This window comes from Sceloporus undulatus, chromosome 2 (assembly GCF_019175285.1).
Source record: "Sceloporus undulatus isolate JIND9_A2432 ecotype Alabama chromosome 2, SceUnd_v1.1, whole genome shotgun sequence".
Taxonomy (NCBI): domain Eukaryota; kingdom Metazoa; phylum Chordata; class Lepidosauria; order Squamata; family Phrynosomatidae; genus Sceloporus; species Sceloporus undulatus.
The window spans coordinates 89,707,020-89,773,375 of record NC_056523.1 but is presented as its reverse complement, the minus strand read 5'-3'; the positions used below and the strand labels follow the sequence as shown (position 1 = coordinate 89,773,375).

The window sequence follows — 66,356 nt, the reverse complement described above, 5'->3', positions numbered from 1 at the left end:
AGGAAGGTTAATTCTCACAACTGAGAGTCAGAAATCCTTGCTACTTTACTACAAATAATCCAAAGATTTACTAGTAGATCCTGACTTACTTTTCTCCAGTGGCTGTTCAGAGGGCTCAAAATTTCCAGTGTACCTTCAATACAGAGGGGGCCTTACTTTGCAACTAGAATTTACTTAACTGCTTTGTATGCATGTTTTCAAAATTCTAGAGAGGTGCTGTCTAAACAAACTTGGTCACTATGGTTCAAACACAGACAGCCTCCCAATTTTCCATCCACCTTCCAATACATTGAATTGAGCTTCTGATATAGGCCTAAATCCCATACCCTCTTTCAGTCCCAGTTTTTCAGGGACAGTTCTGATTATTCCTCTGTCACCCAATGTTTTCAGATGCTTTTAAAATGTCCCACTTTCTCCCTCCCACTTTACTCCTTTGTCCTCAGCTTAGTTCAGTTGCTGCAAATTGAGTTATTCAACTGAGCAGGCAGGAGAAGAGGGGGATATTTCCCACCCCAGTAGACTCAGGCAAAATCAAACTGCTGCATCTTCTCCTAGCTTGTCTGTTCTCCCTCATTAATAACCTTTGCCATTTTGACCACACTCTCATGTTGCTTAGCCACATATCTCCTGGTTTTCATCTGTGAAATGTTAGAGGGTATGAAGTCCAATTTGGTCCAATGAATGACTGGGACCATAGTGAAATACACTTTAGACTCACTGAATCAGTAGAACTGTTCTAGCTGGGACTAACAATAGGATTTAGGTTAAAACTTTTAGTTTCCTCTCCACTCCCCCATCAGGTTTTTGGAGGTCCTAGTAACATTCCTAACCCATCTCTTTTGTTTGTTTGTTTTCCTTTTGTTGTTTCCATCCTCCTGTCATCTTATCAGTTTTCTTTCTTGTTCAAAGTGCTTGAGCTTATCTTGGATTTGGAAGGCATATTTTTAACACTCTCATCTGCAAGTACTGTGCACTTGTTTTTTTAGAAACCTGAGTGAAACTAAACTGTCCTTTTGCTGGTCTCTTGCTTTATGCCAAAAGCAGAGGGGTCTTTACTCATTATTAGTTCTGACAGTAGGGTTCAATTCTCCATGTTTAACAGAAGTGGCTCTTGATTTTTAACAGCAGTGAGGTAGACAAAAATAAGCAGGCAGAGCTTTTCCTAGTAGTAACATATCTGCATGCCAGTAAAAGTTCGACTGAGGATTTTCTTCTTATGTAACTGTTGAAAGGCATAAAACATTTGTACACAAGCCTGGCCATTTGAATGCCCCTTAGTAAAATGTCTTCTTGTTGTTGTTATGGGCCTTCAAGTAGGCTCTGATTTATGGCATCCCTGTTATAGAGTTCTTTTGGCAAGGTTTGTTCAGAGGGGGATTTGCCATTGCCTTCTTCTAAGGATGGGAGAGAGTGACTTCCCAAGGCTACCAAGTGGATTTCCATGGCTGAGTGAGGATTTGAACCCTGGTTTCTTGGAGTCTTCATCCAATACTCAAAACACTACACCATGCTGGCTCAAAATTTCTAAGGGGACCTTACTCTTGAAGGCTCCTGGTGGGGTTATCTTGCCATTATGGCAGGCAGCAACTATGTTCTGAACAGCTGGGGGTCTAGATAAAGTGGACATTCATACTTCTTACAATCCCCTGCAGAAAGTATGATGGAGGTGGTGGAGAGTTTTAAATCTGGGTCACTCCTAATGCAGGCACCAGTAACAAGCACCTTAGTGGCTGCCTAGGGATACTGCATACCAATACTGGCCCCATCTCCATGAATTATCACAAGTCTGAGTTCCATCAGAAATGTCCACATTGAGAAATTAGTGAGAGAAGAAAGCCACTGTATCAGAAGCGAGCCAGCTACTGCATGAAACACTGCTTTTAAATATCTGTCCCTATACTTGTTTCAATCTGCTGTAAAACTACGTAGACCTGGTTGTCTAGTATTGTGATAACAAGAGCATGTAGTAGGGTGGCAATGCATCTGGGAAGTTGGCTTCCTTTCAGTTACCTTTAAAAAATTCTGACTGCTCTAAGTTACTGGCCTGTGGCATGAAATACATTCTTGTTATGTTCAATTCTCTTAACCTCATCATCCACAGAAAATGCATGGAATGAGCCAGGGGAAAGTCCTTTGGCATAGTGGTCTGTGGGTTGGATTGCAACTCTGAAGATCAGGGTTTAATTCCTCAACTCAGCCATGAAACCCACTGTCTGACCTTGGGCAAGTCACATTCTCTCAGCCTCAGGGGAAGGCAATGACAATCCTCCTCAGAACAAATCTTGCCAAGAAAAACCCACGATAGGGTCACCATAAGTTGGAAATGACTTGAAGGCATACAACAACAACAAACCATTTAGACATGGCCATTATGGTAAAACAATGTGAAAGTCAGTTGCATTACTGAAGGAGAGAAACTGTCCCTAGTTGAATTACCATCATAACATAATGATGTTATGCCTTCTTTTGGAAAAAAAGTTTGGGCAGATATGGAAGATCTGAGGTTCCCCCATTATTGTGGTCAAAAAGTTACTTTGCTTCTCACAATGCTCTGGGCCCCCTTTGAAATGGCCTTCTAATGGATAAGTGTACCCCCAAAGGCTTTGGGGTTGTGATTCTGTTTGGGAGCCATTTCCCCCCAGCACTGAATATTCCTTGCCTAAAAAAATCTATGAAATTTATGGGTTGCAATAAGTTGACAGGCAACTTGAAGGCACAGACATGCATCCAGTGTAAGGGCTGGAGGGAGAGCTTCCTGCCAGCTATTCAGGGAGTCCTAGCAAACTACAATCAGCCGGCAGGGTGCACAATTCCACCCTGATTTATAATATCTCTGACAAGATAAGGCTGTGGAAGCGCAATTCTGTTCATGTTTACTTAGAAATAATTTTTGTTAGTGTTCAAGGGAGCTTATTCCTTAATGAGAGTGCACAGGGTCTCTGTGCTTTAGAACAGGAATGTGATAGCAAGAATCTTAGGTTATGGCTTAACTTGAACATATTTATTCAAAATTAAGTCCTGTGATTTTCCCTAAACCTGCTTCTAGTTTAGGATTTCGGCCTTGTAGCCTGATAAATATGGATGCAACAATTTCCACTGAGTTTAACTGAGCCTTTTTTGGAGAGTAAATGTGGATAAAGATTATGGCTGAAACCATGTCTTGAATTTCAGGCAGTGTGTGTGGCTCAGCTAGTCAAGAGGCTCTCTGCAGTGTTACTACCCCTTTTAAATGAAGCATTTAATGTATTTCCAGAGAAAATGATACTGCCTTTTACTTGAAGGCTCTTGATTTCCCCTTAGTGATAAATCAGATCTTCATCCGACAAAGTAGATTCAGTCTATGAAAGTGTATCCTGCAAACTTCTTTCTCTCAGTTAGCCTCATAGGTGCTGAAACTTCCCTTTGCATACTGATGCAGAGTAATGTGGCTATGTCTTTGAAGTCGGATCAAGGTTATGTCAAACTGAAGTAACAATTTTATGCACACTTAATCAGATGCAGACACACAATGGGACTGATTTCGGGGTGAAAATAAGGTAGCTTTGCCATCACTTCATATTCTTGTTCATGTATTTTTGATAGGTTATGACCAGAATTTGGAAATGTATCCATGAACAGTTGAGGCCTCCTGCCTCCACGCCGGACCATCGCCGTCGCTGCCGCTGCCAGGACTGCGCCTTCTGCCGGGCGGCCTCCTCCCGGGGTGTCGGAGGTGCGCATCTGCGCACCGCCCCGGGAGTGCCGCCCACGAACTGGGGAGCACCGCTGCTGCGGAACTGCGCAGCTGTGCAGCTTTTATTGGTGCGGGAGGCTTCGGATCAGCCTGGGAGCAGAGGATGCCTGTAGTGGCTAACCTCTGCTCCTCTAGTAGCCATAGAGGGGTGGGGGGAGAATAGGGATGCGGGGGATGCCTGGGCCGGGGATAACATCTCCGTGGTTGGAGCTCCAATTGAGGTTGTGTGGGGCAGGGGGAGGTATGGTGGTGGGAGAAGGGACTTCCGTTCCAGGGGTAGGCGTGATCGATGCATCATATCTATCTCGCCTTCCTGTCCCCCTCCCAACCTGAAGGACCTGAGGGTCACTCCAACCGTGCCACAAACCCTGTCGCTGCTCCTGTGCAATGCCAGGTCTCTTAACAACAAGACCCACATCCTCCAGGATCTGTTGGAGGACTCTAAGTGTGACCTGGCTTGCATTACCGAGACCTGGCTGGGGCCTGAAGGGGACGCTGTGTGGGCTCAGGCCCTGCCTGCTGGGTACTCGGTGAAGGACCAGCGCAGGTTAGGTGGGCGGGGGGGTGTGTGGCCTTGGTACATAGGAACACCGTGTCCCTCACCAGGAACCACATCCGACAGACCTCCTATATCGAGTGTATTTACCTGACCCTAAAGGCTAGGGACAGTCTAGGGATTCTGTTAGTGTATCGGCCACCCCGTGCATTAGCGGACTCCCTTAACGAGCTGACACAGCTGGTCGCTGAGTTGATGTTGGAGACGCCCAGGCTTCTTGTCCTGGGCGACTTCAACATCTTCCTCACGGCCAGGCATGTTCCATCCGGTGCGGCTTGGGAATTCATGGATACCATGGCAGCCATGGGCCTGCCCCAGCTGATACAGGGTCCTACGCATTGTGCGGGTAATACTCTCGATTTGGTCTTCTGTTCGGAGGCTGAAAATCCGTGGGTGGAAATAGTTAATGTTTCCCCCCTGTCATGGACGGATCACTTCCTGGTAGAGGTGAAAATCAAGGCTTCTACCCAGATCCCCCCCGGGGGTGGTGGACCTGTTAGGATGGTCCACCCTCGAAGGCTGATGGAACCTGAGAGGTTCCAAGAAGCCTTAGAGGGGCTCGCGGTTGGAAATGATGGCGACTCTGTTGATGCCCTCACCGGTATTTGGAATACCGGTCTTTCCAGGGCTATACACAGGATCGCTCCCAAGCGCCCTCTCAGGCCCGCTTCCAAACGTAAGCCCTGGTATATGGAAGATCTCCGGGCGAGGAAGCGGGTTCTGCAACGGCTAGAGTACCGTTGGCGGAAACACCTTCGCTTCGACGACAAGACTCTCCTAGACCAACTGTTAAAGGACTACGGAGAGGCAATACGAGCAACAAAGAACTCGTTCTATGGTGCTCGTATTGCGTCCGCTGAGTCGCGTCCGGCAGAGTTGTTCAGGGTGGTCAGGGAGCTCCCTCCCGCCCTGAACCAGATCCTTGAACCTTCTAAGGCCTGCTGTGACCTGTTTAACGACTTCTTTGCGGATAAAATCTCTCGTATAAGCGAAGGTCTGAACGCTGACATTATAGCAGAACCTAGGGTAGAAGTGTCCAGAGCCTCCGTGGACTATGTTAAATTGGATCAGTTTGAGTTGGTGAGTACCGAGGATGTGGACAAGATCCTCGGAAGTGTTCGGAAAACAACCTGCTCTCTTGATCCCTGTCCCTCGTGGTTAGCGGCCCAGGGGGGACCGGTGGTAACATTATTGTTACGCCGGATAATTAATACATCTTTGAGGGATGGGCTATTTCCATCGGATCTTAAATTGGCCATTGTAAAACCGATCCTAAAAAAGCCCTCCCTCGACCCCCTGGTACATAATAATTATCGGCCTGTTTCGCTGCTGCCATTTCTGGGAAAGGTGATCGAGAGGGCGGTTGCAATCCAGCTTCAGGCGGTCTTGGATGAAACGGATTATCTGGACCCATTTCAAACTGGCTTCCGGGCGGGTTACGGGGTTGAGACGGCCATGGTCGCCTTGGTCGATGATCTCCGTCTGAGCATCGACAGGGGAAGCGTGTCCCTGTTGGTGCTCTTGGACATCTCAGCGGCTTTCGATACCATAGACCATGGTATCCTTCTGGGACGCCTGGCAGAGGTGGGAATCGGGGGCACTGCGCTCCAGTGGTTCCGGTCCTACCTCTCCGGGAGTTCCCAGATGGTGCAGCTGGGAGACGTGTGCTCCGACGAGAGGCCCCTTAAAACCGGGGTCCCTCAAGGAGCCATTCTGTCTCCCATGCTATTTAACATTTACATGAAACCGCTGGGAGAGATCATCCAGAGACATGGGGTGCGGGGTTATCAGTACGCTGATGACACCCAAATCATTTTCTCTATGTCTCCGACTGATGCAGTGACTGGGGATGGCGTCTCTCCTCTCATGGCCTGTCTAGAGTCAGTAATGGGCTGGATGAGGGAAAATCGACTCAAATTGAATCAAGAGAAAACGGAGGTACTAGTGATAGGTTCTCCTGGTCCAGGAATGGCGGTGGTTCCACCTGTCCTGAACGGGGTCATGCTCCCTGTGAAGGACTCCGTGCGCAGTCTGGGGGTGCTTCTTGACTCGTCGCTTCACTTGACAGCTCAGGTGAATGCGACGGTCAAGAGCACCTGTTATCAGCTTCGGCTGATCCGCCAGCTGCGCCCATACCTGGCCGAGAGGGACCTAAAGACTGTTGTACATGCTCTGGTAACTTCGAGACTGGATTTCTGCAATGTACTCTACATGGGGCAACCCTTATACCAAACTCGGAAGCTGCAAATGGTGCAGAACATGGCAGCCCGGCTGGTCACTGGTGCCCCCAGGACCAGCCACATAACACCGGCTTTAAAAGATCTCCATTGGCTGCCCATTCGCTTCCGAGCTCAATATAAGGTGTTGGTTATTACCTATAAAGCCCTAAATGGCCTGGGCCCAGGATACCTAAAGGACCGCCTCTCCCCATACATTCCGCCTCGCACTCTCAGAACGTCTGGGCAGCAATTACTGAAGGTGCCTGGGGCTAGGTTAACCTCCACCACGCGGAGGACATTTTCCACGGCTGCCCCAGCCCTTTGGAATACGCTGCCCATTGAGCTCTGCTCATCTACCACCCTGGCCCAATTCAGGAAGGACTTAAAAACCTTCCTGTTTCAACAGGCATTCCCCGATTAAATATCCTGTGGGCCTCCCTCCTCTTCCGTGGCCAAGAGGTTGGGCTATGGGGCTTTTTTTCCTGTTATTTTTTGATGTTTTGATGTATTTGTATGGTTTTAATTTTTTTGTATTGATAATATGGATTGTGTGTGTTTTTAATTGTTTGTAAGCCGCCCTGATCGTTGGAAGGGCGGGGTATAAATAAAAATTTTATTATTATTATTTATATAGGATCTGCCACCTTGGGAACACTTGTTCTTACCAGCAATTTTCATATATGCCTCGTGTATAAGTCGAAGACAGGTTTTTGGGTCAAAATTATGAATTTTGATATGACCAGTGGATAAGTCCAGGATAAAACTTAGGGGCCTGTAACAAAGGATACAAAGGATGAAGCAATGGAAAACAATGCCAAAGAAATTAGAAAATTCTGGCAGGCATAACTGTTTGTGCTCACCCTGAAGGTTGGATTGATGAGGAGGAAACTATAATAATTTATGGCTGTGTGATATGTGGGAAAGGTGATCAGACACAAGCAAGGCAAAGAAAATGCCAACTGCAGTAGCTGTGACTATATCCTTTAACTTTAATGAGATAACTTTGTCTGATTTTAATCAAGAAATGATGACAAACATACACAGATATCTTATTAAAACCCTTCAAATCTAAACAGCTACTGCCATCAACACTTTCTTGCCCAGGCATTCAAAAAGGTCTTTGTGGGTTTTTTGGGCTATGTGGCCATGTTCTAGAAGAGTTTCCTCCTGACGTTTTGCCAGCATCTGTGGCATCTGGCATTTTCAGCATGGCCACTTAGCCCGAAAAACCCACAAAAAACTATGGATGCCGGCCATGAAAGCCTTCGACTTCACAAAGTTGAGGGAGTTTGTCCTTCTTTTAGGCGCTTCTGGGACAGACTAATCTTTCACCACTAAACCTTTCACCAGTCTATTCAGAGAAAGGGATGGCACCTTTTTAAAATAAGAATGAAACTACAGTACTTGCATCGACCTCTGGATAAATCAACCCAGGTTTTTTGGGCCAATTTTTGGACTAAAATTTCTAGACTTTCATGGGGGGGGGGTTATGCTATGAAAGCTGACATAATAGTTCTTGTTAACCGTCGAATCTGGCATTCTCTTGGTTTGTGTAGAATGTATGGATTTCTGTATCTTTAAGACTTTCAAGACAGCATAACACCAGCAGGATAAAGGTGTGTTTGTAAACTTTGCAGTCAGAAATCCTGAACTACATCCTAGAACTCTACATAGAACTACATCCTAGTTCTTCTATGTGACAGAATAAATGACACTTCCCACAACTCCTTTTTAAGATACAAGTGGAGAGTGAAAAAGGCAAATGTTCAGAAATGTATATATGTACTTGGCACAAATGTGGATTGGCAGAACTATTTTGTATATTAATGAGTTATGCTTCATTTCTCTTTCAGGGACTGGATATGAACGATCACTTTTTAAAAAGACTTTGTGATGCAGTCTGTGCACCTCTCATCTGACATGTGTCCACTATCCTCTGCGCATTGCAAGGTATGTAACTATGCAAGGATGTTGAAAACAAATGTGTTAGCTATGAGTGGTCTGACCCTTACAGTGTGATAGTGTGCATGTATATACCTTCAAGTCAACTGTCAACTTTAGTCAACTTAGAATATCAAGAGTAGTTTTGCCATGGGCCTCCTTGTAAATACAACCTACAGCAACTAGTATTCTTTGGTTGTCCCCCTCCAAGTATGAAAGCAGGCCTGACTTGGCTTATCTTCTAAGTTCAGATGGGATCATGCGCCTTGAGAGTATTTAGGCAGATTTCTTGAAATAAAATGGAGGGGGGAAATGTCTGTATTTGTCTGATCCGTGTAACCAGAAGAGCTTCAACCTTCTCCAGGTCTAGTAGGAAAAGTGTCTGATGGTGCCCTGGCCCCAGTCCTGTCCGCAATGGCATTCTGTAAATGTTAAAGAAACTTCAAAATCGGCCTGTAAAATAGACTTGAGGTGTATTACTGAATAAATTGCTCTAACAGGGCGTGTAATAAATATAGCTAAGAAACGGATGTGGCGAGGACATAACGATAACCATTTCTTAAGATATCTGGAGAAGCTGTGTTTGTTGTTGCTATTATCTATCTTTGAGTCAACCTTGACCCTATGAAAGAGAGACCTCCAAGTCACCCTGTCTTCAGCTGTCTGCTCAGCTCTTGCCAATTCATGGCTGTGGCTTCTCTGGTTGAATCCATCCATCTGGTAGATCCCATTTTCCTATTTGCCGTCAGCTTTACCAAGTGTTACGGTCTTTCCTAGTGAGCCTTTTCTTCTCAAGATATGGCCCAATACGACAGCCTTGCCTTAGTCACATACTCTCCAGCCTCAGAGGATGGCAGGGCCAACCTCCTCTGAACAAATCTTGCCGAGGAGCCAGGCCTACCTCACAAGCATCCACGCTGCAGAGTTAATGCAGTTTGATATCGCTTTTAACTGCCACAGATACATCCTATGGAATTCTGCGAACTGTAGTTTGTTGCGGCACCAGAGCTCTCGTGAAACTACAGTTCCCAGAATTCCATAGCACTGAGACACAAAGAGTTAAAGCGCTATCAAAGCGGGTTATTTCTCCAGTGTGGATGCAGCCATTGTAACCACTAGACCACGTTGCCTCTTCTGGTGTGAGACGAGCATTTGGCTCCCTCTGCCTTTCATACTAATTTTAGATGGGAGGTCTGTGGTGTCAAGGTCAGGAAAGGGCGAGTGAGCTGCACGGGCGCTGAGTGCGAATCCGTCAGGGGAACAAGGTGCGAACAGCGCATGCGCAGCTGGAAGCGGCGGAGGGAACTGGAGGCGCGCGCTGGGCTCGTTTATTGTGTGTTTCTGTGCTGCTACAGCGTTTCCCTTTTAAGAGGTTCCACTTAGGCTCCTGTCAATCACGGCCCAACGTCTTTCGCAATTGGTCTTTCGCCAACCTTTGCCACGCCCTTCCGAGCACGGGGTTTCCCGCCTTCGGTTCCTAGGGCTCCCTCTGCGCCGCGCACCTACCCTTGGCGGGCACCTTTGGCCACGCCTCCACGGAAACCTCTATCCTAATAATGGCAGGGAGCGTCGTCTCATTGGCCTACGCCCCACTCGATGGCTCCCGGCACTGCCTTAATAACCCTTCCCTCAGTCTCCATTGGCTAGGGCGGACGTCACTCTTCCCGACCCGGCTTTACGTCGTTCCGGATCGTCATTGGCCACTCTGGTTGCCTTTCCGAATACAGCCCGCCCACGATCCTTAGGGTGGCCTATCGGTGTCCGAGCTGGCGAGTGGGGTTGGTTCTGATTGGTTAGCCTTGTGCGAGCGGGTTAGGCTGCGCGGTGGGTTATATTTAGCCGGCGGTAGAGCACGCTGCTGTTGCGCGAGGTGCTTCCCGTCTCCTTGAGCTCGTCTGCATCGCGTGGAGTGAAACGACCACCGCCGCCGCCGCCTCCTCGTCCATCTCCGCCTCGCCCGCAGGTTGGTGGGGATGGGGGCCTCGGGTGGCGTCCTCCGCGAGGCGGCGGCGGCGGCGGCGGCGACGACGAGGGCCTCGCGGCGTCTTTGTCGTCGTCACCGTCGCCATAGACACGCACCTACCACCGGCTCCTAGAGACAGGGCTGCGTCCACACTGGAGAAATACAGTAACCCGGTTTGGCACCGCTTTAACTGTTAGTCTGGCCCAAGGCTATGGGATTCTGGGAGCTGGAGTTAGCTGTGGGATAGACTGGGAAGCACGGCTTGACGTCTCTGGGAGCGTCCCTTTCGATCACTCTTTCCTCCCTTTCCAGGACGCAGGCCTCCGTCCCCGCTTCCCTGCCCAGGAGGGATCCCAAAATGTCTTCCTCTTGAGGGAGGCCAGGACGAGGAGCGTGGGCTCTTCTTACGCCAGCGGCCCTAGCCTTTGCTTTTGTCCTGGCCCAACATTTCACGGCGCCTGGCCCTCCTTTGGGGCAAGGATCCCGGTTAGGGTTCCTATTGCTTGGTTTGGGTGGCGATGGGGTCCGCAACTAGCCTCGGGATGCTGGCCCTTCTCCAGCGCCGAATCGTCCGCCTCTGCCGCCTTCTCTTCGGTCCAAAACACTCTGCTTTAACTGCGTTATTTCAATGGTAGGGAATCCTGGGAGTTGTGGTTCATGACAGAGAAGGCTAAAGGTCTCACTGAACTACAGTTCCCAGGATTCCCTAGCGTTGAGCCAGGGCAGTTGAAGCCGTCCCAAACTGGGACATCCATGCAGAGTGTTTTGGGCCTTTCTCTCTCTCTCCCCTTCCCTCTTCCCTTGGGCCCCTGAGAAAGAAAGGAAGGAAGGAAGGAAGGGGGCTCACTCCACTCTTTAGGCCATGATCTGCCCAGGTCCCCATGACCAGATGCGCCTCCATTGCCAGAGAGGACCTTGGAGGCGAGGAAAACGTGGGACATGGCCGAAGACAAAATGGAGGGCCTCCTGAGATTCCTCCTGGACAGGAGGCTGGGATGGAGGACAGGTCCTGGAGGAGGAAGAGGCGGTGCCTGGTCACCCTGCCCTGGAACTCCCCGCCAGGCTCCCCCTCGTCCAGCCATCCACCTTTGCAGGAACAGCCACAGTCGGAGGACAATGGAGCCCTTCCTCCCCTTCAGCAGCAGAGGGGAAAGGGGAAGCTTGGGGAAGGCAGGGAAGTGCAAGAAGCCCAGCTAGACCTCAAGCTTTCTCCCTGGCCTTGGGCAGGAAGGATTTTTCTCCTTGGCCTCAGGGGAAGAAGGCAAAGGCAAACCCCTTCTGAACAGATCTTGCCAAGAAGACCCCAATGAGAATAGGTTTGCCTTACGATCGCCCCAAGTTGGCTCACAACAGCAGCAGGCAGGACCAGAATATAACATGGAGATTTCCTTAGCTTTGTGGAAGTGGCAGGGCCAGCCACAAAACCCCCTTCTGCTCCAGAGATTGGTTGCTAATATTTTGGAACAGCCCTAGAGAGCCCTGCAAAACCAGGCCGAAACCTGTACTGTTATGCGTTCCTACTAACGAGGTGCATAAATGAGGACGCTTGTCAAGGTCAGCCTTCACATTGAAAGGGGGCGGATGAACCTAATTCCGAGTCCTTGCTTACGGCCACGTTGTGTCAGTTTTGGTCACTTGAGTAGCCTTAGGAAGATTTTTCAGTAGGTGTTGGTTTTTGCTTAAAAGCAAAATATGAGGTGAGAGTTGTGCCCAGTGTATGTACTTGTGTCAGGTGGCAGCATTAGACTCTGCTGCGGAGTATTTGTAGCAATGGGCAGTGCTTCCCGCCTGTGCTATTTTTGTCATGTTCCCACAGACACAGTAGGAGGTTAGGAAATGCAGGCAGGCCTGCTAAGCTTTTTAGATGCATGCCCATGCCGTGAATGGCCATTTTAGGCTGTCTTGAAAGGCTGTGATAAATCATTGACTGAACAGGAATAATTGTTAAGGTGCCTTGTTTAGTTTGTTGCGAGAGCTGTCAGTTTGTGTTTCTTTAAATGGGTGCCATCTTTGTTATGCTTAAATTACCCTTAATTTCATTGGGAAATATGGGTGCTAGTAACATGAATGTAGCTCTAAAGGGTGACATGGCAATGCATTGTTCAGGCAGTCTCTTCAAAGCACTTAACTGGCCTGCAGTGTGTTTTAACATCAAACCTTTAACTTGATGTACAGGCAGTGGAGGGATTCTGCCTGTTTAGTTGCACAGGAAATGAATTAATAGTGAAAATAAAATCTAAATAAGCATTATCTAGACTAGTTATTTTTGGTATCTATAGATACCAAAAATAGGACCTATGCTTGCTTTTATAATAAGACTTCTAGAATATTACAACTTTCTGATTGTACTTGATAGAGTAAGTATTTGTAAGACAAGTATTTGTTCAAAGCCAATTAAAGTCAGGTATACTTCCCAATGTTGTAGTTTTGCAAAAGGGATTCAGTAGCACCTTAGCAGTCTTTTCAGGTCTTACTCTCACTTTCCCTGCCACCAACTAACAGATCTTGGACTCCCCTCCACCTCTGTGTCACTACTATTCAGAGAAAATGGGAATTGCAGTCTAACAATACCTGGGGACTTAAGGTTGGGAAAGCCTAATCTAAAATGACATGTGCCTTTAAATTGTAACGACTAGGGGAAGTGTGGTGACTAATATTCCATTAGGCATTTAACAGTGCTGACTATCAATTGGGTTGGTACCCCTGCTTGCACAAAGCATGTGCACAAATTTTGGGTGCTGAAATGTTGCTCAATGTTACTTATCTTCTCTTTTAGTTGCAGCTTCTGATGCTTCTTGCTAGTAATGTTTGTACCTAATTAGTGGAAAATACATTGTAACAGCAATTGTATGAAGGCCAGAGTTCAGGAGCCACTACTTTTCAATACCTGCCCAGGCTCATCTCAGTCAGCAGAATGAGCCTTTTTGTGTTTGTGGAGGTTTTTCACTTCTTTTTCTTTCCCCCCCCCCCCCCCTTCTCTCAGTTTATACCTGCAGCCAAGGTAACACATGCCTTGGGCAAATCCAATTTGTACAGTACACTGGCACTCAAACTTTTTAGCCTTGGGACTCCCTTCTCCCTTTACAACTACATGCAGACATTGCACACACACCCTTGATGTCATGTAATGAATAAAAATACTTTATTTCATGTGTGAATTTTGCTTCACACATTCATGTACATTTTATAAGGAGATAACTTTGTTCAAATTAGAAGTTTTGTTTAAATAAGTTATTTAACTTAACACATATATAAATTTTACACATAAAAATTTGGGAAGAGCAATAGCAAGTACATTTCTATACTGCTTATAAGTGCACTTAAGCACTCCCTGAGACATTTACAGTGTGTAAGCTAATTGCCCCCAACAAGCTGGATACTCATTTTAGCGATCTCAGAAGGATGCAAACCCCGATTTCTCCAGGAATGGGCACAGTTAGCACACTAGCTTTAACTGTGCAAATGCACTCCTGGTTACAACTAAAACCTGGGCCTTCAGGCTTAGGGCCAAACAGGAGAACACCCAAACCGCAAACCTGAATTTTCATGGAGATTGTAACCTGAATAGGGCTGAATCCCTATTCCCAGAGCTGCCTTTTGAGTGACCAGGAGCACATGTCCTGTCTGGATGAAACTTCAGTTTGATCTCCCTCATCCAGTTCATTGCAGATTGTTTAGCACAGAAACATCTTCCTTGGAATTATGTGGAAGGGAGTAACAGAGCTGGGTATTATCAGCATAGTGGTAGCACCGGCTTCCAAAACTCAGGACAGCTTCCCTTGGTATCATACCTACAATGAATAGCACACAGAACACTGAGGGACTTGGGTTGCCAGTGGCTAAGGTGTCGAACAGGAATCTCCCAGCAGCATCCTCAGAGTTCCCCCTCCAGGAAAGAACTGAACCACTGTTGGACAGTACCTCCAAGCCTCATCCATCCCAATGAGACAACTGATACCTTAGTTGATGATATCAAAAACCCATCAAGAGATCCAGCAGAACCAACAAGTGCACACATCCCTTGTCTAGTTTCATGCACTGATGATCCACTAAGGTCATGAAAGCTATCTCCACCCCATAATGAGGCCTGAAATATAATGGAATGGATCTAGATAATCTTATCTTTATTTAATCCAGGAACCCTGGGACCTGAGAAGCCACCACATGCTCTAGTATCTTGCCCCCATAATGAAATGTTGGAGACAGGCCTTCAGTAATCCAGTATAGTAGGATCCAGGGAAGGTTTTTTCCAGAAGAGTTCTTACAACAGTTTCCTTAAGACATGTTGGCACTATGCCTTATTAAGAAGCATTAATCACCCATTTAACTAGTCCTCCTCTGGTTTGTTTATTATAAACCAGAGAGAAGGTTCTAGTAGACATATTGCTCTTGCCTCTCTCGAGGGTCCTATTTACATTCTTGGGTTGCACAAATTTAAAAGTGTCAACACTGGAAGAGTTATATCCGCTGGGTGTGTATCAACTTTAGCATCCAAGATGACAAATTCAAGCAATTTTATAACTAAAGTGGTGGGCAAATTCTTAGCAGATGGCTCTTGAGAAGTCTAAGCCTAACCAAAAAGTGAGCTGCCCTGACAGTGAAACAGTAGGAAGTTCCTCCATTCCCATGCCACCATTTTCCCACCCCATACAGAAAGCAGGGTCTAGAGCATGCCATGCTGCATGAGTGGGTCCTGATAGCATGTGGGGCAGAGTGGTCGTCTGTGTTACAATATCTCTTAGCTCGAACGTGGTAAGACTCACACTGCTTTCATATCCAGGTCTGTAACATAGAGTATTAAGGTAGAGTTTCCCAGTCAAACTAATGTAGCAATATGGTTGAACAGCCCCTGGATGCAGCACATGTTGAGGAGGGATGGATCTTGTGGGCACAAGTTTCAGTATAGTAAATGTTGATTAGATTGATATGTTTGAACCAACTAGGTCTAACTTCCCTTCCTTTAACCTCTATCTTTGTCTTGAGGACTTGTGGAAGAGACCAAATCAATTCAATAGAAAAAAAAGTTGAACCAAAAGGTATGAGGATTTGTGCCTGTTGGTTACATGTATTGCTTTCCTGTAGATATCTGCGTACGGTTGTACATTTGTGCACTTTCTAGGTAAAAAAAGGTAAAGGTAGTCCCTTGACATGAATATCTAGTCATAAACAACTGTAGGGGGCAGTGCTCATCTGTTTCTAAGTAGAAGGGCCAGCCAGCGTTGTCCAACGACTGCTCTGGTGGTCATGTGGCCAGCATGACTGGACCAAATTACCTTGTGTTACCTTCCCACTGAAGTGGTACCTATCTATCTACTTGCATTTGTATGCTTTCAAACTGCTAGTTTGGCAGAAGCTGGGACTAGTGACAGGAGCTCATCCCATCATGCAGCACTTGGGCCTCAAACTGCCAACCTTCTGATCTTCCAGCCATCAGAATTTGCGTCTTAACCACTAAGCCACTGCACCCCTTACTTTCACTGTACTTTCTACTAGAAGGAAAATTTAGATTTAGGGGTGTGAGATATAAGGAAGTAAGCTTGTAAATTGGGCATGGTTGCTGAGCATGAAAATGGTATTCCCAGCCTAAGGCTTTGTTGGAGGGTGATGCAGTACCATCTGCTGAACTCTTTTTTTTATTTTTGTATTGCAAAGTACTTTCACAGCTGCTGGAGTAAAGGTGCATTAAGCTGAAAAAAACATTCTTGAACATTTATTTGGTCTTTCTGTCTGTGTTAGGAGCACTGTCTTCCCATACTTAGTTGCTGTGTTACCTTCTTTTTGGTTCTTCCTTGGTGGTAGTTCCTTAAAAACAAACCTTGGTTTTAGGAGCCCTCTCACTTTGACAGTAAAACTGATACATTAAACATGTTTTGACCATCTTGCTATGAGATTAAGATGCTTAAAACTAATAATACTAACAGATTTAAAACAAATGACTGCTTTAAGTTCCTCCCTACCTCATAATGCCTACTAATCGGTTCAGGAATCTGCCAGAAAAATAAAGTCATAAAGAAGGTCAAGACAGATCTCTGTGCTTAGCAGGGAGAATGTGAATGTACTGGGCATCTATTGCTATAAAAAAAACCTTCCTCCTAGCTACAGAAGATGTTTTGCTCACCTAGGTAAGGAATTTCAAGCAGGGCTTGATAAAAGGATATATATATCCTGTATATTCAAGGAAGGTAACTTCCCCAGGCTGGAAGTCCTCTTCTTTTTCTTTTTTCAATTCAAGATGTTTCAAGGTGGAAGTGAGGCAAAACAGGTAGAGTAATTAAGACCCCCCCCCAAATATGTCATGCTAACAGATATCAAGTAGTTACCTCAACTTTTCCCCCTTGATTAAGTAACTTGCACTGGGTCCAAATGCATTAATAATACAGTGCTTTTACTATAACACACGTTGAATATGTTACTTTGTATCTTCATGAAATTATATAGTTGTATTTATATTGGCCCAGCTTTCAGATCACTTTGAAAGGCTGATTCATACCTTGTGCACCAGAATAGCGGGGATGGATTAGTGGAAGAAGAACATTTAAGTCCAGCAAAGGGTACCTTATGCAATTTTTGGCACAAGATGGGTTGTATTTTTCTTGCTACCCTAATTTGTAGTTTGCTCTGGTGAAACTTCTACCAGATTTGGTGAACAAGAGTCTAGATTATATGCTGGCCTTTGTGATGACAAACTGTTAACATTTATAGGTGAGTTGTGCAAATAGGTATTTCAGTATAGATTCTGGATTGTTACACTTGTTCAAACAAACTGAGCAAAAGTGCTTCGTCAGATTTGGCCTGAGTGTCAAAGGCTGTGGAACAAGCAAGGAAGTGTTTGCTGCTATCGCCTTATTAATTAACATTTCCACTTTGCTTCAGTAGGATTTATTGGTTATCCCAGGTTAGCATTAAATTGTATACCTCTACCTGAATGTCAACTCCTGTGCTATACTCCAGAGTACTCTGGAATTAGATTCGTAAATATGAGGAATTCAGAAATCCTTCCTCACCCTTGAGGGATATGCTTAATCATAATCTGATAATGATTTGTCTAGGTCAGTCACTTGACATCACTGCTGCTGCCTATTGGAATCCTGACCAAAAGAAAAGTAAAACTGCTGTCTGCACTCTTGCTTACCTGAATCATACCCCTTTAAGACTCTATGGTGGTGGTGGTTGTGTTTTTTTAAAAAAAATCTTTACAGAAGCCTGTAGAGTAGGACAGGCTGTGTGACAGTAACTGGAGAAGAATAATTCGATAAGCATTAGTTTGCAGGAATCACCTACAACATACTATAATGCTTTAAAATGCTCCATGCCAAAAAGCCTTGGCTTTCTGCTGTAAGCATCTACCATTAGCCAACAGCAAGATCAGGGGAAAGGAGTTGAGGCATATGAACTTCTCTTGCCTAAGCAAAGCTGGAGACTGTATTAGAGCCTCAGATCTTTTAACTCACATACACCTCCTTCTGTTCAGCTTCCCATTTCTTCATGCTATAGTTATTATTATTATTATTAAACTTTATTTCTAGAGTGCTGTAATTATACACAGCGCTGTACAAAGTCGGTAAAATTAAGGAGTATATAAAAGCCTGCCCAAGGCGTACACTCTAAGATAATAACAATTAAATAAAGGAGTAGATAAAATTACCATGTAGAAAAGAAAAGACAAATTAAAAACATCAAATATAAAAGCAAATCAAATATAGAAGCAAGTTCTCTTCAAAACTCCAACAATCCATCTAGTGGCAAGTATGGGCCTTTCATCTATTTAAGAAGGTTGAATAACTATATTTCATCCAAACTTTGACGTTACAGTAGTGGGTGAAGATTGTCCTGGTAGCTGTGTGGCTATCCCAGCTCCCATGCTTGGAAGAAAGGCCATGGGATATTTAACTAACTATGAGTCCAAGTCATCACTGTAGAGTCAAACTGATAAAACACAAACATACTGGCTTTCCTGTTGCAGAAAGACAGGATTGGGGTGGGATGGGAGTTGAGTCTTCAGGATCATTTCTAGCTGTGGTGCCCAGTTCAGCAGACTCCTTTCTCAGGAAAGGGTGGTTGGGCCATTTTGAGTTAGAAGTTCCTCTTTATAGCACAGCAATCAATACTATGATCTTGCTGGGCCTGAGAAACACCAGGAGGCTTGGTGATGACCCCAACAGTGTCTTAAAGCAGTTGCACCTAAGCTGACATGTTCTCCATAGAAATTTCAGCTCTAATCATCTCCCCTGTGTGTGTTTCTGCATCATTTGATGTGCAAGTGCAAGAGCTGAATAGCATTTTTCATTTTTTAGAATTTCTGAATATCCAACTGTTTATTATGCTCCTAGTTTATTTAGTGAAACGAGATTTTAGTTGTGTTTCTTGATGTGAAAGAGTTTAAAATACTTTAGTGAGAAAAGAACAAAGTAAGTCAAAAGTTACTTTGTAATACTTTCTGCTTATCTGTAAAATCTCTGGAAGTATTGACCACACTTGTGTTACCACATGTTGTTGATTTTAGACTCACCATTGTATTTTTGGCAAGAGGAGGTTTGCTCTTGCCTTCCTTTGAGGCTGAGAAAGTATGACTTGCTCAAGGTCATGAAGTGATTTTCCATGGCTTAAGGATTCAAACTCTGGGCTCCAGAGTCACAGTCCAGCACTCAAACCACTACACTATGCTGGCTCTCATCACCTCATATGCCATTAAAATGGAGTATTGTATATACTCATGTATAAGTCTAGAAATTTTAGTCAAAAAAGTGACCCCAAAAACCTGAGTTGACTATGGGTCAATGTATTTATACTTTAACTCTTATATATAAAAAGGAACTATCCCCTGGTGAAAAGTATGAGAGTAATCTGTCCTGGAAGCACTGACTTCTCTATTCTCTCATCGTTTCAGCTTTTAATATGAGCGCAAACAGTTATGCCTCCTGGAATTTTCTAAGTTCTTTGGCATTGTTTTCCTTTGCTCCATCCTTTACATCCTTTGTTAAATGGCCCTAAATTGCACTCTTGACTTACCCATGGGTCATATCACAACCCATAATTTTGTTTCCAAAACCTGCCCTCGCCTTATACACGAGGTCGACTTATAGTTGAGTATATATGCTAGTCATTTTGTGTTTCTTCTTATGGTACACAGTAGAAACTATATAAAACCACTGTTATGAGATAAGCTCTGGGCAAACACCACTGGGACCTGGTCTTGTATGCTAAAGCGCAGCAGACGAATGCCTCAAAACGTAGTGAGCAATTTCTTCATTAGAAGCCAGGTGTCCACTTATCATGGGTTCTGTAGTAGTGGATTTGATATATCAGCAGGGGGCTGTCTAGATGATCTCCAACTGTATGATTCTTCTAATAATGAAAACTATTGATTAGCCATTACAGTTGAGAGAGGAGTGGAATTTGGCCTCTGAGAGTTTGCTGAATACTATATTTTCAATATATTGTTTCTGCCTTGTAAGGAAGCAGAGATTAACTCTCTAGCAGTGCTTGGATACCTCTAGCACCTATTTTTAAAATGTATTTAATATCAGTACATATTGTTTACTACTCTTCCTCCCTCCCTCCCTCCCTCCTTCCCTTTCTTTTAGAGAAGATCTATGACTTGCTGAAGTGAAATAACTATACAGTGCAGAGGAATCTGTACTTATGGTCAGTTGAGTTGCTACAGATGAGAAAACATTTTGCTTTTCCTCAAAGAGGAATATGTAAAAAAATATGCAAGGTTTCTTTTTGCTTGTTGGAATTAAAACCCAAGTAATAGAACCAATTAAGACTGTACTCTTTTGCCTACGTACCTGGGACTAAGTTCCACTATATTCAGTGTGACCTACTTCTGGATAGGCATGTATAGGGTTGCATGTTAAGTGGTGCTACAAAGCTTTTCTTTGTTGTTTGAATTCCTTAATTTTGGACCTGTACTAAGGCTTATAAATGCCTTGGTTTTCAAGGTGAAATGGCTGTTGCTATTAGCCTAAATAGCAGGAATCACAGCAAAAGAGTGCTATTTGGTATCTCTAATGTTTTTCATTATTGTCAAAGCAACAGCAGAGAACCAATAATTGAAATTATGTTTTTCTTAGCTGTATGATATCTGCACATGCATAGTTCATTTTTCTTTCTCAGAAAGTAAGAAGATAAAGCCCTAAAAGAGATGGGATCAGTGAAAGGAAGTCTGTGTGCTTGCTGGTCAGGGTTCCAGTTCATAACACAGACTTTTGCTTTGGATAAATATAGGCGATATCTAGAAAAGCATCCTTTATGCCATTGAATTCCTATTTTGTATTTGTTTAAACATCACTCCTGGGATCCTAATTCTAGGAGTTCCTCCACCTAATGATTGATAGCAAACTGTTTGAATTCCAGGTCTGTAAAACCAGTTGCTTAGCAACTAAAGCTAAGCTGTAGCCATTGTATTCACGAGGTGAAAATGTACTGAGTGCCTGGTTCTGGTTCTTCTGTTGGGCTTGCCAGTTTTAGGGTTGTTAGCTTAGTGGGTTTTAGTTTAGGGTTTATAATGGGTTAAATCCAGACTGCTCATTAGTGAAATTGTTTACAAATAAATCTGCTGGAAGAAAGGAGAAAAGTAAATTTTTACCAACATCCCTCTGCTTTTGTGTGAAAAATTGCTTTGGGGGGACCTACTGGAACAGCATGGGATCTGGGGGTTGAAAGGGAATCAGGCATATTGTAGACCAGTGGTTCCCAACCTGTGGGTCGGGACCCCTTTGGGGGTCGAATGACCCTTTCATGGGGGTCGCCTAGGACCATTGGAAAACATCTATTTAATTACAGTTATGAAGTAGCAATGAAAATAATTTCATGGGTTTGGGTCACCACAACATGAGGAATTGTATTAATGGGTCACTGCATTAGGAAGGTTGGGAACCACTGTTGTAGACAATGTGCAGCACTCTTTCACTTCCTCAAGCTAGAGCCTCCGCTGAATGGGATCTATGGCCCTCTTGTGATTGGAAGGAGCTGTTGTCTCTAACCTAATATGTTCATGTTTCAGTATGTGGACTTGCTTGGGTCAGATGAAATACCATAAATATCAAATAAAGGAGAACTTAATACCCTCCTCATAGCTTATTTAATACAGAAAATGGTGATATTTGCTATACTTATGAAATTTAAAAATAAAAGGCTCTTACTTTTGTATAAGCTAAATAGTGACTATAACTTTTAATGAAAGTATGAACATTGCTATACATTGTGCATATGTATCTTATTTTTGTAGGGAAAAATGAATAAAGAAGCCACACACTTTGTAATAAACAAATGTCTAATTTAGACAGATAGAGGACTCGCACAGTTTGCTTTTGCAGTAGTTGGTTAGAAGCAATGAATGCTTGTTCGCCTGTTCCTATTATGAAGATGGAAACAGCCACCAGATAAAAAAATCTTGAATGAATAAATCCTTGTCTTATTTCAAAAGAGAAAATGCGTCATTGGAATTTTTCCTTTGTTTACATTAAAATTTTCAGTGAGGGGAACAATTATTGTGTTCTGCTCCCACAAATTTTCCTAGTTGTTTTCTATGCTTTCATATCTATCGTAGGAGTACAGTACACACCATGCCTGTTGTATGTGTCGCCTGGAATATTGTGTCCAGGTCTGGGCACCACAATTCAAGAGGGACATTGACAAGCTGGAGCGGGTACAGAGGAGGGACACCAAAATGGTGAAAGGTCTGGAAACTATGCCCTATGAGGAGCAACTGAGGGAACTGGGTATGTTTATCCAGGAGAAAAGAAGGTTAAAGTGTGGCATGATAGATAGATGGAGCAAGCTCGTTTTCTGCAACCCCAGAAAGTAGGGCACAGAACAATGGATGCAACCCACAGTAAAAGGGATTTCATCTAAACATTAGGAAGAACATATTAACAGTAAGAGCTGTTCAACAGTTAAATATGCTGGTTTGAACTGGTAGAGTCTCCTTTGGATGTTTTTAAATTGCCTGGATAGCCATCTGTTGGGAGTGCTTTGATTGTTTTTGAGGGCTTGAATGAATGGCTCTTGGGGTCTGTTTCAACTCTTATGAGTCTACATAAAATCCAGATCCCAAGCCTCAGGGTGTCACATTCGCCATAGAAAGGGATGACATAGTTCTGAATGTCTAAGTCAAACGCTTGCATTACATTGCAAGCAAAGGTTGGATTCAGTTCATTGGCCAGTAGCCTCCAGTTTAGCCCATGTTGTAGAGACCTTAGTTCAAGGGGGACAAAATTAAATGCAGTTTTAACCAGAAATGAGTGCTAACACAACACCTCCAAAATGATTAAGCTTGATGAGTTCACCTATTGCAATATTTCCGTTTAATGAAGTAGATTAGAGAAGAGCCAAACAGTCTCTCTGTGCTAAGAATATCAGTTATTTCTAGATCTGATGAAAGTACTAGTATGGCACCTGCAAGAAAGTGTTGCAGTCTCTTCAGGATTCCACTCTCTCATCAGTCTCCATTCCTTGGGGCAGTAATCGGACTCCTTTGAAGTCTTATTTCCCTTGTTTTTTGCTTTATCTAAATATTGCTCCCATGCCCACCAGTAACTTCATCTTGTGAGTAGATAGTGCTCTTTAGGTTATATAAATTTCAGCATTTGGAGCCATTGTAAAAATGTTAATTACTCATGTCTTAACAGTGAGTGGGAGCCATTGTTTATTATAGTACACATTCTTGTGTAAGAGAAGACTTAAACTTGCCAACAGCAGTTATATTTTTTTGGTGATCTTTTTGCTTTGATGGTGACAGTTACAGTATCTCGGTGAGGCTGTTTCTATGAACTGACAATTGCTTGGGCAGTTGTCAGACCTCAAGAAGCCTGTTTCTCATGTTTGATATACTGCAGACTTCAAAAATGTTTTCCTATCTTGTGCAGCTAGGGTTATGATTGGCTTTCAGGTAAGCTTTATATTATCAAGAAGGGGAATAGCCTGGACACCTGTGAAGGAAACTATGTGACTTGCAATTGCCTAGTAATCTAGGCTGTATTTCCATGGTCATCTTCTTTGTTAAGTAGATCCAGTCAGGGGTGTGGCAAGTATCTGCCTGCATGGAGAAGGAAGTAAGTTTACTCAGCAAGTGTTTGTAGACCTCTAATCTGTGAGTTGAGATTGACTAGATGGTGGTTGACAACAACAAAACAATCTGTGTGCTGCCTTGATCTTAATTGCTACAGTGCACAGTTATCACACCAGGTGCTTCCATCACCCAAACATCATCAAAATGGGGCAGAAGTGTCCCTGGCACTACTGAAGGGAAATGGAAGCGTTTTTGTCATGGAATCGCCAGTATTTCTGTTAATAAAAAAAGGGCTGTTTTCCTGGCAATTCCATGACAAAAACGCTTCCGTTTTCCTTTTGTAGTGCCAGGCACGATCACACCATGGAGGCTTCTGCCCCCTTTGATGATTGGGTGACGGGAAGTGCCTGGTGTGATAAACTCCTGAGTGCAGGTCTAAATCTATTTATCTATTTATTTATTTATTTGTTTGTTTGTTTGTATCCCACCTTTCTCCCAAAGCGGGACCCAAGACGGCTAACGTACACAAAACACAACAATTAAAACTGTACAATTAAAATCGTATACATATAAAAATTACAAATATAAAATTTAAAACATACAAAGTTAAAACTAGCAATCCAAGACCAATCCTCTAATCTCCCAATAAAAACCAAGCCTGCCAGATCTCAGAAGGCTTGTTTAAACAAAAATGTCTTTGCCTGCCTGTGAAAGGCCAGTAGTGAGGGGGCCAGCCTAGTCTCCCGTGGAAGGGAGTTCCACAGGGTGGGAGCAGCCACTGAGAAGGCTCTCTCTTGTGTCCTCACCAAGTGAGCCTGGGATGGTAGTGGGACCGTGAAAAAGCCTTTATTTAATGTCTTTATTTAAATTTGAAGTCATGACTGGCTATCCCTTCAGCATCATATATATGAGGTGTCCCTTGGTTGTATTTAGGAGATGCAGGTTTAATTTTTTTGGTATTTTGCAATGATATATGTCGCATATATCATTGCAAACTTTCTTTGGTGATTGGAATTTACATAATTGATTTTTTTCCAAATATTTGGGATTCATTATAAGTTGTAGTTTACTTGTAAAGTTTGTTTACCACAAATGTTGGAATTGCCAAACTAAATTAAAATGGGTTATTTGTGAGCCATATTGGGTCCCTATTGGGGAGAAAGGCAGGATGTAAATCAAGCAAACAAATAAATAAATGTGACATTCCCTGCCTGTCATTCCATTTCTGTGGTAGAAACAAAGATACTTGTGCCAGTTCCCCCTCCTCACAGTAGTATGCCTCTTTTAAAATTAGTATGCAGTTAGCACCTCAGACTGCCAGAGAGGCACCTAGAAAATCCAGCACCTTAGCACTGAATCCCTATCTTTAATGCATACTTAGCCTTGCACTTTTGTCTGGGCTTATCCCCTGACCTCTCGGCATTGGTAAAAGTGAGAACAGGCTGTACACGAGTACAGTTGCTGCATACATACAACATGTTTACTGTACATACTTGTCTATACGTCAACCTCATGTATAAGTTGAATCATTTTGGGGCCAATTTTGGGGTTTTGATAAGGCAAAGGGTACAATTTAGGGGCATGTAACAAAGGGTGTAAAGGACAAAACAAGGGCATCAGTGAAGTACCAGTCACCACACACACACTCTCTCCTTGCCAATGCAGTGGGTCTTTGGAATCTCTCTAGCAAACGAGCAACAAATGTGCACGTACACACACATAGAAAAATGCACTTTCTTTCCTTGCAAATCTAACAGGACTTTTGAATCTCTCTAGCAAACTAGCAACACATACACATACTGTACAAAAAACACCCCCCTTTCCTTGCAAATCCACCAGGACTTTTGAATCTCCCTAGCAAACCAGCAACAAACATGCACACAGTCTGTCTTCTTGTCTGGGCAGCTCTGTCAAAGTAAGGAGAACGGGCTGGTGAGCAGCATTTCTTTCAGGAACTTTCTGAGCAGGATTACCATATTGACCTGTATATAAATCGACCCAGGATTTGGCATAATTTTTTCAATTTATAGACAAGTATATATGGTGCTTGTCACACTAAAGAATGAGCCAGCATATGGTGCGCACTTGCTTGATTGCTCCCATTTTAGTTCCTCCTGGAAATGGTAGTGGCCAAAGAAAATGCGTACCTTCCCTTGACAGTTTGTTTTGCATAATGTACACACTACAAACTCTGCCTATCTAAGGAACAGTGAGACACTTGGCTGTTAGCAACTCCCTTTGTGGGTGAAGCTAAGCCATAGTGATTGAGCAGCATCCATAACACTGTTGGACTGTTTGCCATAAGTTGTTATTTTGCCTTACAGTGAACTGTTGGATCTGTGCAAACTCTTGGAAACCCTGATTGTGATTGCAGGAAGGGTCAGTAGATAGAAGCTAGTATCTCCTCCTTGTGTTCATCTTTGGCATGGAGGCGAAGATGAGAATAGTGTTGCCAATTCAGCTTTATGTATGAGGGCATGAAAGGAGGAAGAGGCAACAGCAGGAACCCCTTCATCTGGGCTGAGATGCTGTTGCTTGCCCCTTGTTACAGCTTCCAGCTGCCTCTGCTTAGCCACAGATGAAGAACAGCCAGGTATTTTTCTTTCACAACTGGGTTAAGAGGTGGAGTATTAATATTATAGTGTCATTATAATGATGTAAAACCTAATTTTTGTCCATCCTCCCCCAGCCCCCTCACTCTTTTCTGTGCTTGTTGTACTTTAAAACTATCAGCCTGTGGTGAAGAACAGTCTTACTGCATTTTTTGTAATCTGTCCTGGGAGCTGTTTTGAGTTATGGGTGGGATAAATATGCTGTAAATAAATGTGCATTGTTAATAAGGGGTTGCTGTGCTAAAACGTTGAATGGTGACATGTTGGAGAACTGTTGTAGAATTGATTCTGATATGCAATTGGATGGGATGGGAGATGCTTACGTGCACAAAAAGCCTGTTGTTTTTTTTAAGCAGAAAAGATAAATTACAAATAAACATGTTAATGTTACTGGAAAGGCTACCTGGGGAAAAGATGCCACTGAGAAGATATATTCAACTTCTGCTATTCCGGGGGATTTTTGTGTAACTCCTCCCCCCCCCCCCCCCCATTGCTCTATTTTTAGTGTGTTTACAGAGTTGGTTTTTAAAGTTTGTGTTTTGCATTTGGTCCTCTGTGTGTGCATGAGCGCGTGTGCACACGTATTGGTCGCAAGATGAAATATGAGGAGAGAAGAGATCTTTAAATGAAGGATTAGCCAGCCCACATGAAAAGGAGGGAACCCTTGTGTTGTAAGATGAAGAAAAAGGCTGTAGAGAAGGAATTGTGAGAAGGATTTGCACTGCTTTTTGTCCTAACTATTATGTGAAGCAAAATGAGACACTCTTTTCTCCTCATGTTTTCTTTTCTTTAGGGTTTGGAAAATACTGTAGTAGCATTTTCATTTCACATGGGGCTTTTCCAGTAGGCAGTGGCTGCTCAAATTTCATGCTGGAATCTGCATAGGCTTCCCTAAGCTTTTTGGCACACTTAGGAAGTCTATTAGGAAGTGGCTTGTAAATGGGGGCAGAGAACCCCCAGAGATGGCTTACTGCAGTGGTTCTCAAACTATTAACCCTCATGAACCCCTTTACATCTATATGCAGACATTCCTCCCCCCTGATATAGTAAATGAATAAAAATACTTTGTTTACTGTGCAGCTTTTCCTTTGTATATTCATGTCTATTCATATTTTAACATTTTATGAGGAAATAGAATAGATTAATTTAAATTCAAAATCATGTAAACACATGTGTAGTGTACATCTTACACTTAAAAAGTTTGAGGAGGAGGAGGGATCAGGGCTTTCAAGTCTCACACCCGACTGTATGAGAACCACTGGCTTATGGTATAAGAGTAATCTTGAGGTCATGGTTACCTCTTTTTGATGGAGAATTTCAAGTTGGCAACTCTGAAATCAGACAAGGTAAACAGGACTTAATGCTGCCATTAAACACTTCTTAAATTCCTCAAGAGGATTTTCTTACTGCTTTGTCATTGATTTTGTACTGCTGTGCTTAAAAATTTGAGGAAATTATAGTTCATCTAGATGTCAGTTGACCATGCATGATGCTCACATTTTCTGAAACTTTTGGTCTTCAGTTTTCAGTTGACCAAAGAAATGGTGATGGAGAAGCCAAGTCCCCTGCTTGTTGGGCGGGAGTTTGTGAGGCAGTATTATACTCTGCTGAATCAGGCACCAGACTATCTGCACAGGTAAAGTCTCCTTTTGTTTGCCTTTTTTCCTTTTCTTGCTATAAAGTGAAAAATGTTTATAACAAACAGCATAAATTGAAACTTGCATTGTTGCCTGTTTGCTTGTGTTTTCTTCATTTTTTTTCTCTTTCCTTATAATAGGCCACCTCTTTTCTTTTTAAAAGCAGATTAATATTAATACATTTAAAACACTTTATGAGGTCAATTTCCCAACAAACACTTCTCCTTCTGTATTCACGGACGTAACTTTTACGGTTTTGATTATTCACAAATGTTAGACCCACTTTGGCATGGCCTCCTCCTCCTCCTTCCTCTCAGGTTTTTCTCCATGGGGAAAAAAAGAAAGCCCAGGAGGGAGGGAGCAGCCAGGAAGAGTGTGTGCCTGTGCTTCTCCCCGCCCCTGTCCCTTTAACTGACTCCTTGAAGCCAGTAAAAGGCATGGAAAGGCAGAGGGGAAAAAAAGCAGGCAGGCACCTGGTCCCCCCCCCCCCGCCCTCCTGTCCCTTTACCTGGCTTCTGCATGGTGGTGGAGGTTACTCACGATTTTTCCACATTTGCAGGGGGCTTCTGCCCCTAGCCCCTGGAAATGTGGAGGGACAAGTGTAGATATTTCATCATAGCCTCTCCTTCACTTTCAGATTTGCTAATGACAGAAGAAAAATTAGTTTAGACTAAATTTTAGTTCAATTTAGTATAGACTATTAAGGATAGACAAACCTAATCTCTTTCTTTGATAAAATTACCAGCTTGGTAGATGAAGGGAATGCTGTGGATGTAGTATATCTTGATTTCACTAAGGCCTTTGACAAGGTTCCCCATGACATTCTTGCAAACAAGCTTGTAAAATGTGGGCTAGACAAAGGAACTGTTACATGGATCTGTAATTGGTTGACCGGCCGAACCCAAAGGGTGCTCAACAATGGCTCCTTTTCATCCTGGAGAGAAGTGACCAGTGGGGTCCCACAGGGCTCTGTCCTGGGCCCAGTGCTATTCAACATCTTTATCAATGACCTGGATGACAGAATTGGGAGCATACTTATCAAATTTGCAGATGACACCAAATTAGGGGGAATAGCTAATACCCCAGAGGACAGGATCAAGATTCAAAATGACCTGAATAGACTAGAAAGCTGGGCCAAAGCTAACAAAATGAAATTCAACACGGAGAAATGTAAGGTATTGCACTTAGGGCGGAAAAATAAAATGCACAGATATAGGATGGGTGACACCTGGCTGAATGAAACTACGTGTGAAAGGGATCTAGGAGTCCAAGTAGACCACAAGTTGAACATGAGTGAACAGTGTGATGCGGCAGCTAAAAAGGCCAATGCTATTTTAGGCTGCATCAATAGAAGTATAGTGTCTAGATCAAGAGAAGTAATAGTGCCACTGTATTCTGCTCTGGTCAGGCCCCACCTAGAATATTGTGTCCAGTTCTGGGCACCACAATTCAGAAAGGACATTGAGAAACTGGAGCGTGTCCAAAGGAGGGCAACAAAAATGGTGAAGGGTCTGGAAACCATGCCCTATGAGGAACGACTTAGGGAGCTGGGGATGTTTAGCCTGGAGAAAAGAAGGTTAAGAGGCGATATGATAGCCCTGTTTAAATATTTGAAAGGATGTCATGTTGAAGAGGGAGCAAGCTTGTTTTCTGCTGCTCCAGAAAACAGGACCCGGAGCAATGGATGCAAGCTACAGGAAAAGAGATTCCATCTGAACATTAGGAGGAACTTCCTGACAGTAAGGGCTGTTCGACAGTGGAATGCACTTCCTCGGAAGGTGATAGAGTCTCCTTCCTTGGAGGTCTTTAAACAGAGGCTGGATGGCCATCTGTCAGGGATGCTTTGATTTGGATTTCCTGCATGGCAGGGGGTTGGACTGGATGGCCCTAGTGGTCTCTTCCAACTCTACGATTCTATGATTCTATGATTCTATGATTGTCTTAGTTTAGACAATTAAGGATTGTGTGCCTGCTATCTACATCTTTTATACTCTTCTGTGTTTCCATTTTCTTTAACTTGATATGTAAATTTGGAGAATCAAGGATCAAAATTTGAATCTGGTGTGACATAGTTTTAGTATGTTAATGTGCTTTTTAAAATAAAATAAATCTATGTTTACATGTAATCTTCATTTCCATACAAATGTAGTTTCTATGGTGGTTTCTTTTAAGGAAGCTTTAATAGGTGCCATTAGCCTCTTCCTTATGGCTCAGCCTCTAGGCTAGGAAAATAGAGATTAATGTTCTTTCCAAAGGCAATCTGCTAGCTAAATCATCTTAATTTATTGTTTCTTGAATTACAGAAAAAATGATATAATTGGCAGAGCTCTTTTGCAAAACAGCAGGAGGCTTCTGGTATGAAAGGACTGGCTAACAATTGTATAAGATATCTGAACATATTTAGTGAATTAATTTCTTTTTTCGTTTTAAAGATAAAATTAGGAGCCTTATATTGGCAAATTAAGGAATCTGTCAAAATGTGATTGCCTGAAGTTAATTTCTAGTTACTTGTTATGACCTGGCAGTTAATGAATGCCACAGCCTGAGTTATAGAGGCACTTAATGTTTCTGTTTTTTATGTCGTATAGGCAGATCTTTAAAATACATTCGCCCCCTCTTAACTCGTGGATCTGAGATCTGCAACCTTGAATATCTACGGAGGGGCGACCTCTGCTATTTTTAATGGTGCACACACCTGGGCCGTGTGCACAGGGGCACGCCCCATTCAACCCTATTGGGCTTGAATATGGGGGGGCCTTTTTTTTTAGGGGGGGGGGGGGGGTTCGGAATGGATCCCCTACGAAAACAGAGGGCCAGTTGTACATTTCTTTGCCAGTGAACAGTTGCAGAAACAGCTTTGCATTCATCCAAATAAAGCAACTATGATATATATAAAGTGTTCCTTTCACAGGTTTTATGGAAAGAATTCTTCTTATGTCCATGGTGGCCTGGATTCAAATGGGAAACCAGCGGATGCAGTCCACGGGCAGGCAGTATGTATTGTGTAAATGTCTGTAAAATTATTTGACCAATTAATCAATTTTGAGAATCGGAAGGGATCAGATTTTTGTGCTGGCCATCCAGTTTGAAATATTGTAAGTAACTGGGCAACGGCATGAACATTTGAGGAGTTCTTGGCCATTTTCCAGTCCTTGAATGTTACTGTTGTGTAATTTACATTGGGTCTTGCATACCTTCCAATGGATGGGTTTAATATATAATGTAGTTGATAGACGATATTGAAGTAAGATGGCATGGATAGTTAGGGCATTAATTAAAGTATTTAAAAGCAGTCATAGAGTAATTTTAAAATATATTGTAGGAAAAGTTGACTTAATCAAATGTACAGTGGTGCCTCGGGTTACGAAATTAATTCGTTCCGTGGCACCGTTCGTAACCCGAAAAGCCTTCGTAAGCCGAATTGCCATAGGCGCTAATGGGGAAAAGCCGCGATTCCGTGCGAAAAAGCCGAAAAAAGCACCAAAAGTTTTTTCGTAACCCGAAAAAACATTCGTAACCCGGAACAATGTTTTCCTATGGGATTTTTTCGTATCCCGAAAATTTCGTAACCTGGGTATTTCGTATCCCGAGGTACCACTGTATTAAGAGTCTAGACATGCTGGACCTGTGTTTTGTTGAATTTTTATTCTCTGCTTTACTATGCCCATTACATCTCATATTTGTTACTTAAATCCTTTAGGTTTCTCCTCAAATCATATTTTTAAAAACATGTTTTTTAGGATATCCACAAGAAGGTGCTGTCACTGAACTTTAAGGATTGCCGCACAAAAATCCGACATGTGGATGCTCATGCCACTCTTAATGATGGTGTTGTTGTACAGGTCATGGGTGAACTCTCTAATAACACTCAGCCAATGCGGAGATTCATGCAGACATTTGTGCTTGCCCCTGAGGTATGTAGCCTGGGAAATATATGTACGTGAAGTAATATGTGCATGAAGTAGTATGCTATGTATCAAGAGTGTAGGGCATGGGGATGGTAGAATTGACTATTGTTATACGTGACGCTATTTTATTTTTTGAGTTCAAACAACTATGAAATACCTGTCTGTTGCTTTGGAGCCAAGATAGTACCCTTGCTGTTGGTGATGGAAACATTGGCCCCATACAGATAGGCCAGAATAAAGCTCCTTCAGCTCACTTTGGAGATATGCTGTTTAAATGATGTTGTGTCCTAAGAGTCCAGAAGCCACGGCAAAGCCACAATCCACTCCTAAAGACAGGAGCACAGCTTTGGTGCAGCTTCTAGACTCTTAGGTCGCATGCATCATTTAAACAACATACCTCCAAAGTGACCCAAAGCAGCTTTATTTTGGCCTGTCTCTATTACCGTTGTTAAATAGTTTCTCAGTAATGTAAATATTGTAGATTATTGCAATGTTTTTAATTTGAAGGCTCACTTATAAATTATACTTAACGTTTCATCCAATAAAAATTAATTTAGAACGTTTTAATTGCCTGGATATCTAGGAAAGAGGTAATCTGTTTTACTTCTATTTTTATAGAGAACATACTGTACAGTGCTCCTGCGTCATACAGGAAATGGGCAAGAGCCCCATTGTTTTCAATGGGGCTCGAATATACTCAGACCTTGCCTTATGCTGGGGGGGGGATCTAGAACAGATCGCCTGCATAAGGCAAAGGAACACTGTAATTATTTTTCTCAAAGACAGCCATACAAGAGGAAATTCATGACAGGGCTTTGTGTCAATTTAACAACCCTTAACTGGGCCATTGCAAAATGTATTCATTTGCTGAATCTGTCTACATGACATGAATGCCATATAACTTCTGGAACTGTCTGCCATTTGCTCAGTTACCGTTTCCTCAGAAATACGTTGTTGGAGAGGAGTGACTAACAGCTTTGGAAATTATTATTGTATTGCTGTTTCTACATCCTTTCTGCTCCCTGGAGCTGAAAGAATCTCGGAAGGGGTTACATGAGCTTCTTGTTCTGTGTGTGGGATGGTGGTCATGCATACTTCCCTTTTCCCTCTTCATTGGGAGTAAGATGCCATCAGTGCACCTGTCCCATGTATTACCCATTAAATGGTAATACATAAATCTGCTTTCAATCAGCTTTAAGTGTTCTGAACAATCTACATAAATCACCTGTCCTGTCTTCACATATCACATTATGATTTGCTTCCTCTTGCCCCTCCCAGTTCTAGTGCTTGCATATTCTGTGTCAGATATCTATCTGTTACATTTATTTTTACTATAGCACAGCCATTTGCAATGCAAACATTTTTGCCAATAGCTGTAGTCCAGCACAGGCAAACTAGGTTAAATTCTAGGTGACTCTTCAGTCATAAACACCAGAGTTAAAGACACAAAGTTTTCCTTGTTTTCTCTGTAGTGAGTTTTTAAAAATGTTCTTGAAATGCAGTATGTTCATAAAACCTATCCGTGTGTATGGTAATTGTGATGGAGAGAATGAGAATAGTGGGAGAATGTTAACCCTGCATGGTAAACACCCTAAATCCCCTGCAGACATGTTGAGACATGACTGCCTGAGGTCATGCAATCTTATGAAAATGTTCATAAAATTGCAGGAAAATATAGAAGTGGGGAGAACATTTGCTTGGGTGGATTTCTAGATTTTGTGCAAAATAGAGAGCAACCTGTGGCTGTCTTTCCCTCCCCACTCCAGTAGATTAGGAATAGTTTTCCCTTTAGCACCAGAAAGTCATGCCCTTCAGTTTAGCAGAGGGCAGAATGATCTCAATCTTTCCTTCTTACTTCTTAATTTGACAGTACAGTACTGAACTGTCATGGTGTATTAAGCCTAGTATAACTGTACTTTCCAAAACTCGTGTACTCTAGATCTTGTTTCTTTATCGTTGATATCCAGAATATCTTTCTGTTTTCTGTCGGGGATGCTTTGATTTGGATTTCCTGCATGGCAGGGGGTTGGACTGGATGGCCCTGGTGGTCTCTTCCAACTCTATGATTCTATGAAATCAGTGATGGAAGCATCCCTCTGTTTTTTGCATTGTGCAGATTGGGAAAGCAGTGTTGGGACTGTTTCAGAACACAGATGAGTGGCAAATTATAACTCAAAAGCATATTACTGCTAAGTATAATCAGATTGAATAGCTAAATTTTATATTTCACTTTTGTCATCTGCAGGGGTCTGTTGCAAACAAGTTTTATGTGCATAACGACATATTCCGCTACCAGGATGAAGTTTTTGGTGATTTAGATGCAGAACCTCCAGAGGGTAAATCTCATATTACTATGTATAACTTCTTGATTCTAACAGCACATTTGCTTCCAGAGTAGTTCCAAATGTTGGAATACAGTAATTAGATCCTAAGTATATATATACTCAGCTCAGTGAGATTCCTCACAGCAGAACATTACCAGCACTCACAACTGATAAAAAATATAAGATCAAGCTTCAATCCCTTCTGACAAAGGAGTCTAAAAAGTTGAACTTTGTACTTGATAATCCAATAGGGAATTCCAATTTAATTTACTTGCATATTAAACTGAAAAATCACTGAAATTATAAGATCCACTCAAAAATCTTATGAAGTGTGGTTGGGGGCTTTGCTACTTTCACATGTCGTGTTGTGTTTGTCTAATCAGCCGAATCTGAACTTTTCCCTCTATCAATACACAAGTTGAATATTTGCATAGTCAAATTTAAGAATTTAGTCAGAGCTTGTGACTAGCCATGATTGGTTATGAAATGCTGATTTCAATTTAATTAGTAATACTTTCTTTAGGAATAGGAACATGCTGTTTTAGATTGCTGTATAATTTCTCTTTCTCTCTCTCTCTCTTTAAAAAGCATTTTGACCCAGTCAGCCTGATATTCTGTAGCTATGAATTGAATAGGGAGAAATTTATTAATGCTATATAGCCAAATTGACCAGAAGACCTTATTGTACTGGTGCTGTTGCATCAGCAAGATGGACATTTTCACCTCTGTCCTTGGCAGCCCTGGGCACTGGCCCATACCCAGGTTTTGAAGTTTTCCCAACCCTCTAGAGCAGGTTTCTGTGGTGGGCGGGGGTGGGGGGTAGCTGCCATGAGGGAAGATGGCCATAGTCCCAATTCTACTGAAGGAAGCAGTTTTCTCACCAGATTTAGCCCATTGGATCCTAGCCTAAAAACATTATGAGCAATTGGTTGTTTTTTTCAGTCAAGTTTTTCCTCTTTGTTCATGATCTATAGGTTTGCTAGTCACTAAAAACCTTTAGTTCTTCATATACTGCAGCAATGGCTATGCTGAGAAAGATGCAGTCAAGTTTTGCTGGTTAAGGAGCTGTAGTCATTTCTAACATAGTAGTGTCATACATTCATTTTGAGAATATAGAACTCCAGTGTGCTTTATATTGGAATGAATAAAACATTTGGTGGTTTTAGTTGAAACCATGACTCTGTACTGTACTGAGTTATATATTGATATACTGCCTGTACAGTGACACTGATATCTAGATTGTTAGCATATGAAACCCCAGCAGGTAACAGTTTATCAGTCTCCCATTTCCTTACTCCCAGTCATCCTAAATAGGATTAATGATCTGCACATTATCTCTATAAAGGGTTGAAATCCTAAAGCTACCCTATTGGACTGGGAAGTACCCATTGTACTGTATTTTAAGAGCTTTGGAACCAGGATTAAGTCTTTCAGTGCATAAAATATAACTATTAGAGTTGGGAATCTGTTCTCAAGCCAATTGAAGAATATTGCTTTGAACTGATTTGTTATAGTGGCTAATAGTCTGAGCTACAAATCAGGACATCCTTTTATAAATTCACTGGGTGGCCATAGGCAAATTTTTCCTTCTTGGCCTCACCTGTCACCTACATTTGAAGGATAATATTAGTTTTCCTTATGGTCTGCTAGGACTGTGAGAGAATAATATGGTATGTCTAAAGTATTTCCAGTGTGTTATCTGGATTATTATATTGTTAAAACAAATGAACAGTGAAGGCTAGCTCAGAAATTCTATATACCTAATCTACTTACCTAGGTATATAGAATAAGTAAGTAAAAATACAAATAAGGAAAAGAATTATCTATAACATTAGAAAATAATGGAAATATCAGAGCTCAGGAAGATTTATGTTAGTTTAAGATAGTCAATGTCTATTTGTGTGTATGTTTTCTATATGTATTTTTAATATAATAAACATTAATTTAAAATATATATTCTATAGACCTAATACACGTAAATACATTTAGTGTACATTCTGAACATAGCGCAGTACATAACATTTGAGAAAAATAATTACTTATTTGATCAGAATCTGAGGAAGAGGCAGAAGAACCTGAGGAAAGGCAACAGACTCCTGAGGCAGTTGCTGATGATTCATCACCCTACTATGACCAGTCTGTCAGGTAAATTCACATGCACAGAGAGCAGTAACTATGCCACTGAATGACATGTGGGAGTGAGCCATTCCTTGAAAAACATTATTAACTTTGAAATTAGCACTGTTTTAACAGTGGTGTCCTTCTGTGTTAGTGCTGCAAACAGTTAATAGAAATGTTCTGTTAATGTTTGATCCCAAGGCTTTATGGTAGAATGGGAATGATTTAGCCCTTCAAATGTTTAAGTGCAGTTCCTAGCAATCTGCACTATTGATATTATGTTAGTGTTCATCAGTGACTGCAGTCTTAGTGTTAGCATAATGAAAAGCATGTCAGTTCTTAAAGCTTGTGGTAAAGGAAGTGTTGAGATTTAAGCATCCAGCTATGCCTGTGCAGGTGGGGGGGCAATGCATGTGTATCATTGTTGTTTAAAAAACTGAGTAATTATCAACTTTGTTTATAGAGGTCTAGTGATAGGACCTCAGGGGACATTGCTGATTTAAACTGTTAGCAAACCATTGTCAAGTGAGGATGTAGATTAAAAGAAGCAGAGTATCTAGATGTTGAGATGCTGTAGAGACATGTGGCTACCTGTAATGAAAATATTTTTCCATAAACAGCAATGACTTAGAGGAACAGTTGGAGGAACCTGTTGCAGAGCCAGAGCAAGAAGCTGAGCCTGAACCTGAGCAGGAGCCTGAACCAGAGGTACAGGAAGAAAAACCAGAGCTAGTGCTAGAAGAAACAGCTCCTGAGGAGACTGTAGAGAAGAGTCCGTCTCCAGTTCCTGCAGATCCAGTTCCTGCTGTACAACAAGAAGACTCTAGGGTAACATAGTGACTTTCTCCATTATCTCCTTCCATTTTTGGGTATACTCTTTTATTTTTTAAATCAAGAGTCAAGTGAGAGACACCTTACAAGAACTGTCAAAAGATTGAGATTGTACCTGTATGAATCATGCAGCTCTTGTTTTGATGAAACGGCATTTATTTTTTACCAGAAAGTCTCTGGTTGATACATTGCTTTATAAACAGATTTATAGATATAGATGTATGGTATTGTATGATTACAAAGCAGTAGGACAAGCTGTATTATATCTTTTGAGTTGTAGAGTTTCAGTGTTGCATCCATTGCTGGTCATGCTGCTGATGGTAAGTATCCTTAGGCAGAAAGGACCCTCTGGACCAGATTTGGGGAGAGTGTGGGGGAATGCATGGAGAGAACTGCTGAAAAGATCCTCCTTTAGTTTAGGGTACTTGGAGGACCGCCTCTCCCCATACAATCCGCCCCGCACTCTCAGATCGGGTGGGAAACATCTTTTAAGAGTTCCAGATGCTCGATTTAGTTCATCTTGGAGGGCATTTTCAGTCTCGGCCCCTCAGCTCTGGAACTCTCTCCCCCATGAGTTCCGTACAGTCACCACCCTTGATGGTTTTAAGAGGAATCTGAAGACTTTCTTATTCCGCCAGGCTTTTCCCCCATGAGCCTGTTGGTATCTTTTCCCCCCTGGCGATGTAATTGGTGGATTCCATCTATTCAGCCATTTGTATGGGGTTTTGTATGGTTTTAATTGTTTTTAAGTATTAACTGTTTTATTGTGATACGATATTGTATATGTCGGGGCTGCTGGGGTCTGTGATATTTTAATTGTTGTATTTATTTGCTGTTCACCGCTATGATCTTTAGCATAGCGGTATATAAATAAATTATATTATTATTATTATTATTATTATTATTTGCCTGTTTATGGAGTTGCCATTCTTGGATACAGCTGTTAAAGTACCTGTTCTCAGCATTAGTATGTTATTTATATGCTCAAAAATCTTCCTATTTCTGGAGTTCATAAGTTTTGTCTAGCATTGAGATGTGCTAAAAGACTAGCAATTGGCTGTTTATATATTCTGCAGGTTATACAGTGACAGTAGCTGTAGCTGTTAACCACTTTATTGAGTTTAGAGTGGTGAGCTTTATTTGTACCTTCTGCTGGTTGATGTTCTAAGAAATAAGAACAAATGCTTTTGGAAAATCCCAGCTTTGGGGATAATTTGAAGGGATGTTGATGTTTATCAGAGGTAAATCCTAAAAGATGGGCAGATGTTCAACAAATTTCTTTACATGACCTATAGCATAAATAATAATATGTCTGTAGAATTCTTGGTAGAGAGATGCTAGGACTTTAATGTGGGAAGATAATTGGTGTCATTTTGAAGAACACAGATACCTGAAAGTAGTAAACTAAGATCTTGTTTCTTTCTGTTAGACATCATCCTGGGCTTCTGTAACTAGTAAGAACCTACCACCCAGTGGAGCTGTTCCTGTTTCAGGCATACCACCCCATGTTGTCAAATTGCCAGCATCACAGGTAGCAATATTTTTAAACCAGCTAATCTATCTCAGTATGGTGATATACAATTAAGATTACAGTAATTGCAGCCTGATTGTATTTATAGCACTAGGTAGCCTTTTTTTTTGTTATATAGTGCATGATCAGTTGTTGTGCCAAGCATCTTTCCTTTAGTTAGAACATTTCTTGAAGAAGATGCATTTTTGTTGAAATTAATTGCATGTGATGGGATTCTGGCAAGAATGTTACAAACACTTTCTGCTAATACATAATGATATTGCTCATGGTTAATAATGGGGTTGCATCACTAGCCTTGGTAGTACCCAGATGATTTTGGGAAATATTATTTCTTTTTTTATTGCATTAAATATAGTCCAGAGGTAGCTTGTAACATGTATTTTTAAAAAAGCAACAGCAGAGTAAATAAATAAATTTAAAAAATTAGCCAAGATCTGGTATTGGAAAGCATAGCTGTGGCAACCTAGCTATATCTCTGTGGCTACAGTTGATGCTGCACCCAAGAAACTTAGCTTTTAAGCCATACAGCCCCCCACAGAGGAATTTGGGGTCCTGTCACAACTGCCTATTGCACCACACCCTGCTACTGGAAGAAGGCTGGCGGGGTCATCACCACTCGATTTTCAATGCCTTGGAAATGTCTGTGGGGTGGGGCTGCATAGATTAAAAGGTAGGGTTTGGGGGGCTAATTTTACAATTGTTGCATTATCACAATGACCAAAAGTGAATTAATGTAATTAAAATAATGTACATCTGGAGCCAACATGGTGGTATGGTTTGAGCATTGGACTGTGATTCTGGAGACTAGGGTTTGAATTCCCGCTTGACCATGGAACCCCACTAGGTTAGCTTGGGCAAGTCACACACACTTAAAAAAAAAAACTGAGAAAGGTTCGTTTTAGAGTTGCCATAGGTCAGAAATGACTTGAAGGCACACAACAACAACAACAACACATCAGGCTTATGAAAACATAATTACTGAACAGGATGCCAGCCAGTGTATTTAGGCTATTTCTAAAATCATCAGAGGAAGCCTGATGAAAGAATACGTCAGGACTGAAGAAAATGTCCGATTCTCTAGATATTGCTGGACTGCAGTCTCTTATCAACCCTCACCGTTGGCTGTGTTGGCTAAGGCTGACAGTTGATGCATTATCAGAACAAAAAAACTGAAAAGCACGTATTCACAGGAGAGTACGAGGAAACAAAGTCCCACATGCTGTGTGATGGTCCAAAACCGTTACCTTAAAAAGCTCAACTTGTTTCATACTTGTCACCAATTGGCCTTCTTCATGGGCTATTACCAGAAATTTCTAGTGTTGCAATCTGCACTCTTAACAAAGTGGATACTCTGAGTATTAGAAGGAAAGGCTCAGTGTTTTGAATATAATCACTGTCACTGATACAATTCACACAAGTGTCTGATAGACTTCCTGGCTTAGTGCCAGCCACCTTTATGAATTTTAAGAAGCACTTGCATGGATTTTGGACCAGTGAGATTAGAACACAACAACATACTGGCACTATTGTAGAAATTACAGAAAGCTGTCAGGAAGAAGCAGCTTTTTCCACTGTGACTCCTGTCCAGACAGTTACCTCATATCTCCTGCAGCAAAATGACATGCCAAGTTTAGGAAGCACTTCCTTCTGTACTCTTGAACACGTTTCCTCTCCTTTCTCTCTGAGATAAAGCTTTGCTTGACTTCTGCTCATCATATTTGTGCTGGTGCATTTTTGCAGCCCCGCCCTGAATCTAAACCAGAATCCCAAACTCCACCGCAGAGACCTCAGCGGGACCAGAGAGTGAGGGAACAGCGGACGAACATTCCCCCACAAAGAGGCCCTAGACCAAGTAAGAAAACCTCACTGTAACAAAAGTGTAGTTCGTGTTGAGATGAAAAGTGAAATATTCTACCTTCTACAGATGTACTATTCCTATTTAAAGATTGCTTTTGATTCTGTACAGTAAGAAGTGTTCCTTAACAGCAGGGAAAATTTTGCACCAAATAGAACCAGGTGCTGTGACATCTCACATACCACAACTTAATGTTTCATATGGTTATTTCATTATAGTTTAAAGAAATGAGTTGTGGACCACTTATATCTTAATGATTTAAGCTTGTGAGTAGAAGGGGATAAAGTAATTAAGTTATGTCTTCTGTATGGAACTTTGCTTGTCTGATTGTATTGAAAATTTTATAGCAGAGTCAGCAATAACAAAGTGTTTTTCCTGTTGTTCAAATTAACAAAAGAAGCATCTGTAGTCTATTATTTTTTCTCTCTCGCCCCTTCCTTCCCCGTCTCATTTTAATTCAAGTGCGGGAAGGAGAGCAGGGTGACATGGAAACTAGACGGATGGTGAGGTACCCAGACAGCCATCAACTCTTTGTTGGAAACCTCCCCCATGATGTGGATAAATCGGAACTAAAGGAATTCTTCCAAAGTAAGTCACAGATATTGCTTTCCTGTGGGTGGGCTTTGGGGATTGTATCTAAAAGTACATGCCTTTTTCTGTAGAGCAGTCTAATGTGTGATCAAAGAACTTGGAAACTCTCTTGCAGGTTATGGGAATGTGGTGGAACTGCGTATCAACAGTGGAGGAAAGCTCCCTAACTTTGGATTTGTGGTGTTTGATGATCCAGAACCAGTTCAGAAGATCCTTGGGAATAGGGTACATTAAGCTCGAATGAGTCATGTTTAAGTGACATAGTTTGTGCTGAGATATACTAACATTTTTTTCTGAAATAAAGCAGGAAAAAATGTTTAATTAAAACTTCCTGCTTTAAGACGATGGTGAGTTAATTACTTGGACAAACAGTAACACTGCATCTTGGAGATGAGAATCTGTTTTTCTTTCGCTCTCCTCAAAATAACACCCTTATTCTCATGTATAGTCTTTCAAACAGAATCATATTCTGTGTGAGCCAGTGGACCATTTTAGAGTTCTAGTTAGAAAGGAAGTTAATAAGTAGATTTTCGAACTAGATTTTTATTTAAAATGCTCAAAAAATACACTCTGAACACAAATAACTATTGCAGTACAGTGGACCTCAATATGCAATTACTGTTAGTAACTATATAGGGATATCACAAAACTCAGGAAGAGAAAACACTAGAGAAACAAACAAAATGCACAATTGAAATACTATGGTTATAGTGAAAAATGTCAAAAGGTCCAGTATATTTCAGAAGCCTATAGAGTCGTCATATATTTTACACATAAGAATGGGGGAAGGGAGAATTACGAAAAGTATATTTTCCTTTTGTTGAGAAGATGCTGGGAATGGACCCCAGTTACTATCAAGATCACATTGTTTAACTTACCTATTAATTTTAGGTAAGTTCATTTCATTTTAGTTATTATGTGGGATCCTTGGTAGCATAGTTACTTAGCTTTAATCAAAAAGGCAGAGGTGGAAACGGTAAAACACCACAGGAGAGTGTATTCATACATGAGGTAGGAATGGACTATGAGGTAATTCACCTAAAAATATGTTACAAATACTTCAAATGGATGTTACAAATATTTCAAATAGATGGTCCATAGCACACCTACTGTGAGGTGTAGATGAATTAGGCTTCACCTCTATATATTCTTCTTCGTTCTTTGTGGGTTGTCACAATGTCATTTTACCTGTGTATTGATTTCAGCTTCTCACTTTTCTCTTACAGCCAGTCATGTTCAGAGGAGAAGTGCGCTTGAATGTGGAAGAGAAAAAAACACGAGCAGCCAGGGAGGGTGATCGCAGAGACAACAGACCCCGTGGGCCTGGTGGCCCCCGTGGGGGGCTGGGAGGTGGGATCCGAGGTCCTCCACGTGGAGGGATGTCTCAGAAACCAGGATTTGGCACTGGAAGGGGCATTGGGCAACGTCAGTGATTCACGGATGACATAATGCGACAAACCCTTCTTCCTGCAGATTTGTGAATTTCAGCCTTGGGTATCTTGGAATGTGGCCCTACCCTGTTATAGACTGCTACGTTTGATACTATTTTGGCCCATTTTGTTTGTGTTTGGTTTTGTGATTTTTTCCCCTAGTCCTTGTCCCAGATTCCAGCTTTGTGGAACAATATTTCAGGAAAAAGTGGATATTAAAAAAGAGAGAGAACAGAATCCTTGCTTGCTGCAGAAATATGGACTGGGTTCTTTTTTTTTTTTTTTTTTTTTTTTTTTGGTACCAATGTTTTTTTTCCTAATGGAATGTGTGGCGCTTTTTTTCTTTTTTCTTTCCTTACTGAAACGGGGGTGCGCTTCAGTCAGTGGAATTATCCTTTTCAGCTGCATGTGTTCAGGAACCTGTAGGAAAACTTAGCACGTGACAAACATTTCAAGGGCAGGGAAATAAATTAATTCCTTAGGAAGTGAGGTCTTATGATCTATCCAGCACGGGTCTGGAGATGTTGCGGCTTGAAAATCGACATTACCCTTTTCTCTGTGGCGCTGTAAAAGTGGAATAAAGGGTATCTGTAGAATGTTTCTTTTGGTACATGATCACGAAAAGGAATTCTCACTACTGTTTTACCACTTACAAGGATTGTGGGATAGGTTTTAAATGTCTATAACGTGACTCTTTAAAACACTCTTCCTGAACTTGTGAAAATTTTTTTATTGAAATAGGGAAGTTTTTTCATGTTTAGTTTGTATTTGTATTAAAACAAAAACAAAATTGTTGTGCCTTCTATTTATCTCTCATTCCAGTCTTGGCAAATTGTTAAAAAAATAAAAAAAGTCTAGATTTGCTTTATCCAGTTTTGGAGTATGTTGAAGTCTTTGTATGTTGAAATTTTTGAAGAAATTTATTTGTCCTTCAGAGCTTCCTCATTGACATTTGTTACAGAGTTGCACCTCTTTGTTTTTAACAGCCTTATGGAAATGTGTAACACTGTATAATGCTTTTTGAGGAGGCTCAAAGGCCCAACTATGTATTGACAATGCCATTAGCTCCAAAGTGAGTGCCTTCCAGAGTTATGTGACTACGGGAAATGAAACCATCAATCTTTACAGTATGCCATGTTCATTGTATGTTGCTGTGATGTTAGTCATCATTGGCTTTGAAATGCCATTCTAGTAAGTGTGAAACTATAAATCCTTAGTTTTGATGAATATTCATGTTTCACTGAGTATATTCATGGCATTGGATAAGCTATGGGACATCTGTCTTTGCTGAATGTATATAATAACAAAATAAAATGCAGAACAACATTGCAGCTGTTGGAGTGCCTGATAGTCTTCTGCAGTATATATTGACTAGAATGTACTGTGTGCATAGCCTCTGGATGAGCAGCAGCAATAAACCAGTTTAGAAATTGACTTGATTCCAGCAGGCATACCAGATTAGGGTAGGTATGAGTGAAAAGAATTAGTGTTGTGGTTTATATTCTTCAGTTGAGTTTAATCAACATTTTGCTTCATTACATGAAATGGGTGACAGATTTCTGACATGTTGCAGCTCAGTCATGTTTACATTCTGCAGTCAATGTGAACTAATTCAAAACTTCAAAAGACCTTAAGCCAAGTCTTTTTTAACACTGTTTGTAAGCCTCTTTGAACTGCTTAGTTATTTGAGAGTTATGCATCAGAGTTATATGTGTCTGTGATTTAGGCACCATTACAGAATTATTTAATAAGGAAAACTTAGGGGTCTTGAAATTTGAATAAACACAAAGGTTTGTTTAGATTATTTTACTGTTAAATACAGGAAAGTGTCAATGAATGGCACTAAAATGGGTTGAACTGGTAAAATTTGTTTACAACATCAGTTACGGGTAAGTAATTTTTTTTAAAAATGTGCTTCATATCCTTCTGTAGCTCATTGAATCCTTCTGTTGATATAAAATCTTAGTACTGTGTACAGTGGGCCCTTGGTCTCCGCTGGAAATTGTGGATACCAAAATGCATGTTTACTCAAGCCCCATTAAATAGAATGGCATAGTAAAATGGTAACCCGTATATAAAATGACAAAATCAAGCCTTGCTTTCTGGAATTTGGTTTTTTTTAAAAAAATGTTTTCAAGCCCTGGATGCTTGAATCTCTGGATAAAGAATCTGTGGATGCAGAGGGCCAACTGTACTGAAATAGAACAGCTTGATCTATTTAAGCCTTGTTTGAATATTTGAAGCGGTGTTATATTGAGAATGGAGCGAGCGTGTTTTCTGCTAACCCAGAGAATAGGACCCAGAGCACTGGATTCAAACTAAAGGGAAAGAGATTCCACCTAAACATTAGGAGGAACTTCCTGACAGTAAGAATTGCTTGACAATGGAATACATTCTCTCAGAGTGGTGGTCTCCTTTGGAGGTTTTTACTTAGGCTGGATGGCCATCTGTCAGGGATGCTTTGATTGTGAGTTCCTGCATGGCAGGGGGTTGGACTGGATGACCCTTGTGGTCTCTTGCCACCCTATGATTCTGTGATCACTGGCTAGACTAAACTAGATCTCAAAATATCATGAAATGTCTTAATTTTGTTTCCTTCACAAAATTGATTCATTTTTGTTACTTTTATATCGGAAAGATGTCTTACTAGCACTGCCAACTAGATGCTAAATGACTGACTTGATCATCTAGGTTAGGTCAACCCCAAAGTTGTGATTGCTGGAGCCAAAGAGGTGATGTCTGATCTCTGTGATCTCACACAGCAGCTCTGAGATGCAGTGCAGCATTGGTGGTGGATGACAGATCTGATCTTGAGGGTGGGAAGATTGGAGGGAGAATCATTGTACTATATAGAGGCATAGCAAGAAAACTGCCTAAGGCAGGGGGCTAGAAGGCTTGATCTGTATAATGAGAGCCAGACTTATGAAACTTCTTCATCTTTCAATTCCTTGCCACCCTTATCTCTTGGCTGGAATGGGATAGGGTAGCATAGTTGTTATTGTGTGCCTTCCAAGTCATTTCTGACTTAAGGTGAACCTAAGGCAAAACCTATCATGAGGTTTTCTTGGCAAGCTTTGTTCAGAGGAGCTTTGCCATTGCCTTTAGAATCATAGAATCGTAGCATTGGAAGAGACCACAAGGGCCATCCAGTCCAACCCCCTGCCATGCAGGAAATCTCAAAGCATCCCCGACAGATGGCCTCTCTTTAAAGACTTAAGTCTAAGAGCATGTGACCTGCCAGTGGTCACCCAGTGGCTTCATAGCCAAGCTGACAACCGAGCCCTAGTCCAGCAACAGTCAATCTATTATACCACTCTTGCTCCCAGGGGTGGCATAGGGTATATCAGTTGAATAATCCTTGCAACCTTGTGGCTGTAGCACAATTTTAAGCATTGCTGTTCCTTTGATTTTCAGGGTTGAGATGCTGTGTGCTCAGTGTGGTAGTAGCATCCATACCATATCATGTTACAGCCTCAGTACCTATCCATAGTTGCCACTAAGAAAGCCCTCTCCAGTATTGGAATTTGTCAGAGTATCTAGACCCAGTTTCAGTATATCACGTTGCAGCTCCCACTGCTACAATAGAACACGTTTCCAAATTCAATTTTATTAATTCAAGTTAGACTTTTAGAATCTCCAGCCTTTTTCTTGTCTAAGTTTCGTACACAGCCTGCTCCCCTGTGTATGTTTTGTACTCCAACTCCCATAGTTGACTATGGTGGCTAGAATTGATGGGAATCTGCAACATACTGGGTTGTGTTTTTCCTGTCAAAAGTGAGAAAAAACCTCTTTCCTCTAGAATGTTCTGAAGGTGCTTGTGTATAGGTTCACCCAGAAGCTGATTATGTGACTGAATAGCTAACTTTTCAAATGGCATGTGGGGTAGCTCTGTTGGCCATTTAACAAATGCAAACAAAAATCTATCAGTAATACCTTTACTGGCCAACTGAAATACACAATATACTTGTTGCAAGCTTTCGAAGCTCCATGGGCTTCTTCATCAGGCAAGATGTTATGGACCAAACAGGAGAGAAAAAAAACAACTGGAGATGTTTGTCAGATGTCTGCATGTTGTTTCAATCCTTAGTAAAGATGGTATAGTGGGGAGGATATATTTTGTGCAGACAGGCTCCCCCTCTTCCTGGCCATGGGGCAATAGGGAGATTTTCAAAAGCCACGAAATCTAAGGTCCATTTGCATCTCAACAGTAACCCCTCTTTTGCAATGCAATATGTCTCCATTCCAGTGAGGTCACAGGCCTCTTTGTAGGCAGAGAACAATGGATTCCTCAAGAAGTCTCCATGTTTTCGCACCAGGAACATTTTGGAGGTATAGAGGTAGAACATGCAAATTCAGCCCAAATTTAAGAAGAAAAATGTTTTACCTTGGTTAAAGTTTCAGTCCACAGGCCACTCTTCATGGTTCCCCTGTTGCAGCTATAATGCGGTATCTCACAATACAGAAAACATGCTGGGCTAGCTATGTGGGCCATTTAACAAATGCAAATAAAAATCCATCAGTGATGCCTTTATCGGCCAACTAAAATGCACAATATACTTGTTACAAGCTTTCGAAGCTCCATGGGCTTCATCAGGCAAGATGTTACAAACCAAACAGGAGAATCCCCCCCCCATGGTTATTCATAAGCAGTTTTCTTCTCTTTTTGGTCTTCCTATTTGTAGAATATGAATGAGATGGTATCTGTGGTGGTTCACAGTTAAATATCTGTCTCTTGTGTTCAGCAGCGTTTGTAGACTTCCAGACTGGACTGCTTTTTTTCAGACTTAAAAAGAAAAGTTGCTCCTCCTTGGAGTGGCAATTCATTTTTTACGTAGGTTGCAGCTTTCCTTGCACTATTTAACATTAAGCAATACTCCCCTCCCCTGGCCAAAAAATAAATAAAAACGGATTCTAGTTTTTTCTCTTTAATTTTGGCAGACTGTATGGGCCCTGAAGTGTCCCTGATGTAGAAAATTGATCTCTCGGGTTGCCTTTGTTGAACACTTGTGGACTAGATCCATCTTGAATTGGAAGCAATATGGAGCTTGTCTGAGGTGGCAAGGTGAAGGGGAGTGTTGTTCCTGTTACTTCTTAAATAATTTAAGATGACAGCAAAACAGGAGGAAAAGGAAAAAAGTATTTTCACCTGCAAAATATTATAATTGTATCCAAATAAACTGTTTTATGTTTCCTTTCAGTACTTCTCCTTAACATGCTCAGTCTTTTCCCCAGCTCCAAGGCACCTAAGTGACAACCGAAAGGAAAACATTGGTCTAGATAAACCTTTGATGTGATCCAGCACAACTCTTATATTCTCAGTGTACAAAGGGATCCTGTAGCACCTTTCAGGCTAACAGAGACAGACTTTGATAGCATAAGCTTTTTAAAGTCTGCATCAGATGAATTCTTTGTGTAAAAGCTTTCAGTCTTCTATCTTTTTATGAAAGAATGGCATTTGAACTGTTGTTCCTTTGACATGGCCTACAGCTTGCTTTATTCTAAAGGAGCAATTGTAAGATTTCAGAATGTCTTGTGACCACTTAACATAATTTGTTGTTGTTGTGTACACACACACACACACACACTATTGTTTGGAAGGTTTAGTGTAATAATTTATTCCTGTTAAATGGATTATGAGCTGTTACTTTATTGGTTGATTTGTTAAACGGTTTAAAAAATTTAAAATTTACTCAGAAGTCTGGTAACAAAGTGACGGAACTGCTAATTGTTACTCAAAAGTAATATTAGCATTTAACAGATTAAAATAACAAAATTTATACTTGTTGAAATTTTTAATGGGTTGAAAGGTAACACATGGACTTTTTAACAAATCAGTTTATATTTTCAGGTCTGCTTTTTAGATAATGGGTTGGCTGCATTGTTACCCTCAACCCACTGGGATGGGGTGCCAATTGTGTGATCCTCCAGATATTGTTTGACTACAACTCCCAGCGTTTCTTCCCATTGGCTAGGCTGGCTGGGGCTGCTGGGAGTTGCAATCCAGCAACATGCTGCCACATCCCTGCTGGCATGGGTGAAAGCGGGAAGAAGAAAAACAGAGTAACAGTGCCTCTTGGGGGTCTCAGTAGGGCAGTAAATGTATCGAGCGGGACCTCTATGGGACTGGAGCAGCCTGTCCCCAGCCCAGGAGTATGGGGAAACCACTTAGGTGAAACACTCTGTCATACCTTTCAACAATGTGTGGATTGTAGGGAGGCAAAATTAAAAGCAATACAAATTTTGCATTTCCATTCCCTACCCTAACTAGATGGCTCCCTGGGGGTTTTCCTACTGGCATTTCTCAATGTTGTGACTTGCAGGTGTTCTGGACTGCTCCTGCTAGTCCTACCCAGTATAGTCAGTAGTCAAGAATGAATGGATCAGTAGTTTAAAAACATCTGGAGGGGAATTAGGGAAGGCTGACATCATCAAGACCAAAACTATGAGTTCATTGAATGGACTAGTAAAGAACAAAGTTTCCAGAGATAGGAGAAATACAGTCTGAGAGGTATTGGTCTGCAACTCTCCAAATGTTGGTCTGCAATCCCCAGTATTCTTTGTTCATGGGAGTTGCAGTCCATTAATATTCAAAGGACTGTATGATTCCTGTATCTGCAAAGGGAAGGTAATTGGCAAATAAGATGCCAGCTCTCAAGTCTGTTAAGGTAGGGTGTCCTGACTCAGAGAATCTTAGAGTTGGGAGGTCTTGTTTTGCATAGTTGGGAGTAGAAAAAAAATAGCACAATTCAGCTTCCACTGAAAATTTTTCAGTTCACAATATGTCTGATTAATAAAGATTGTAAAGTCCATAATGTAAATGACCATGGGAAGACAGACCACCTGAAAGCCCCCCCCCCATACTCACCACTGAAGACTTGATTCATAGTGAATGGTCAAAACCCATTGTTTCTAAGAATCATCATGAAGCTATGTAGCCTTTCCAAGAAACTAATGAAAACTCAAGGTTTCGTTAGTGGCTGCCTCAGTTTCAGGGTCAGTGATGTCTGAAGCTAGGGATGATACTGTTTCCTTACAGAATCCTAGACACCCGAAGAAAAGCAGAGTGAATCGTCAGATACCATCCTTACAGAAGCTAAGGCTACTTGTATATTTGCAGGACCTTAACACTGAGAAACCTCTGGAATAAATCCAGGAGGTCTCACACAATAAACTTGAATTTATGACATGAATAACAGCCATGGCAGTGTGCCATCATTGCCACAGCCAGTCTAGATAACTACCACTTTTTTGGTCATTGTTACTAGCTCCTGGTGTGACATTTCTCACATCTATGGTCAAAGTGGAACAAAGAGAACATCTTTGAGCATAATTGTGTTTGTGGAATGTGAACAACTGATTGAGACAAAAAGAGATGACACTTCTCCCATATGGAGGAAAGAAAGGCCACCAAGAAATTTGAGATGCTTATTTTTTTTGTGGGGTTTTTGGGCTATGTAGCCATGTTCTAGAAGAGTTTATTCCTGACGTTTCTCCAGCATCTGTGGCTGGCATCTTCAGATTTCACAGATGCTGGCGAAACGTCAGGAATAAACTCTTCTAGAACATGGCCACATAGCCCCCCAAAACCACAAAAAACTGGATACTGGCCATGAAAGTCTTTGACTTCACAATGAGATACAGTACTGATTTTGTTCTTTCAGAACTTCTAGATTCAGGAACAGTGGAGAGGCCAGGTCTTTCTGGAATAGGCTCAGATATCTCAGTCCAGACTCCTCTACAGTGGTACTTCCAGCTCCAAGCATGATCTAATGATTCATCCAAATCTCCAGTGATTATGGAGAGGGGGGACTTCATTGTTTTGTGCATCACTAAATAGTGATCATGTTTGTTCTTGGGTTTTGCAACTTAGAGAAACATCAAGAGGTCCTGTATCTCTTTCCTGCAAGAGTTACAGAACCCTGAGTAGATTCTGCTAGATTCTGCTCATTTTTAAAAAATAGTTTCCAAAAAGAATGAGGACTCGAGGACAGTGTTAAGACTTTAAGCTAGCTCATTCAGAAGTACAACTTTTAAGATGGAAAGCCAGTCTGTTTACTGGTTAGGATTTTGGACTGAGTTATGTTTCAGAGGAAAGAAGCAGAATCCAGTTCAAGTGACTTATTATAAATAGCCATTGACAACTTTTATAAAAAAGCAGCACAATTTGGGTCTGAAATTTTGCCAATGAAAAGATTGGAAAGGTAGTAATCGTGAGGTGTTGGTTGTGGCACCTTAACCAAATTTATGATAGAATAAACTCACAGCCACTGCTGTTTCATCCAGCATATGAAGTATTATCTGAATTAGCATATACTATATATTCTATACACCTTAAGAGTGGATGGGATTATAATAGACAGGGCCATAGGAAATTGAAATGCAAAAATCTTAGTCATAATTGACTTAATAGCAGCTATTGTTGGCATAATGTGTGGGATTCAAAAGTTTATCTGAGTTGGAATTTGGTTCTCTCCCATTTCACTCTGAGCAAGGCTGAACAAATACTATTCTAGGAGGTGCTTAATCATTTCCTGCTCAAGTTTTTAAAGCTTTTTGTATCTAATAGGCTGTGTCCAAAATAGTGCATTTAATCCTGCCATACTATTCTAAGTGTGGTAGTTGCTGAAAATACAAACAGGGTACAGGAAAGCTGAAAACCTATTCTTGTACTGAATACATAGACCTTTGATGGCACAGGGCATCCATAATGTTTAATAGAAAATAGTATTGTTTACTTTTGAGTAATGGAATGTGATCTATCTTTGTGAATGAAAGAAACTGAAATATTTTAAGGTTTATTAAATATGATAATAGTTTTAAAAATGATCTTGAATAATGCGCAATAAAATGCATGAATTTTATAATCTGGAATAAATTAGGAAGGATATTTGTGTCCCACAGACCTTTAGTTTCACTAGTGTTCATTTATTTATTCCTAAAATATCTGAGGTTTTCAAATGCAAATTTAAGCTCCTACATCTTCATAAAAACAAACACACACCTCAAAATGCTACAACAGTGTTGGTCATTCCAGAAGCAAAAATCACAAAGCAAAAGCAAAACCACTTATTCTTTGATCATCTGTGTCTAATTTGACCAGAATTGCTTGGAAGTCTCAATATTTAAAAGGTTCATGAGGTCAGTTTTGTAAAGGAGATCTTTGGAACTTCTCCCACTGAAGCAGCATAGTGCTGTAATCTCTATTATCTGTCCATTGCACAGTTGGAAGCTGTATCTGTGCTAGATCATGGTTAGATCCTAGAACTGGAAGCTCTAGCAACTTGGTGATTCAAATTCCTTTTAGAGCTGGTTGGAGCCTGGTTGTAAAATGACACAACACAAAGGCAAATATAAAGAAAACATCATATCAGTTCAGTGAATGCCATCTTAACAAGTGCTGCAGTTGGGAGATGCTATTGAGATATTGTTATTCCAGTAGCCACAGGCAAAGTTTCCATATTGTGTTGTTCAACATTTCCATCAAACTGCTGTAAGAGGTTGTCTATAGCTGAATTATTTATCTGTATGTTAATGACATACCACTCATGTTTCATTCTTCTAAACCAATGAAGATGACATATTGGTAGGCGGGAGAGGGGAAGGAGTGGGGCTCAACATTGGCAGGCAGTTCATTATTTATTTATTCTACCTATTTGACTTAAAGTGTGTGTGTGTGGGGGGGGAATCACTTTTCCTACCCATTATCACTCAAACATCCTGAAAGATTTGTTGTTAACTGCCCTCGAGTTGGTCTTGACCCATGGCGACCCTGCTGACCCAGGGCTCATTTGTTTGTCTTTTTGGCTGTCCATGGAATCCTTAGCACTCTTCTCCAGCACCACAGCTCAGATGAATGGATTTTCCTCCTATCCACCTTATTAACTGTCCAGCTGTCAGATCCATGCAAAGTAACAGGGAATACAATGCTTGTATGATTCTAACTTTTGTGCTCAGTTGTATATCCATGCATTTTAGGATATTCTCTAGTTCTTTCATAGCTGTCCTTCCCATTCTTAACCTTCTTCTGATTTCCTGGCTGCAGTCCCCATTTCTATCAATATTTGATCCCAGGTATGAGAATTCTTTTACTATTTCTGCATTGTCTAACTCAAATTTGTGTAGGTTCTCTGTGGTCATTATTTTTGTTTTGTTTATGTTCAACAATAGGCCTGCCTTTGCACTTTCTTCTTTGATCTTTCTTAGTAGTTGTTCCAGGTCTTTGAGGTTTTCTACTAGTACTATGGTGTCATCTGTGTATCTCAGATTATAAATATTCCTCCCTCCTATTTTCATTCCTTCTTCTGTGTCCAAGCCTGATTTTCTTACAATATGTTCTACATATAAGTTGAACAAGTAGGGTGATAAGATGCAGCTTTGTCTGACTCTTTTGCCAATTGAGAACCATTCTGTTTCTCCATGTTCTGTTTTGACAGTTGCTTCTTGTCCTGAGTACAGATGCCTCATCAAGACTATCAGATGTGTTGGCACTCCCATGTATTTAAGGGCGTTCCAAAGCATTTCATGATCTATGCAGTCAAAGGCTTTGCTGTAGTCTATAAAGCATGTGCTGATTTTCTTTTGAATTTCCCTGGTGTGCTCCATTATCCATCATATGTTTGCAATGTGGTCCCTTGTGTCTCTTCTTTTCCTGAACCCCACTTGGACCTCAGGGATTTCTCTGTCCATGTATGGTTGGAGTCTATGTTGTAGAATTTTGAGCATGATTTTGCTTGCATGGGAGATCAATGCTATGGCCCTATAGTTGCTGCAATCTTTTGTCTTCTTTTTTGTTGATGGGGATGAATATTGATAGTTTCCAGTCTGTCGACCATTGTTTTATTTTTCGTATCTGCTGACATTCTTAGTTAACACTATAGTTAACTCTGTCAGTGTGGATTGCAGCAGCTCAATTGGAATATCATCTGTTCCTGGTGACGTTTTTTTCACCATTTCTCTTATTGCAGCTTCCACCTTAATTTTTAGAATTTGGGGTGCATCTTCATATAGCTCTTTGTTCCATGTGTCCTTAATTCTGTCATCTCTTTTATATAGCTCTTCTGTGTATTGTATCCATGGCCTTTTTATTCCCTCCTGGTCTTGAATTGTGTTATTTTTATTGTCATAGAGCGTCCAAGTCCTTGGTTTGAGCTTTCCTTTGATTTTCCTGATCTTGTGGAATAGGCCTCTCGTTCTCCCCTTTCTGTTGTTGTTTTCTGTTTCTCTGCACTGCTCATTGTAGTAGTTTTCTTTATCTTTACACACTAGCCGCTGTACTGTTGCATTTATGGTTCTTAGCTTGTTCCTATCTTCTTTTTCTTTTGCTTCTATTCTTTCCTTTATTGCTTGTAACATTTTACTTGTCATCCATGGTTTCTTCTTCTTTTTGCCCATTGGAAGTGTCTGTCTGCATTCTTCTTTTATTATGTTCTTAGTTTCACACCAAAACTCTTCCAGTTCTTGGTCAATTATGTTTAGTAGTACAATGTAGTTCCTTACATTATCGATGAATTCGATGGAGATATTGTGTAGATCATATTTTGGAATGATGACTGGTTTTGTTTTCTTCTTGAGTTTTGTTCTTATTTTTGATATGAGTAATATGTGATCTGTACCACAATTGGCACCTGGTCTTGTCTTGGACACCAGTATGGAGTTTCATCATCTTTTGCTTCCAGTTATATAATCTATTTGTTTTTTCCCCTGTTGGCAATCTGTTGATGTCCATGTGTATAATCTTCTTTCTGGTTGGATTAAAATTGTGTTAGCAATGAATAGGTTGTTGGCTTCACAAAAATCTGTCAGACACGCACCTGCTTTGTTTCTTATGCCTAATCTGAATCTGCCTACTGTTTTTGACTCCTCTTTGCTTCCAATTTTGGCATTCAAATCTCCAATAATCAGCTTGACATCCTGTGCTGATGTGTTGTCAATTTCTTCCTGTACTCCTTCATAGAATCTATCAGTTTCTTCTTGTTCTGCATCTGTGGTTGGTGCATATACTTGAATTATGATGATATTCATTGGTTTCCGATGTAGCCTTATTGAGATGATTCGGTCTGATTTTGCATTGTATCCTATGACTGCTTTAATGTGAAAGCTACCCCCTTTCTTCATGTCTTTTCATTCCCTGAATAGAACGTTGCGCGGTTGTCTGATTCAAAGTAACCCATTCCTGCCCATTTTAATTCACTCTTCCCCAGTACTGCCTTGTTCATGCGTTCCATTTCCATTTTTCCTATGTCTAGCTTCCCTTGGCTCATGCTTCTCACATTCCAAGTCCCTATTTTATGTGTAGTGATGCTTCTGATTACAGCTGCCTTTCTGAGTATGTCTACTACTTGTCTCACTATCTTTATTTTTTCCCTATTTCTGTGTTAGTGCTCTGATCCTGCCTGTGTATCACTTAGGATGTCTCATCGTAGAGTTTGTTAGGTGAGGGAGTTAATCAAGGAGGACTACCTTCACCTCCCTGTGCAGTGCTAACAAGTGTTAGCTATGGTGTCACTGTTGCTCTCTTTCTTTAGTAACACCCACCACCACTGCTGCTGCCCAATAGCTATTTCCTATTACACACCCCTTTGTTGTTGAATTGGTTGATTCTCTACCCGTCTCCTCCTCCTTCCCTTTGTTTCCCTTCTCCCCTCATGTTCTTCTTTCTTTCCTCAGCTGTCTTCTGGGCTCTTTTTGCATTTCCTCTGGACTCTCTTGTTCTGTCTTGTCTTCATCTCTCCTTTGGCCTTGTGGCCAGCTGCTTCCCTTTTCCTTTCGTGGGACTATAATGAGGGTTGAGATGGACTTTGCCTCCCCTCTCTCTCTTTGTCCCACTAGATTCTGCTTTACCTTGTGGCTGGCTGCTTTCCTTCCTTCTTCTGGTGGCTGCCTCCCTTAAAGATAAAGACCAACAAACACAATGTGTACTTAAAAGTGATCTCCTTGTGTTCAGTATTGCTTACAACCAAGTAAGTAATAGGACAGTTTACAGGCAGTGTTTATTATTCTTGGGAGGGCTCAATGACAATGCCTGTCTTCATATTTCTTAGCTGATTGATCATTTGGTACACTGCTAATGGACAATAACTGAGGAGACTCAATTACATAGGAGTCTTGGTGCTCCATTTTACCAGTTCATCGTAGGGAAAGTGCTCAGCCTCCTCAGGTTAGTCTTTGGGCAAGCCCCCCTCCACATTCTAATGTTTATGCAGTAGAAGGGGGGCATTGGCAAGGAGAGGTTTTTTTTAAACAGTTTTGGGTAGTTTCCCCTATATGACCTTTGTGGAAGAACATTGATCCAGGTGTCAGTGATCCTTGCTCTGGTTACTTCTACCAGACTGGATTTTCATGGCCATTGTCTTTGAAAGACCCTGGTAAATTTCATTGGAGATGAATGATGTCAGGTACTAGATGATCAAAGGATGTAACTGAAATGTGCAATTCCACTCTTCTCTACATTAGTTGTCCATTTAACAAGCTTTTGTTTGATCTTTAAAGCCTTAGATAACCTTAGAAAATGGTTCTGTTATGAACCTGAAAGTGTGAAAACATTTTTTATCTGTTTGGTTTTGATCATATGTTGTAAGACAAGTGAAAAAAGAAATTGCATCTGAAAACAGTGGATGAGTGAGAATTTGTCAAGATATTTTATTAGAGTGCTGTGAAGGGAAGGGAAAGAAAGAAAGGGGCAGATTCAGGCATAAGGTGTACTTACGTATATGTCACTAGCAGTTTGCCAGACAGTATGTGAAGGGTGCATAATTCTTACTCTGTGGTGTATCACAACCATAGCCCCTCCCCAAGCAACACACAAAAACAAAATTGTCAGAAAATGTTTATTTTTGTTTTTAATTGGAATTGCCATGAATGTATGGTTGAATAAATATACTATTATATACACTTAACAGAAATTTACATTCCATCTTCAAACTGCTGAAATAGATTTTTTCCTCTTAAAATTTATTTTTACAAGCCAAAAAAATAATCTGCCATTGACATCTGAATGTTTTTCCCCCTGTGTATGTGCATGCAAGCTGTACTTCATATAAGTTACAGGTTTATTATGATGTAAAAATGTTTACTCTTAAGGAAGCAGTTGCTTTGCACTCTGGGTCCAATGTAGCAAAAACATCCTTTATGGAGCATTAAGGCCATACCAATGGGACACATACATACAAATTTCACATAGAAAAGGCAGGGCAGTCCCTCATTTCCTAGGGGAAAAACAATGTGCAGAATTACCAACTCAACTAATAGCTTTACTTTAGTCGTCATTCTATTTTTGGAAGGTCCGTCATACCTTCTAAAGTGCATGTTTTCAATATACACATACTTCTAGCTTGATTGAAAATATTGGCATTTAAAAAAAAACCAAACAAACCTACTACTTTATCCTCACTTGCTTTCTTCCCACCTGAGTTGTATTTTTGGGCCACATTTGATGATCCAGTGCTATTATCATAGGCGGGGTACAAACCGCCGCTTTGCGGCGCTCCCCGCCGCCGCCATTTGCTCCGTGCGGGAACCGCAGCAGCCAAACCGCGCGACTCCCGCGCGGAGCAAAAAAGAAGCTCCATTTTGGAGCTTCTTTCTGCGGCGCATCTATGACGTCGCGAGGCGCCTGGCGCGAACTCGCGACGTCATAGGCGCCGCGACACGTCTGGACGCTGTGCGTCCAGTACGTAAAGATGGCGGCGCCCATGTAGAAGGGGCGCTGTCATCTTGTACGTATAGGATACGTACTAGGGTTAGGGGGGTGCGGAAGCACCGCCCCTTCCTAACCCTAGTACGTATCCTATACGTACTAAATGGCGGTGTGTATCCCGCCATCGATAGGATTTGTGTGTTGATATAGTCAAGTCTTCTTGACTCCTCGATTAACTGAGGTCCACTAGAGATACACATGTACTCACAACAACATGAGAGCAGATGCTCAATAGCCCGAATAAGTGTGTGAATGTCATAACTATTCAGGTACAACCCATAGTATGCCAACTTTTCCTGCTAACTGTCTTCTGTGTGGTCAGGGACAATCCACATGCTATTTTCTGCCTGCACAGTTGCTTCATTTTAGAATATTGGGATTACCTCATGGGAGGAACAGGTCCCTTGTAGCTATGCATGAGTGGCTGTGGAGGAGCCACACAATAACACAGTTAGATGAGAGATGTACAATTTGATTTGAAAACAGTTGGTCTGAACTCATTGTCTTCACTCTAGACAATAAAGGCTTTGTAATACTTTTCCATCTCAACCCTGCTGTAGTGTGCACTTCCAACATTTTTTTAGTATGGTTTATATATAATATGCAGCAGAAGAACTTCCCTGATTTGGTACCTTCCAGCTGTATTTCACTACAGTTCAGTCATTCCTGTCCAGCTTGAGTTGGCTGGGCATGATGAGACCTGTAGTCCAGCATATGTACTCACCGGGGGAAATTGAGAAAGCTTATCTGACTAATATAACTAATGCCAGATGTGTTGTTATGGAACACAATGTTTCTTGGATTGTCTGATGATGGGGATTGGCAGTTTCCTAATGTGCCAGGAACTGGTACCATATTTGTGCCCATTGGCTACAGTGCTTCCTTTCATTCCTGGAGAACACTGCAGATTGGCAGCCGATGGCTTATGGCCTGGAACGGGTCCCTGAACTACCATGTTGATTAGAACTGATATAATACATCCTTCTTCCCTGAACAGTAATATTTCTTTTGTATAACAATGATTCAGTGCTTCAACATCTTGATTTCCTCCTCCCCACCAGACTGCTGAAAAGCAGTTTGACCCGCAGCAGGTGCAATGCTAGCACTGGCTGAACTGAAAGAGGCTCTCTTTCTATCCCCACACTGCTTCAGTTCACAAAATATACAAACAAGAACTGGTAATAAGAGCTACGATGAGGCTAAACATGCCTCAGAATGTGCACTGTGTTTTTTTCTAAGTGTGACTTGGACAATGGGACACTTAGGTGATTATTTTTCAGGGGAAATACCTTGGATGCTTTGCTGATGGGTGAAACGAATTGAAACATGGAATGGCTGCTTAAGGAGTCTTGGGTTGGGGGCATTTCTGATTATACAGAGGAAAAAGTCTGTCCCAATTTCATCCAAGGCTGGCTCAAGACACCTTGCTGCTTGGAATGATAAACAAAAGTGTCCTTTCCCCACTCCATGTGCCCCAAGCTGACAGTGCTGTCCTCCACTTTATGCCTGAAAGAAGGCCATGTGGCACCCAGGCAGCTTTGTCCTTCAACACCGTGCTACCATTCCCTTTGCTCAGCCTAATATGAGACCTCACTTTCCAATGGTGGGACTGGCCCTGGATTGCCGGTATTCAGCTGCAGTCCTCAATATCATATTCAGTGCCAATTATCAAGACTGCCCAAACAGTTAATTGCTTTGAAGTTGCTGCAAAAAAGCTCTGCTTTGCATGCGGAAGTCTTCCCTTGGTTTTTAGGATCCAACCCTAAAACTATAAACTTTTAACTGAGTCAGATGGAGTTAACAAGGGTCTTCTTGGTGGCTGCCCCTAGGATCTGGAATTCCCTTCCAAGGAAAACTCACCTTGCTGTCCTTCCATCAGCAGGGAAAGACTTTAAAAAGGCTGAACAGGAACTGACTGGTTCTAAATGAAGGGTTTTTACAACTGTGTTCCAATGCTTTGCAACTACTTTTTATCTTTTTATTTTTTAAATGTTTTAAATTGTTGCTAATGTGGTTGTTAATTGTTAATAAGGTTTAATTGATCATGTATGAAATTCCTTTTTTTAATGTATGCTGAATGTAATGTTGTATGCTACCTGTCTGTGAGGACAAAGATTAGATATAAAGATAATATAAAAATGCATATGTCTAAATAAAATTGGTAGTCCCAACAAAAGTAGATCCATAGAGTCAGTGTCAATTGCATAATGGCTGATGTACCAAATTCTCAGTTATTCAAAGGATCTATTCCACTTTGGGCAAACAGTCTGATCTATGCCATGGAGCTCCCATCTAGGCATTGATGAGGGGCATGCCTGCTTAGTTTTGTCAATGTTAGTTCATCAGCTATACCAGAATATTTACTGGGCCCATTAAATAACTACATTAACCCAAGTGAGATTGTGTGTCTGTAGCATATCTGACTCTGAGGCAGTTCACGGTTACATAATGAAAGATGAAAATGGAGAACATGAAGCTTTTGGATGTTCAAAGTATGTCTTCAAAGTGGGCATTTCTTCTCTCTCAACTCCCCACAGCCTTGTTACTACTCAGTCTTTGACTAATGAGACCCAGAACTAAGATGGTGCTCTGTTTCCTAACAGAATGAAAACAAGGCAAATTAAGCTACATAATCAACTACAGCAACAAACTAATGAGCTCAATGGGAAAAAGAGGAGAAATATTGGCTTTATGAACTTTTCTTTCTTCTCTCGATTTTTATGTTGTAGTAAAAACTCCAACCCCCCAAAAAAAACCCTATGAGTATTAAATCTGCAGTTCATAACATAAAACGGCTAATAAAGTTATTGCTAAATTTAAAACTAGTTCCCTCACCCCATGTTTCTCTTCATACTCTTATGTAGATGGTGTCCATAGGATTAAATGTAATGTCCCCTTGTCCAGCACTCATGGTAAGTGAATAATTCCTGATTATATCTCATGCAACCTTTTGACTGGAACTGGCAAATAGGTACTGTGGAACAAGGCTTTAGAAAAAAGATATACTGGGGAGATTGGCAACTGAAGATGTGAACAACAGTGATGTGGTTTTACAGTCATAGAGCTGGACTTGGTGCCCATGAATGTCTTTCTGTTTACTTCAGTTGAAGTTCATTCAAGCAGACTTGCTTGCATCTGGTGATGTATGTTGTCCAGGTCATCCTTACATGTTGTAACTCACTATGGTGCCTTTAAATATCAGTGATTTAGAAAGTTGTAAGTTTCCTGCTGAGGATTCTTGACATATGTTTAGCGTGAGAAGAGTACCTGTTAACTGGAAGCTCACACAGATTTGCCACAGTCTACTGTTTTGTGCACTGTACTCCAGTCCCATGCTAAATAGTAGATTGAGAAGGAGGTTCAATGAGTGAAGGCAAAATAGTTTTCCCTTAAGTTTTTAGCTGTGTGACAGTTACATGATCCTCTGCTACCAGAGCAGTTACAGAACAAGACAGTTTCAGACTCTTTTATCTCAAGTATGGAATTCCTTCTGTTAAACTGAAATTCCCACTTGGACAGCATTACTTGTCTGAAAACATAGTGAATCCTTCCTAGTATTTCCAGTAAAGGTGAGGGGATATTAAGATGAACATTAAAAATAACATTCCATTGGAAAGTGGATGTCAGTCTGAAGATACCGAGGAGCTACACCCATTTTACATACTGTACCTATTTTACTCACTACCTCTCTACAGACAGTCACAGGCAGTGTGATCATCTCTGATCTAACCACTCATTCTTTAGTTTAAATATCTCCAAAGAGATAAAGCCAGGAAGGCAGGGGATTCTTCACATCTCCAGAGATGTGAACTGAATTCAGAATTTAAACTGAAGAATGAGTGGTTAGATATGTGATTCTGAGATTTATAGTTTGAGGAGGCAGACATCTCTGGCTAAGAAATTTAAATGCCCTTCCTAAAACTGCAAATCTTGGGATTACAGAGGATGCTGCCTGTGTTAAAGTGCAATCATAGTGCTACAAATGCATACTGTGAAAGTGTTCTTAAGAGTGCATATTTCTCTAGTTCGTTTTGCTGTCAACAAAATAGATATTGGTTCCCCTTCCAAGTTATTGGCAGTGCTATGCTCATCCAGCAACAAAGCTGTAGAACCAAATAATATACATTCTGAAATGCTGCATGATTGCTCCAAGATATGCCTGATCTGCTGCTGTACTTCTATGCTTGGATCTGATAGGAATATACTTCTCTAGATTCATGGTAGACTGCCATAACCATTTCTATTTTGAAGCTGGAATTGGACCTCAATAAGCTGGGGTTCTGGCCCATTGATTTGACATGCTGCAGCTGCTAGCTTCTCTAGTGCATTGCCAGTGCCTGCATGAGCTGGTTCTTTGAAGGCAACAGCCTTCTGGCAAATGATCAATTGACTGATCACTTGACTTGATCAGAAACTCTAGTTTATGAAATATTAAGTTAGGCTCGGTGGGGTTTTAATCTTGCAAATGTTTGATTGATTTTTTAATTTTTTTTTAATAATTTAAGATATTCTAACTCTATCTTCATACAAAATGTTTTTAAGAGGCAAATATTCAGGGAGTGCTTGTGCTATACTCTGTGGCAGTTGGTGGCCATTATGCCGGGGGGGGGGGGGGGGAGAGTGAATCTGCCTTGGGTTATAGTCTGAACTTGAAGGGAGCCATTTAAGGTGCTGAATCTGTTTGGGGGACGGGGGTTAATACTTTGGAGGTCTCCTTTAAAGTTTGTGGGCCTGTGGCAATAAAATGCAAAAGATCCATAAAATTAGAAGATAGAAAATAGAAGAACCAAAGAAGACATCATATTTAAATGGTAAATAACAAGGAGAAGCAGGAGAGAAATAATGAGTAACAAAGCTCTTTTTAAAAAAAGAAAAGAAATGACACTCCTTGTTAAAATGGGCAAAACAAAGTGTAGTTACACTGAAAACTAAGGAGCCATTTTGCATTTCAAACCAGAGCTTGGTAAAGTTCCATCCAACAAGGACATACCTGAGAGATCCTGGGTCCAAAATGCAACTTTCTCAATCACTGAGTAAACCTGCCTTAACAACTCAATGTCTCTAGTCTATTATTGCTGCATATGCAGCTCAGTGCAGTTATTCTGTATTGCCTTATGAGGTGGAATGGCATGGCCTGTAATCAATGATGAATCAAATGGCATTGTCTTTCCCACCTGCATTGTTTGGACAGGTTCTGATTTTAAATTACTTTCAGATAGGTTTTCTTATACCTATGGAGCCCTGGAGTGTTTTTGTTTTAAGAAGAGATTGCAGATTTCTAACAAAATTTCTCAGCAAGATGTTCCACATCTTGGGGTGATGGTGGAAGTCATGACAATGAAACTGGATGAAGGCTGTAATTCAGATGAGGTTGGAATGAGCGTGATTGATTTAGAACAGAGAGACAGCTTCAGAAGCACATTCAGTAGCAATATGGCACTTGAGTGTATTGCTGTAACTGAGCTTGTTTGCAAATCTACATATGTGATTAATTGGCAGAGCTAATAAAGACTTTCAGCATTTGGCACTAAACACTTGATTGGTGACCATTAAGCCTATATCAGAATTCAGTTTTTGGAGCTGTTTTACATCTTCCCACCCCAAACCCCTTTAACTTTATTTTTATGACGAATGGGTAAATATTTACTTTTGTTTCCAGTTCTTTGGGAGATACTTGCTTTTGTTTAATGCAAAGACCAGAACAGGATCAAAAGGAAGTAGAAAATCAATTCACAGACAGAAAGTCATTAGTTTCCAATGCTGTTTCCAAAGTTATTTCTGATGGTGCAGTGGAGTGCCTTAAAAGTTTATCTGTAAAGTGCCTTGTCCATATTACATTCAAGCAATAGGGTTAGTATCCCTAAACCAGCAGTGCTGGACATCTCTGATTATTTGGTAGATTTAAGCATAAAGTGTGTGATATTCTCTTTAATGGTACATTGAGTGGTTTTATAACCTGCTCTTACTAATTTTCTAAATACAATTTTGTATTTGTGTTTAGCTTTTGTATGAGAAAAACAGTAATAAATTTACCCTTTTCCCCTCAAATGTGGATATTAAATTGATAATGATTATTAGTAAACCTATGGCATTTGATAAAGTGGCAGTCTCTTATCCTTGAAATTCTTCTTCAAAATCTTTTCTGTGAAGCCTTCAGCAGTGTTTTAGTGATCAGTTACATACACTTTCATCCCAGAAAACCGTAAGTCAGAAATGACTTGAAGGTACACAACACATGCACATCCTCCCTACTGAAACTAATCCTAAATACATGTAATTACATTTACAACCCATTATTATCCTGTTAGCCCCTTCATTTGTTTTTTGCTTTTTAACTCTGGCTGAAGTTTAGATTGTGTACTCTTAAGCCTTTGTCTTTTTGCTTTTGTTTCTGCATAAACTGACATGTACATTGTAAAGCTAGATAAGTAATAATTCAGTTTATTTAGCTTTCTGCTTTTGCTGCAAGTTATAGGCACAATGCTTTTAGAAGTCTGAAGCTGTAATTACAATATTTCCTTAAGCCCCCAAATGATGTTAAAAAGTAGAGTCTTAAAAATACATTTAGTGGGTAACTGCTGAGAGAGCCAGCGTGGTGTAACAGTTTGGGTGTTGGACTAGGACTCTGGAGACTAGGGTTTGAATCCCTGTTTGACCATGGAAACTCACTGGGTGACCTATGGCAAGTCACACTCTTTCAGCTTCAGAGGAAGGCAAAGGCAAACTCTCTGAACAAACCTTGCCAAGAAAACCCCATGCTACATTCACCTTAGGGTCACCATAAGTTGGAAATGACTTTAAGGCATACAATAACAAAATTCTACTGAAGCTCTGGATAAGTAAACTGCCAACAGCTCTTGAAAAATCATATGTCTTAAAAAGTATGCTGAACCTTTAGATTTTTAAAAAACGTCTTGATGAAGAAATAATTTTTTTTCATCAAAGCCTGAAGAAAAATGAATAGTGTTTAAGTGGTTCAATCAAGATAAAACCAGTAGATAAAAGAAAAGAAAACCAGTCGTGTGATATTTTAAAGGCTAAAAATATTTAGACAGCATACTCTTTTTGTGAGCTAAATCCCACTTCATCAAATGCAATCCCCCAAATCGTATAGCAAATAAATCATATTCATCTTTGAAGTGCCACAAAGACTGTTGTTTTTGTGACAACAGACTTAACATGGTGACTCCCCCTTCTGGAAATGAGAACAGAACAGGTATGGATCATGTGCCTTCTACATTGGGATCACATTGACAATTTGCACAGCAATGCCGTTGTTTTCCTTAGGGGTGGTGTCTAAAATATACTTTGTGATTGCATTGATTTCTCACACCTTCAGTTCAAGAACTGTCCCTGGTACGAATCCTCTGACATCTCCTTTGCTCTGTAGCACTGATGACATCATGTGAGATGCCCAGAAAGGGATGCTTAAATGGTTGTATCATTTAATCAGAAACATAGGTGGGTTACATACTGCCATTTGGGATGTCCTCAGGACGTCCCAGTTTAAAAAAGGGGCATCTCTTCTAGATGCCCCTACTCCTGTTATGGACTCTGTCCGTAACAAATGGCGGCGGCCGTTCCACACGGCCGCCGCCATCTTGACGTAATGGACACTCTGCGTCCACATGTCACGCCCTGGGACTGACGCCACGAGTGTGCGACTAGTGCCTCGCAGCATCTCTTCCAGGGAGCAAGAAGGAGCGTGATTTTCACGCTCCTTCTTGGCAGCGTCCGGGAGCCGCGCCGTTTGGCTGCTGCGGTTCCCGGACACTGCAACCGCCGGCGGCGTGAGACGGCCCCTTCTGGGCCATCTGTAATGCGTCATAGTTCCATGGTTGGTACATGAAAAGATCTGTGAATGTACATTAATTTGTGACATTTATTTTAAGGATCCCCCCAAACTAGAATTTTCTATTGAAACTGCCTTATGTATGTTAAAAGGGAAAAAAGAAGGAAAGGAGGAGTACTCGAGTACTATGTTTTGCAGCTTATTACCTTCTGACTGTGGTAGTCAAGACAATGTCTTCTTTCTTAACAACTGGAGAAAAACCTGTCTTTGTTCCATAGTATTGTCAGATCCAGAAATCTTCTGGTTCCTATCTGTTCTTCCTCACACAATTGTTCATAATATTACTGAGATTGTCATGCCAAAAACATTTCTCCTTTTAATTAGTTGTGGATGAATAATTCTAAGAGACTCCATATAGATTCTTTGACAGAAGCTGTTGAAGTTTAATGTGCACTCTCTACGCATACATATTACTGCAATAGGATGAAATGGTCTGAGATTAAAATTGTAACAGATCATCATTAAAGCAAACAGTGCTTTAATAGATATTTCTGTGGGTTCTCTTTGGGGCAAAGACCGGGCTAAAACTCATTTATCCCTACTCATTTTTTTCCTGACTGTAATGATTCTTAAGATGTAGGGTAGCACATGGGAGTTGGCATTTCTTAATGACAAACACAGGTGTAACACCTTATTCCTAGGTATGTCTTGTTTTGGTCATTGAGGAGGTATTTTCTTCCACCTGCTGCAATGATAGAGCCCACTCAGTTTTGCTGTGAACCCCCTCCTGAACAGTTTTGGGGCTGGTAGAGAAACTCTTCTACAACTGTGGAATGACAATTTGGGGGTCTATCACAAAAAACTTGGGAGACCTGGGGGTGGTACGTGGGAACCATAGCGGACATTTGCCTGTGGACTTCTTATGCTATGCTGGGCAATGTAGGATCTCAGTCTGTGTTATTTTGTTGTAATGTGCTCCCCAGCTTTATAAAGCAAGGCTGGTTCTATCATTTATCAAAGAGAGTCAACTGCCTCGGGCAGAAGATAGGGGGTATCATTTAATGCTGTATACATGCTGTACTTTTATTATGATTTCAATGTTTTAAATGGTTTTAAACTGCTTTAAATTAGTGCTAATTTTATAGGATTTTTTATATTTAATTGTTTGAAAATGTTGTTGTTGTTAAGCTGTTTTGATCTATGCAGTGAGCTGTCTGGGATCCCATGTTGAGAGCAATAAGTAAATGGTTGCTCAGTTATGGATTTATCATTTTTGCTGCCAGGAGATGGAAAGGGAGCTTGTGAGTACCAGCTGTTTTGTTCCTGCTTTAGCCTCTTTCACTTAATAATAGGTGCTGGTTACCTAAATACTTCCTCTCCAGAGTCAAAGTATTCAGTCAGATGTATTGTAGTTTTTGGTTGCCTTCAAGTCATTTCTGACTTATGGCAACCCTAAGGCAACCCTATCCTAGGGTTTTCTTGGCAAGATTTGTTCAGAGCAGGTTTGCCTTTGTCCTCCTCTGAGGCTGAGAGAGTGTCAGTTATCCAAGGTCACCCAGTAGGTTTCCATGGCTGAGCTGGGAACCTCATCTCCAGAGTTCTAGT

General features: G+C 41.2%; 1 protein-coding gene across 4 annotated transcripts; it reads left to right on the top strand.

The window, feature by feature from the left end:
* Positions 1 to 10,277: 10,277 nt before the first annotated feature.
* G3BP1 (G3BP stress granule assembly factor 1) lies at positions 10,278 to 43,590 on the top strand. Of its 4 annotated transcripts, none has more exons than XR_006102146.1 (12): positions 10,278 to 10,412; positions 27,562 to 27,675; positions 30,588 to 30,669; positions 31,417 to 31,590; positions 33,830 to 33,920; positions 35,960 to 36,053; positions 36,647 to 36,854; positions 38,287 to 38,388; positions 40,129 to 40,240; positions 40,706 to 40,831; positions 40,929 to 41,181; positions 42,061 to 42,189. XR_006102146.1 is itself a non-coding variant. In XM_042451734.1 (12 exons), the coding sequence occupies exons 2-12, from the start codon at positions 27,581 to 27,583 to the stop codon at positions 42,265 to 42,267; spliced, it is 1,401 nt and encodes a 466-aa protein (XP_042307668.1). In that variant the 5' UTR covers positions 10,278 to 10,412; positions 27,562 to 27,580; the 3' UTR covers positions 42,268 to 43,590. The 4 variants fall into 4 exon arrangements, 3 of the variants coding, with proteins under 3 accessions (XP_042307668.1, XP_042307667.1, XP_042307669.1); XM_042451734.1 differs by having other exon boundaries at positions 40,950 to 41,059; positions 42,061 to 43,590; XM_042451733.1 differs by having other exon boundaries at positions 40,929 to 41,059; positions 42,061 to 43,590.
* Positions 43,591 to 66,356: the final 22,766 nt, after the last annotated feature.

Coding starts and splice junctions, on each gene's coding strand:
- G3BP1 (XM_042451733.1), top strand. CDS start 27,581: ATGGTGATGGAGAAGCCAAGTCCCCTGCTTGTTGGGCGGGAGTTTGTG. Junction 36,054..36,646: donor TACTATGACCAGTCTGTCAG/GTAAATTCACAT, acceptor TTCCATAAACAG/CAATGACTTAGAGGAACAGT. Junction 36,855..38,286: donor TACAACAAGAAGACTCTAGG/GTAACATAGTGA, acceptor TCTTTCTGTTAG/ACATCATCCTGGGCTTCTGT.